Source organism: Canis aureus, chromosome 1 (genome assembly GCF_053574225.1).
Source record: "Canis aureus isolate CA01 chromosome 1, VMU_Caureus_v.1.0, whole genome shotgun sequence".
Lineage (NCBI taxonomy): Eukaryota > Metazoa > Chordata > Mammalia > Carnivora > Canidae > Canis > Canis aureus.
In genome coordinates this window covers 49,302,118-49,363,065 of record NC_135611.1, presented here as the reverse complement: position 1 = coordinate 49,363,065, position 60,948 = coordinate 49,302,118, and the positions used below count along the sequence as shown (strand labels likewise).

General features: G+C 42.0%; 3 long non-coding RNA genes and 1 pseudogene across 3 annotated transcripts; 2 read left to right on the top strand and 2 right to left on the bottom strand.

Moving 5' to 3' along the window:
• Positions 1-13,383: 13,383 nt before the first annotated feature.
• Positions 13,384-37,327, bottom strand: LOC144314566 (uncharacterized). The gene is made up of 2 exons (XR_013380457.1): positions 36,724-37,327; positions 13,384-13,533 (listed from the first exon to the last, which is right to left on the bottom strand). It is a non-coding gene; the product is annotated as an uncharacterized LOC144314566 (long non-coding RNA).
• LOC144314562 (uncharacterized) lies at positions 21,169-28,319 on the top strand. Its single transcript, XR_013380448.1, has 2 exons — positions 21,169-26,494; positions 27,025-28,319. It is a non-coding gene; the product is annotated as an uncharacterized LOC144314562 (long non-coding RNA).
• A 62-nt stretch (positions 37,328-37,389) lies between the features above and the next one.
• LOC144314558 (uncharacterized) lies at positions 37,390-44,689 on the top strand. Its single transcript, XR_013380447.1, has 2 exons — positions 37,390-37,617; positions 44,412-44,689. It is a non-coding gene; the product is annotated as an uncharacterized LOC144314558 (long non-coding RNA).
• Positions 43,368-43,866, bottom strand: LOC144314554 (non-histone chromosomal protein HMG-17 pseudogene; annotated as a pseudogene).
• Positions 44,690-60,948: the final 16,259 nt, after the last annotated feature.

Below are 60,948 nucleotides of genomic sequence, written 5' to 3'. Positions count from 1 at the left end.
TAAAAATAATACATTTTAGGGATGCCTGGGTGGCTCGGCAGTTAGTGTCTACCTTTAGCTTAGGGCATGATCCCGGGGTCCTGGGATCGAGTCCCACATTGGGCTTCCTGCATGGAGCCTGCTTCTCCCTCTGCCTGTGTCTCTGCCTCTCTGTGTCTCTCATGAATAAGTAAGTAAAATCTTTTAAAAAAATAAAAATAATACATTTTATTCCTATTCTTTTCATAGCTACTACAAAACTATATATGCATAATTTATCAAACTAGAAAGTTAATTGGTACTAAACTCTCTTTCCAAATAACATGAAATCCTTAAAACACTTTCATTTCAATCACTGCTTCTAACCTAGTGCTATTGTTGCTGTATATTTTAATTCTATTTTTTGAAATTACTCTCCAAGAACATTATTATCTCATTCTTCTCCTTCTTATTTTATGTATCAATGTTTTCCTAGATTTACCCACATATTTTCCCCTTTCTTTGTTTTTAATTTCTTTCTGTATCTCATTCATACCATCTGGGACAATATCCTTTTTTCCTGAAATAAATGCTTAAGGATTTCCTTTAGTGAGGGTCTGCTGCTAGCAAACGCTCAGATTTTTTTTTTTAAAGATTTATTTATTCATGATAGACAGAGAGAGAGAGAGGCAGAGACACAGGCAGAGGGAGAAGCAGGCTCCATGCAGGGAGCCCGATGTGGGACTCGATCCCGGGCCTCCAGGATCACGCCCTGGGCCAAAGGCAGGTGCCAAACCGCTGAGCCACCCATGGATCCCAAACGCTCAGATTTTTAAAAAATCTTTATTTTATCCTGGTCCTTGAAAGACCTATTTAATGGATACAATCTTCTTTTCTTATGCCATTATTTGTCCTTCTGTTAGTTGAAGTGGCTTATAACAGATGAGTATTTAGAACACCCCTGTTAGTGTGGCTGTTGTCCGTGGGACAAACCACCCTTTTACCTAGATGATGGTTTAAAGAAAACTGAACAACCCTTCCCTTCCATTGAAAAAAATAGGCCCTCTTGCCCAAGTACTACAGAGTTGGAAATGCCCACATCCTGATTAAAACGTGGCTCTACAAGTCATATTAAAATGCAACTTCTTATTATTGGTGATTAAAAGAAAAATAAAAAAATTGCAACTTCTCTTCAGCATGAAGGACAAGTATTGGTCATTGTTCACTGTCAGCTTTATACGGTGAGTTAGTTCATGGAGTGCTTTCCACTGCAGGGATAGGTAATGATGTTGGCTTGGAATGGGAGTCACATAGGGATAAACAGGAAAATTAACTTTGATAGAAGGAAGGAGAAGGAAAGCTTCTGAGCAAGGAGCACTGCCCCAGGAAGTCTGTGCAGGCTGAGGAAACAAGGTAGGACAATTAGGTAAGGGTTGCTGGCAGGGGGCCCTGGTTCCTGGAGGTGGGTGGGGGAGTGCAGACCATGCCTTTCAGCATCCCTCAGCCTCCAGCTCTGAGCTCTTCAGCCCATGTCTTCCCATTTCTTCCTCAGCTGTGGCCTTGAGGGAAAAAAGTATCAGATGAAAACTTTCCCCACTAACTCACAACTTTGCTTCACAAACTGCCCCTCATCTTCGTACCACTTGCTCTTTGGTTTTCTGCTTATAAACATATTTGAGTCTCTTGCATTAGAAACCCAAACCAAAATCCCTTTACTGTGACAAATACTGTAATACAGTTTCACTTTGCAGAATTTGGAATAAACACAAAATTATGAAGAAGAAAATAGAACCCACATATAAACTTACCATTAGAAGATAATCACCTTTAACATTTTTGTATATTATTTTTTAGATTTTTTTTCTATGTGTGTTCTCTCTTGCTCTCTCTTTATCTATCCACCTTCCCCCCCAACACACATACAATATTAGAATGGTGATGAAGATCCATGTTCTAATTTGTTTCATCTTCCTGTTGCTGTGTTTCTTCTGTCTTATTGCTGTTTTCCTCTGTCTTCCTTTCTCTTATGAACATCACGAGGCTACACTCCCTGTCTATACATCTGCCTTCTAATTCAGTCCTCAAACTCTTGAAGACTATACTCTATGCTCCCTCAAGTCCCCTTTTCTCATCCCCCACCAGAAGCTGGCAGATGTTGTCAAAGACCTTGGCAATGGTGAATCTGACAGACATTTTTCTTTCCTCATTTTATTGAACTTGCAGTGACAGTGGTCACTGTTGGTTCCTGCTTCTGGAAGCTCTCTCCTTCCTCAATTTTCATGAACATTTCACCCTGATTTTCTTTTGCTTTTTCCTTCTTAGAATGTGTCTCCAGCTTCTCGGGATAGTCTCACTTGTTAAGTGCTAATGGTCTTTATGGATCTACCCTTGGTTCTTTCTCATTCTCTAGCCTCCGGGCAATAGATCTCTGTGAATGATCCTACAGGCTTTTCTCATGAGCTTCTAACCCACAGATCTGGATGTGTCAATGGCACATGAGCATGACTGAAGCAGAACATTCACTGCATTAGGGAGGGTTTTATGGGCCAGCCCTGAAAATGGTGAATATCATTCTGCCAATCATCTTAATCTAGACCTCAGGCACATGGGTCCTCCAAAAGGAAAGGAGACTGGGAAATGCCATAGGGGGGAGCACAGGAGGAAAAGACACGGCTGGGAGAATAACCAGCCAGTCTCCATCACAGCTACTTCTGAGGAATATTACATAGCAAAACTCACTGAAAGAGTGGCTTCTGCAGAGTCTACAGATAAACGATCAGAATGGAGTGCCCTGGAAATAGTCTTTGGTTTGGAACTGAAATTACTCTGGAGATTATGCAAAGAGAAGTCAGAGAACAAGGATAGATATTAAAAGCAGCACATCCAACATGATTTGCTTATCCACGAAGTCATCCAAGATGAGCTCAGTGTAACAGTGTGAGGTCAGTGAGGGACGTCTCCAAAGCATCCAGATGGGGCTTTTCTCTTGGCATAGAGACTTCTAACACTCTTGCAAGGAGGACACCCAGGACAGCTTAGGCAATGCTTTGGGCATGCTTTCATTTATCACTATCCTTTTTTCCATTTCAATTGAAAGTTTGAAAATGTTTTATGTTTTTAGATTTCTGGTCATTTTCAAAGATAGCTGAAGTATTTCAGTTCTGTTTTTTCTCTCGATCCCTCTCTTTAACTCTTCGAATCTTTATATTTTTTGACCTTTTATTGACAAGTGTCTTCTAGAACGCATGGCCTCCGAAGATGAAGGAGGCTCACAGCAAACACAACCCAGTGCCTGTCCTTTCTGTGCTCTCTTTGCTTGAGCCATTACTTATTTGGTTTCTGTGAGGCATTGGTCCCATCAGACCAAATAATGGGCTCGACAGATAGGAGGAAATTCTTAAAACATCTGTGAATATTTCCTTGCCTGCAAAATGTGGATAAAGATGAAAATGAGTCATCCTTACCAACCATCCTTCTATTTATAAAGATGTTTAATAAATGATGTCTTTGATCTACCTGGCAGGTAGATTTCTACAAATATTAAATTATACTAAAAACTTACATTTATTTGTTCTTTTGAAAAATTTAAATCTAGTATGGATTTAACGTATGGTATAGTTAACATATTTTATTAGTTTCAGGTGTATAATATAGCGCGATTCAACAAATATGTAAATTACTCAGTGCTCATCATGATAAGTGCGCTCCTAATCCCCTTCACCTATTTCACTCATCCTCCCATTCACCTCCCCTCTGTAACCATCAGTTTGTTCTCTATAGTTAACAGTCTTTTCTTGGTTTGCTTCTCTTTTTCTCCTTTACTCATTTGTTTTATTTCTTAAATTCCACATATGAGTGAAATCCTATGGTATTTGTCTTTCTCTGATTTATTTCACTTAGCATTATACTCTCTAGCTCCATTCATGTAATTGCACATGGCAAGATGCCATCCCTTAGTATGGCTGAGTGATATTCATTGTATAGATATACCACATCTTCTCTATCCATTGATATCCATTGATGGACACTTGGGCTGCTTCCATATCTTGACTATAATAAATAATGCTGTAATAAACATGGGAGTGCATGTATCTTTTTAAATTAGTGTTTTCATTTTCTTTGGGTAAATACCCATAGCGAGCCATAGGTTAATTCTATTTTTAATATTTTGAGGACCCTCCACACTGTTTCCCACAGCGGCTGCACATTTATTTGCTCTCCATCAGACTTTCTTTCCCTTCCTTTTCATTCTCACTGCATCATTTCTTAATGGCTCTGTCTGCTTTCTTGTGTCTCGGGAGGTACCGTTTGTGAGGTGATCCAGAGCTTTGTGTCTCAGGCCAGACTGGCAGCAAATCCAGCTCTGCCACTGACCAGCTATGTGATCATGGGATGTTCTTTACTATTTCTTCATCCCACTGTCCTCATCTATAAAATGAAGAAAATGATAGGACCTGCCCTAAGGGTGGGTGTGAGAATTAAATGAGTTAATTTTTTTTTTCAAGTTGAGGTGTAATTGGCATATGTCACATTAGTTTCAGGTATGCAACAGAATGATTTGACAATTGTTTACATTGTGAGATGATTACCACAGTAAGTCTAGTTACTATCCGTCCCCACACAGAGTTACAATTTTTTTTCTTGTGATGAGAAACTTAAAGATCTTCCATCTTAGCAACTTTTGAATATGTAATATAGTATTATCAACTATAGTCACCATCTGTACATTACATCTGTATGTACATCACTTATAAGTAAGTACATAGCTTACTCATAACTGGAAGTGTGTACCTTTCGACCCTCTTCACCCACTTCTTTCAACTCCCACCCCCTTCCTCTGGCAACCACCAATCTGTTTTCTCTATCTATGAGCTCTTTCTTTTTTTAAATGAGTTAATTCTTGTAAAGCACTCAGGGAAGTGCCTTATCAAGTGTTTAGTGTTATCATCATCATCATCATCATCGTGCCCATTTTAATCCATTTGGAAAGCCAGGGCCAGAGTGTTGAAGCTATCAGTTTTTCTACTAACAATCTTCAGCAACTGAATTGCTAAGTCTATAAGGCATAAATGTCATTCAAGGTCCCTTAGGATCTAGCCAGGATGCTCCCTTCCAGAATATCCTTTTACTCATCAGAATCAACCATGAGCTCATTCTCTAGACTCATCTGTTTCTTTCCTGTCTCTGCAACTTAGTACATGACATCCTCTTCACCTAGAAATTTTTCTAGTAGAACTTTTACTTCTGGCATGGTGCTTTCCTCTTACCCTGAGCAGATTATGACTTAATGAATGATTGTTTACTTGGGGTTTCTAAACAGCTCTTTGCACACCTGTGTGACTACCTGGGGAGGGGGCAGACAAGCACTGGTGAGTTGGTGGTTAAATGAGAAGAGCAGGAAGGTATTTGTTCCAGTTCAGGCATTCAAGTGTGCTCAAGGTTAATCTTTACACTGCCATGAAATGCAAGCCTTGCATCTATAAAATGATCAAACATGACATTCTCTGCCCCATCACAGAGTTACAAAGAAGTCTACATGACACCAACAATGTGAAGGTTTTATGGGAAGAATAATTAACTTTGCAGATATACAAAAAGTTCATCATTATTATAATAGACAGGGTCAAATGGAAAGAGTATGCCCAAGGCTTCAATTCATTACCAGACATAATCAGTACCAGCTTAAATGTCTAGTATGTACTATGCATGCTGTCATTTCATTTTTACAACTATCATCTGAGTTGAAGTTCAGAGAGGTGTAGGGACTTTCCCAACTTCCCATGGTTGGTTGTCAATGAACTCAAAGACCAAGGATATGAATTGAGTCTAGATCCACCTGGCTCCAGAACCTAGATTTTTCACAGATTCACAGGAATCTGCCTCCAGATTCCATGAGTGATGTTAGTAACAAGAGTGCATGGAATTTGGAGTAGAATCTCCAGGCCAGGGGCTTTCAACCATGTGCAGCTTCTGACACATCTGAAGAAGCTTCTCCAGAATACAATTGTCCAAATGCAGCCTGAGAGTTTGGATCCATTAGGTCTTGGGAAGGGCCAAGAATTCTGCATTTTGAAAAATCTCTCCAGATGATTCAACAGTTTATCCTGTTTTAAAACTCCTACTCTTGTATATTAATTTGTTGAGCAAAAACAAGGTGCCAGTCTTTGTGTTAGGTACTGGTGTACTGATGTGAATAAATCTGTTTGTCCTGTTGTGGAGACCCAGGGGAGATTAGATTAGTTGTGTCAGGTCAATACCCCATGGCATTCCAGCCAAATATGAACTATTTTCCCAAAAATTTCATATATTTGCTCATGAGACATACTGATTTTTAATGCAGACATTGGAGGACTACTATCAGAGAATGACCCATGTGGCCTATGAGCTGTGAGATTAGATCACTCCACCTTTGCTCTCTCATCATCCACACCCCTGGTTCTCTTGTCCCTGGTCCTTCTGCCTTATCCCAGGTGATTGAACATCTTGAGGAAAGTACTGAACCAGGGTTTCTTGGTTCCAATTGCTGATATTCTGAGCTTTGTAAATTTATCTTTATCTGACCCATAAGCATATTTCTCAGTATGCTTATTCTAAATCGCTTTTGCCTGCCAAATCCCTACTCACTCACTCTTGGCAAATGACCTTGCTTCCCACTTTCTAGAGGAAATTGATATGGGCATCTGAACCCTTTTGCTCCTCTCCATCTCCACCTTCTCTTCATCCTTACTTTGGTTCTGGATCCCATGCATCTCAGAAACAGAATTGTGCCCCACTTCCAGGGACAATGTTTCCATTTGGTCTACCCTCCCTCACTTCCTCAGATGCTCCTCAGTCATATCATAAACAGTTGGTTCTCTCTGCTAACTCTTATGGATCCCTCCTCCCACCTTCCTCATGCTTCACACATGCTTAACTTTTCCCAACATTATACCACCTGCTTCTCTGACATTGGCCCTGTCACGCTGGCCCCTCATCTTTCCCTTGCCTTCCTCATTAAACTTCTGGTATAGATACCACTGTCTTTTGGTTTAGATAGCAATGTACTTCTGGTATATTCTTACCAACCCGTCTTCATTCTGGGGCCCACCAATGCTATTTATGAATATGCATCTCATTAGAGTTAGTGTGCTCTTTCTTTCACTGCTATTTATATATGTTTTTCCATCAGTCTTTTATGGTTTCTGTCTGTTGTGTCTTTTCTTGAAAATTTTCCATCATTAGATGACAAACTTCTTAAGCTTAGATGCTACATCTGACTCATCTTGGTGTCTTGCAATATCTACTGCACTGAAGTATAGTCTTTCTTTAGATGTCACTTTCTCATAAGGTCTACACTGATCCCTACTTAAAACTCTAGCTGTGTCCTCTAGCATTCCACAATTCCCCTTATCCACCACCTTTTGAAAATATTTTATTTATTTATTTGAGAGAGAGAGAGAATGAGAGAGTACAAGCAGGGGGAGTGGCAGAGGGAGACGGAGAAGCAGACTTCCCGCTGAGCAGGGAGCCCAGCATGGGGTTCATAGGATCATGACCTGAGTCAAAGGCAAATATTTAACTGGCTGAGCCCCCCGGGTGCCCACCCCCACCCCTAATTAACTGAAATATGTTTAGTTGCCAATGAGATTGCCTTCTAAGAATGGTTTCCCAATAATTTTTTTTTCATTAGTTTCCTTTTTTTTTAATTTATTTTTTATTGGTGTTCAATTTACTAACATACAGAATAACCCCCAGTGCCCGTCACCCATTCATTCCCACCCCCCGCCCTCCTCCCCTTCCACCACCCCTAGTTCGTTTCCCAGAGTTAGCAGTCTTTACGTTCTGTCTCATCTTTCTGATATTTCCCACACATTTCTTCCCCCTTCCCTTATATTCCCTTTCACTATTATTTATATTCCCCAAATGAATGAGAACATATAATGTTTGTCCTTCTCCGACTGGCTTACTTCACTCAGCATAATAATTTATAAATGTGTACCTGAGAGATTTGGAGTCACATAGTCTGAACAAGGTAACTCAAGGATATGGTGGCACTAAAGTTGTGATTAATAAAGAACCCCATCAATTGTGTTGCATTTTATATATGGGATTATTTGAATAGAGTCTGAGAGGGAAGCCTGTAGAGCAAGAATTATTGAGAGATCTTCCATTATTGGGGGACAGGGAGAGCATGTTGGCCTGGTGCCATATACATTTTGCTGGACTAGCCTGGTCCTAGAGGGAAGATGATGTGGTTGCTTCAGGATGACTCAGACCTTGATGACAGGCTACCAGATACTGAGAGGCCAGCCACCAGCTCAGACTGAGCCTTTTGTGGCAGGTGATAAGGGCTATCTTCTACCTGAAGTCTGGGTCTCAACACAATTCCAGGGATGATCACCTAAGGGGAGCTGACTCTTCATTACTGCAATCTCAAGGGACCTTAGAAACCAGGTAGTTAAAATTTCAATTTACAGTGAGAAACAGTGTGGCCGTTTTTCTCCTATGGGAAAATATGCAGGAGAAACCTGCATGGTAAACAGAGGGGTGCTGGATGCCTTCCTCTTCCTTCACTGTGGCCGCTGAGGACGATGCGGTCTTAGATAACTCCAAAGCAAGTGCACTGTTTGCTGCACTCACATGTCAGAAATAACATCAAAGCTAAATTCACACATACATACTTAACTATAGGCAGCTTCCACCACAGCATGACTGGCAGGGAATGATCCTTGCAAAAGACTATGGAATTGTTTTCTCTCTTTCAGTCCATCTGTACCAGGATGTTTGCTTTCCTTTTATGCTTTATTTAATTTAGTATCAAAAATCAGCATACACACTAAGAGGACATACTAGCTTGATAGAAGGGATGAATAATAAATGAAGATGTCATAGGGGTGGAGGGAAGGAGAAGCCAACCATGGCTACTACCTCCCAGAGTTCGACTGTGTGCAGGCAAATTACCAATGCACAACCTCATGACACAGAGATGTCTCTTTGTTTACCATGGCAAGGCCTGGGAGCCAGCTTTCCCAGCATTGATAAAACCCTGCTGAAACCCACCAACTTAGACTAGTGGGAGGCTTCAAGTCATCTCAATAAACAGCAATGTAAACAATGCTTTACTGCAGCAGAGTGTTTTCATCCCAATGGAAGATGTCTTGGAGCACATGGTTCCCAGGGCAGAAGATCAGAGAGAGTGCTATAAATTACCCAGCAAAAAGAATGATAATTTCCTTGGGCTGTTTCTAATTGACAGAGCAGATGTCGATCCATACTTCATCTATCTGGGATTTCACAATTTGGTGTCACCATGTGAAACCAGCACCCAGGGACACAATCAGCCCTCCATGGAGACACCCTGGGGGGATGGAGGGGTTTGTGTGTGTCCTGCAAACATTCATAGCAAGAAGACCCCTTCCTGGACCCTGCTGTGTATTGGTCACACTGAGCAGACTATTAAAACCTGAAAATCTTGGTGAATCACAGGTAACCCTCTGAGTTTCTACCACCCACCTTGCTTCTTGGCACAGAAGGATAATAGAAGTACAAAATAGTAGCTAAAGGCTTATCATAAATTTGCCTGCTCAGAATGAAACCAATTTAATCAATTCTCCTTACATCAAACTATATGGAATATTAGTTCCACTAATGGAACATTTACTTTACAGATCATATAAGTAGAGAAATGTGTGAATCATATACCAAATTGAAGACAAAGACATTTTTAAAATTTTTGGCCTCTAACCTTGGGCTGTCCCACTGTTCACTTTTGTCTTCCTGAAATACTGAAAAAGAACAAAATCTACTCACTGAGAGGTTGTGATGTAAATAAGACATATGTGAAAATGCCTGGCTCTACCCTTGTGTTCAGAGGATACTCCATAAATATGTGTTGAGTTGAAATGAATTTGAAAATAGAATTTCTACTTCACAAATTGTGGCCCTGTCTCTAAGTACATTTTTCACCCAAGAATTCAGCAAATTTATTTTGGGAGTCCTTGAATCTAACTCACCCAGGATCAGTGGATACGAAAATGTGTCTTATGGCAAGAAACACGGTGGTAGCTGGGTGAGAATCCTAGTAAGAAAACCCATTTATCAAATTCATTTCCAGAGCAGAGACCACATTTCTTCAGCTCAACTGTAAGATGTTCCTTGTGTGAGTTGTTTCCCTGTAACTGTGGCCACAGGCCATTTCCCTGTAGCTTCTAGACTTGAGGTGACTTCCAGGAGCCAGGCCCACACCTTTCCCCTCTGGGGGACACATGAATTGTTAGCAGGGAGGCTTTGACTCATGAGAAGGTGAAGGGAAAACTCTTTGACATGAGTCATTATGAGCATTTGGATTTCTAAAGGAAGTTTTAGATGAGGCTCTGTTGAGTATCCAAAGAGCTGGAAAAAGAGAGGAAGGAATGGAAAGGCAGCTTTATGCCAAGTCTATGGAAATACTGTGTGAAAAGCAACTCAAGGCAGATGGCCTGGTCTGGAAAGGGAATGGACGCTCCAGAGGGTGCTTGGTTTTGTTTAATGAAATAAAAACAAACAACTAAAAAGTTCAAGATGGCTTTGTGGCCATCAAGGAAAGGGACTAGTCGAGTTAGAAAGCTACCTGCAGGCTGAGGGCACACTGGATGTGGGCTGGGGATCTGAATTCTGATCTGTGTTGACCAGGGGCATGAGTCTGGGAAAATAGTTCATGTTCCTAGGTCTCTGTTTTCTCCTGTAGTAGAGGGGGCCTTGGGCCATATGATTCCCAATATTATCCTAGTCCCTGGATTCTGGGAGGCCTGTTGATGAAGAACAGCGTGTACTGTTTGCTTACTATGTCCCAGGCACTGTGCTAGGAGATGACATATGTTTTCTCATTTTCTCTTTGCAAACATCCCTATGGGATAAGTAAAACTCTATTTCAGAGGTGGAAATGGAGTTTTGAAGGGGTATAGTGAGTGACTTGGTGGGCTCACAAGCGTAGAAGGTTCTGGAGGCAGCATTAACTCTGAACTGGCCTCTCTGAGGGAGCTGAGTGAGTGATTCAGGAGCTATGCTTCTGTTCCCTGGCATCCAGAGAGGGGTAGAGGCCAGCCTGGTCCCAAATTTATCCTAGTGCAGTGGCGGAGAGCTGTCATCGGGGTCCTCTCACTGAGCTGGAAGATTTTTTCTTTTCCCACATCCAATGGCCAGGACTTGAGAACTAAGGTAAGGTGGAGCAAGGAGGGCTTCCTTGGGCCAGTGAGGAATTCTCTAGGGCCCCAACTCAGGGAAACCCCAGCTCTGCAGAAAAGTGACCCTTGGAATCATAGAATCTTAGGACTTTGAAGATAAAAGAGATTTCTGCATTTGGCGGCTCTAATATATGAGTCCATCTGAAACCAGTAGACTAAAGCCAGATTCAGAAACTGCAGGAGATTCTGGGCTCTGGAGCTCCCCAGGGGCAGGCTGATAGGGGAGCTCTGAGTGTCGCATGCAGAGCTCCTCCTGGATGGAGACTCTAGCTTGGTCACATCTTCCATGCTCTGGGGATGCCTGGCACTGACCCCATTCTGAGGTGGGATTGTGCTGTGAAAGCGGGCAGGGCCTGGGGACTCTCAGGGAGGCATCCGGGAAGTGTGATTTGGATTCATATCGAGCCTCAGGACCACAGGTAACTAGAAGTCTGGATGCCTTTTTACCCCTTATGTAAAGATGTTTGAGTGAAAGAAAGCCTTCTTGGTATCTCAGAGTTCCATTTCACTGCCTTGACTGAAGGTTTGGGAGAGTAAGTCACTTGAAAATAGAGAAGGAAGATAATTATAGCCCATTCTTTATTTTTCAGTATTAAATTCTTCTGCTAGTGGGTGATCCAGGTCTTTGCCTTTTCTATTCTCTTATATTACCTTTATGTTTGTACAGTTTGGACATTGCCCTTATGCTATTTGATGGTGGAGAGAAGAACAACAGAGAAGGCGCAACCAAGGAATCCTGGTCCAATGGCGGTAGGAAGAGATTTGTATCAAGTGTTAGGAGTTTTATTAATGTGATGGGATCTAAGGGCCACAAGGAGCCATTAACCAAATAGAGCAATATCCTCAGTGAGAGCTCCTTGCTCAGATGAGCCAGGCACAGATAAGGGTAGTGGGAATGGGGCCCAGTGTGATGTTCAAGGGGTAAATGAGGCAAGCCAGGGGAAAAGTCACAGAGGGTGTTCCGGGCAATTAGGAGGGAGCTGGGGTCCTCAGAACCCATTCAGAAGGAGGTAAACACTGTAAAGGGAGGCGAGGCATCGACCACCACCATTGGTCCCTGGGTTCGCCTGGCCAATGGCTTGAGAAAGGCCACACGGGCTGTGCTGTATTTTTTAGGAAAGCAGTATGGTGAGCTGATGGGATCTGAGAGAACAGGGCTCCAGCCTAAATCCTATCAAGTGTTTGCATGACCTATGTGCACTACGGAACCCCTCTGAGACTCAATTTTTGCATCCGTATAAATGAGCGAGTTGAATTGAATGGGCCTTGGGATTTCTTTCAGCTCTGAATTAAGATAATTGCAACTATTGGACTTAGAAAACATTATGATCCATGTGCTGCATGAGAGGCCCTTCTTGAGAGCCTGCAGCCCCTGGCAGACCATGTATATTCTGGATGTGAAAAGCCAGAGTGAGCCCTGTTTGAGCAGAGTGTACCATTGTCACACAGCACCTTACATCAGCTCCCAGGATTGCATGTCTTGTTTACACATCTTAGCTGATACAAATGATACAAACCCTGAATGTCACAACACAGACACCGAAGCAAACCAGGGGCAGGGTTGACTTGCAAAGCTGATCTGGAATGTCCACCAGCCCAGATGTTGTTTCATGTCCTCAACACTTAAAAAAACTGGGTTATGGGTGCATGGGTGCTTGTTACAGTATTCTTTCTACTTTTCTGTAGGTTTGAAATACTTCATGATGAAAGTGATCTTTATTCACTTGTTGAGGAAGAATGTGGGGAGCAAGTACCCTGATGTAGTTAATGGTTGAGAGTTTTGGAGTCTGGCAGGCAGGCTGAGCCAAGTTAAGAGCTGTTGGAGCCTCAGGACTCATGGCAGCACCGTCTGCCCACTTGAAATGAAGACAGCCCTCACCTTCATTCCTTCCTCCTGGCCATGCCAGTGAGCTGTAGTGCCGGATGGTGAGAAGAAAGGATGAGCACTGGGTGCTGCCCCATCTGGATCCCATCTCCATGCCTCAAATTGGGGTGACCTGAATTTTCCCCAGTTTACCAGGGACAGGCTCACTTATGGACTTCCCGCAGTCCTACAGCTTCTCAGATGGTAGGGAAATGGAGGTGATAATGGGAACAGGAGGAGAGAAAATGCGGAGAGTCCCCTTGCCTCCCAAGGAGGCTGTAAGCGATCACTTTCCCAGTGCGCAGACACTTAGGGCAGACACAGTAGCGTGAGGACAGTAAGCATTCCAAGCCACATACGGAAATGGAATTTATGTATTTTCTGTGTCTGTTGAAGGCCTTGGGGGTTACGGGGCGGAGGCTGGGAGACTACCACTCTCAGACAACACAGAAGCCCTTTGCGCTCACTAACGGATCTTCAAGCCTCCTCTCCTGGAACTTGGCACCCGTGCTGAAAGCCAAAGATGAAAAATGTGTTTAAAAAAGATAAGCAATGACTTTAACTACTAAGAATAAATCTACAGTTACTCCTGCCTGTGGACCGCCCAGTTTTACATAAATCAACTTTTTGACAATTTTGCTCCATTTTCCACATATGTAATAAGAATCTTTGAGATGTTCACCTAGGTTAACCCTCCTTTCATTTCCTTCAAACAAAGAAGGCAATATGAGAAAGCAAGTTTCCTTTCCTTTCCCTTACGTGTTGGTATTAGAGAACGTTGGCAATTCTAGAAACTGAAGTATGCATGGAAGCAGATGTAGCTAAGGCCCTGCTGGCATAATAAGTATTAAGTGGGGACTTTATGTTGCCAAATTTTACTTTATATTTTAAACTTACAAAATGTTTCCTTCCATTATTCATACTATTACTTAACTTCTTCTTAGATGTATTATTCCTGCCTAAAATTCAGCACAGCTAAACTTTGGACTTCATGTGTTAAGCTCTATTTTTGACCTCAATGAAACACTTAATTCTTTTAAGATGAAATTAGGATTTAAATGTTTCTTTCTTAGGTTGGCCCTGAAAATTGGCATGCTACCCTCTTAAGGAGCCTTGGGGAAAAAAAAAAATCCCCCCAAACCAACTCTCTATTCTTTCCGACTTAAACCAAATACTTCCCTTACTGCCTTAATTCCATAGATCCAGAGAAAAAGAAATTGAATTGTATTTCTGGGTAGCTATTAAATATTGACAATTTCTAATGTATTTATTAGAGATGCACTATTCTGGGCTGTAGTGGAAGGATGGGCTTTGAGATCATACAAGCCTGGATAAGATGCCAACGGTAGTGTAGACTATGATCTTAGAAGAGTTTCACATCCATTCAAAGTCTCAGTTTTCTCAGCTATAAAATGAGAATACTGGTACACACCACTCTGATTAGCTGTGAGTTACGAGAAAATGTACTATGGGGGGAAAAAAGGTACTATGTACAGATACTAAATGCTCAATGAGAGTGAGATCTTCCTATTTCTTTGACACAGTGTAGCTCACACAACCAGATTTAAAGAGGTTCCAAATGTACAGAGGTGAAGAGCTAGGCTGGGAAGTTCTCTGAGAAGGGGAAAAAGGGGAGAGAGAGGAGGAAGAGGGAGACACTAGAAGTGGAGATGAGAGCCACCCAGCTCCACCCGAGCTCACCTGTCCTTGAACACATTGACCCTGAGTGGGGACTTTAGGAGGATGGGAAGAACATATAAGTCACGGATCCATAGGCCCTGCTCTTGGAGAGAGATGACAGGGATTTCTTAGGAGGCTTTGAAGGATGCCAGGCCTTGAGACAGACACTCTGTTTAGGAGTAAAGTTTGTCTAATTGGTTAGAGTTTTCTTATTTCTGGACTATGGGGAAGGAGTCAGGGCTGTCATGCATTTTCAGGCACCCTAACAACTACATGGTATTCTAAAAATATTTTTTACATGAATAATCAAATGTTGGCATTAGTAATCTGGAGGCACCAGGTTGACTCAAAAGTTGGTTGGCTGGTGCCTGAGGGGTTTGATAAGTGTGAAAAATCATACAACATAGAGTTTTTATTTTTTGTGTTTTTTTGGTGTGTTTTTGTTTTTAAAGATTTTGTTTTTATTTGAGAGAGAGAGACAGTGAGCAAGAGAGAGAAGGAGCAGGGAGAGTGGCAGGCAGAGGGAGAGGGAGAAGCAGACTCCCCACTGAGCAGGGAACCCAGCGCAGAGGCTTGATTCCAGGGCCCCAAGATCATGACCTGAGTGGAAAGTAAATGCCTAACTGACTGAGCCACCAGGCTTCCTTACTTTTTGTTTTTGAAAAAGAAATTAGGGGCTTTGTTGCAGTTTATAAGTGGGTCAAAAGTATTTTGGACAAAAATACTTGACTCGTGATTCCCGGTAACCCAAGTATGTTTTCTGAGGGTCGCGAGCCCCCAAATCCTGTGAAGGACTTCCCCAACCTCATGTGAGTGTGAGTGGGAACCTACTGGTCAAATCACAACTTGACCATACCTGACAGAGCTGCTAAACTGTGCTTTACCTCAAACTGGCATATGCTGTGCACACAAAGATTTCTTAGCTCTATGTTCAAGGCCTTGGCTAGGGTTTGGTTATTGTTCATACTCTTTTAAAGAAGAAGAGAATAACTCTCACTATTTTCTATAAAAAGTTGATTTGGAATCAAGCCTAACGACTGCTTTTTATGATATATTTCAGAGACAGAGTTTTCAGCTGTGAGTCTGACCATTTTCGTGCCATCAATCCATTGGCACAGGGCATATGTGAAGAGGGTCCCAAGGAAAGTGTGGGAGGAGTCTGGGGGAGACATTGTCTGACTTCCTGTTCACATGAAGGAGCAGGAAGGATCGTATTTCCATACTCTGAATGGCAAGAGCAAGTCAAAAGCAGTGTAGAAGAGATTTGCAAAGGAGATGGGGTAAGTAGGTGCTTTAAGGGTCAATAAAGAAATGAGAGTTAATTGAAATACAGCCAGACACAGGCAGCCAATGGCAGGCACTGAGAAGGAATTATGTGACAGCCATAATGTCCCACATCTGTGCCCACGGCGTTTACCTGATAACCATATGGCAGGATGCTGACGCTGCCCCATCTAGTTATATTTCTTTGATCCCATCCATGGGATTTCCTCAAGCAAATCGATATGTGAAATTGCCACTTTTAAAATGTGGCAGCTGTAGGCTGTATCCTTTTATGGGGGCTGGAGTCCAAAGACATGTTCATGGGCCATGCTTTGTCATTTTCCTTGAGCGTGTCCACGATTCTGATGTTAAGACAAGCAAGGTATGGCTGCATCAGCCATGGCAATATCTTTTTTGCTACTTATTTCTGGGATGTTCATCACAATTTACTTTCTACAAAACAGCATCAGCCTTTTTTGTCTAAGAATAGAAACAACAACGAGGGGGTGCCTAGGTGGCTCAGTCAATTGAACATCTGACTCTTGATTTCAGCTCAGGTCATGACCTTGGGGTTGTGAGATTAAGACCCATGTCAGGCCCTGCACTCAGCATGGCATCTGCTTGGAATTCTCTCCTCTACCCCTCTCTCTGCATGTGCTCTCTCTCTCTCTCTTTCTCTCTCAAATAAATAAACAAATATTAAAAAAAAAAAGGGAATAGCAATGAGGCTGGTAAGGTGATAACAAATTTATTTTGTAAAGAGAGAAATGGATGCACTGGGCAATTTGCACAACAAGCGTTATGCACCTGGCACATCTGAATGTTCAGTATGCTGCATATTTCATCGCTGAATTTCCCTGTAGAGAAGATTTATCCCTGCACCGGATATACCATGGAAAGTTTCTTATTTATTTATTTATTTATTTATTGGAAAGTTGCATTTTTAGAGGAACACAAAATTCTAAGTGCATGCCAAGTAATATGGACCTATTTAAAACATGAAAGCAGTTCCATAATAAATAGGAAGTTCTGTCTTTTTGAGAGAAGAGTATTCTGTTTTAGATATATTGGTTGGGAAACCTACATTTCCAATTGGGTCTTTGGCTCATGATAGCAAAGTAATGAATGAAAGTCCAGGGGCTATGATAAGATTAGAGATGATGGCTCCCAGCACAGGGCTCTTTAAACAGCTTCATACTTGTTTAAAAGATGACGGGCCTGTAGCCTGTGGGAGACTGCACATTTTGAGGGAATGCTCTTCAGAGAATGAGCGTGTGGCACAGCAGAAGTTGTATGGAGTGAGATGTGTAACCACCACCCTCATTCAAGCTCCCAGAACCCCAGGTAGGGTGACTCCTATTGAGCTGGATGTGATGTTTGGTCCATGAATGGATGACATTTTTTTTTCTGGAGATGATGGGTCTCATCTGCTGCCCATAAGCCAGGGTTGTACTGAAGCCATGGCAGGTATTTTGGATTTTGTCTCTGCTGATACTTGGCTGGATCAGCAATAAATACTATACAAACATGACCCACCAATGCTTTCTTCAAACATCTTTTCTGTGTCTCCCTGAGGCAGTTACAACAAATGTGCAGGCCTGGTACCACAGATCAATGTCTTTGTGAAGTTTCGTTTCTTTGCCTCTTCTGCAGCCCTATTTTCTCTATGTCTGCCCTGAGAGGTTTTGCCTCACTTCCTTCTTTTTGAGCTAATCACAAAAGGATTTTGTTATTTTAATTGTTGTCATCCATTCCCGTTCATCAGAGAAGTTTACCATGGCTCTTGCAGCCTCCTCTGTGGCAGCCTGAATTCTTTGGAGTGGGCCAATTAGAACAAACTATCTTCAGAGGGAAGCAAAATTCCGACAGAGTTGGCCATAGGGTGTATGAGTATGAACCACTGATCAGGCTAATAAGTGGTTGGTTCTGATCTCTTTCAGAAAAGATCAGGAACAGAGCCACAAAATGGTGAGGTGATTGTTCAGTTACTATTGTTCAGGCAGCTGAAGCGAATTGCCCAGAGGTCTTTCTTTAGCTTATTGGCTAGTCCTTATGACAGAGAAAACCACTGGCATAGTCAATATTGTACCGTTAGAAAGTGCTGGGCTATAGTCAAGTTTAAGGCCATTTGGTTTCCATGCATTCAGTATCATTTTATCTCCATAATGCACCATTCAGGCTGCTCTTCTTTTTAAAAACCAAACATGAACTTGGTTTATCTAATCCCTTCTTTTCTACCTATCATAATGTGTGTCTTATCTTTTCTTCAAGCAAAAGTGGAGGGGCTTCCTAAAGGTTGATGAACCAAGTGTCAGGATTCAGAGAGAGCTGGAGGAGAGGGTGGGACCTGTGCCAGATTTCACCATTGACACCAAAAATCGCTTCTTCAGGGCCAACAGTCCCCAGGCTCACTTTTCAAGTGATTGAAATGAAGAGGAGGTAGTGGGAAGGATCTTTGAGAGAGGACATAGAGTTTTTAAAAACATCGAACTTAAAAAAAAAAAAAACCATCAAACTTTTAGGTACAAGATATATGAATTCTGGGGTTCTAAGAGACAGCATGGTGACTACAGTTAGTAATACTGTACTATTCACTCGATAGTTAAGAGAGTGGGGTTTTTTTTTTTAAAGATGTTTACTTTTTTCTTTATTTTTTTTAAGATTTTATTTATTTATTCATGAGAGACACAGAGACAGAGACAGAGACAGAGAGAGGCAGAGACACAGGCAGAGGGAGAAGCAGGCTCCATGCAGGGAGCCCGATGTGGGACTCGATCCAGGGTCTCCAGGATCACGCCCTAGGCTGAAGGTGACTCTAAACCGCTGAGCCACCAGGGCTGCCCAAGAGAGTGGGTTTTAAGTATTCTTGCACACATAAAATGGTAACTATGTGAGATGATGTGTGTGTTAACTTGATTGTGGTAAACATTGCACAAAATGTATTTATATTAAATCAAGTTGCATACCTTAAATATATAGAAGTGATTTGCTCAATAAAGCTGGGAGGAAAAAAGCATCAAGCTCTAGAGTCAAGTTACTTGGGTTCAAACTTCGGTTTAACTTCTTATTAGGGAAATCACCACATACTACTCCCTGAGGATCAGCTTCCTTATCTATAAAATGGGAATCCAGTCGGAGAAGGACAAACATTATATGTTCTCATTCATTTGGGGAATATAAATAATAGTGAAAGGGAATATAAGGGAAGGGGGAAGAAATGTGTGGGAAATATCAGAAAGGGAGACAGAATGTAAAGACTGCTAACTCTGGGAAACGAACTAGGGGTGGTAGAAGGGGAGGAGGGCGGGGGGTGGGAGTGAATGGGTGACGGGCACTGGGGGTTATTCTGTATGTTAGTAAATTGAACACCAATAAAAAATAAAAAAATAAAAAAATAAAATGGGAATCCCAAGAGAACTTGCTTATTGTGGGGAGCATTAGATTATCAATGTCAGGGGCACAGAGTAAGCACCCAAAACACACAAACTGTTAGTGTTGTAAGAGCATTGGGTGATGCCTTCCAGGAGCCTCCAGGCTTCCATTCCCATCTTTCAGACTTTGTTATGAGGAGTCTTACTTCTATTGGAGTCTTGGAGACTCTTTGCACATTTAATTCCAGTTCCAGATCATCCTTGTTTGATGATTTATTCCTCTTTGTCTGGCAGACTAGACTGTCTGCCCAGCCATTTTCATCTTGAGTCCTCATTGATTTATAATCACCCATACAATCTGTCAAGTGCCCTCTGAAGGTAATATGCTGCAGCTATTATTATAGCTCTTATGATAAACATATAAAAAGAATTATTTTCTGACGATGCATGGTCCTCACCAGCCTGTGTGCAGCCCTATGCTATGTGAGTTCTGATCCTGAGAAGAACTGATGGGTGCTCTGTATGTCCATGGCTTAGCCCACCTGTGCCCTCAGGCTCTGTGCTTCCTCTGAATATCCCTGAAACCTCTGGCCCACTTGGGGTCATAGTCCTGACCATGCCTCAGTCATACCACTCTAGGCAACCTCCAGTGACCTTCAATCAACTCCCTCGACCCATGGGAGGCCGGTCCTGCATTGACATGTGTGAGGATGTGTCAGGGAGGTCATGACTTCAGGTCATAGTGCTGATGAGGCAGGTGCCTTAGGGAAGATTTAGAGCTGATATAGCAGGTCACTGACTCCCTGTCTTTCTCCTGGCCTTGATCTTGTTTTCACTGTTTCTTTGGTAACTAAGCTGTGCGTGGTAATTTTTGTGTGTTTTCCAGAAGTGATTCTCCTCTCTCTCTTCCCCAGAAATATTCAGAGGACTCCCCTGTTGGCTGCCCCCCAGCTCCCTCAAGGCTGGAAGCACAAACATAGCACCCAGCTATCCTCTGATAGAGCAGAGAGGGGTACACCAACATAGTCGCAAACATGCAAGCTTTATAGTAAAGCCTCCTAAAGATGAGTGTCTAAATCAGTGTGGGACATGGCCAGCCCTTAGCTCTGAATTTGTGGTTTCCAGATGTCTGTCGCCTGTGTCCCTACAGCAGGTGGTTTCCCTCTACAGTGTTGGAACTTTGCCATGAGGGTGGGCAGTAGCCCTCTGGGCCCCCTTCTTGCATTCTGAGCTGCAAGATACATGCCTGTTCCAAATTCACATACCTGTGAATTTCCCAAACCACACATAAAATGAAAACTATATTTAATGAACCCAAGCATTAAAGAGTAGAGTAGATAATCTTGTGGAGTAAGCTTTTAAAAGAGATAAACCCCTAACTCTATTAGCTTTTATGAGACTCTCATGAAAAAAACAGTAATTATCTAGAACAACCAAATCCAAAACTGGTTTAACATTTGATGTCAGAGCAAAATTCCGTTGGTCTTAGTCTATAGATCTAGAGTCTATCTCATGTATACTATACCTATATTTATAGTCTATTGATCTACTGGGACCTACAAGTACCAGGGACTCCTGCCCTCCAACTTAACTATAGGAGATTTATTCCCTATTCCTAGATTATTCAAACTAATCTTAATTAGCATCTTTATTTTTTTTTTAATTTATTTTTTATTGGTGTTCAATTTACTAACATACAGAATAACCCCCAGTGCCGTCACCCATTCACTCCCACCCCCCGCCCTCCTCCCCTTCCACCACCCCTAGTTCGTTTCCCAGAGTTAGCAGTCTTTACGTTCTGTCTCCCTTTCTGATATTTCCCACACATTTCTTCTCCCTTCCCTTATATTCCCTTTCACTATTATTTATATTCCCCAAATGAATGAGAACATATAATGTTTGTCCTTCTCCGACTGACTTACTTCACTCAGCTTAATTAGCATCTTTAACACGACAGGTCACCTATAAGGTCCAGCCCATTTTTCTCATCTCTGTCTCTCTTATGTTCTTTTGGGGCAAATGAAAAGGAAGAAATGAGCTGGTCATTAGCTACTTCTTTATGCTAAGCTCCTGTCTTACTCTCGGAAATAGGAAAGAAGTGGTTTTCCACTTTATTCTTAGGTTGAAGGGAGCATATCACATTGGTGTTTCCCTAATAGCTACTGGTGGGCTGAGTGGCAGGGAGTCCTTGAGTCCTCTGAAGCAGGACCCCACATTCCAACTGTAGATAGGAAATGTGCATTTTCTTGGAAAAACAGTCCAGAACTTTCATGAGGATTTTACAGGCATCTGTAACCTCCTTTGCCCTCCAAAAGTTAAGTTTCTGGGAAGTGCAGCTTGTGACACATGTGTAAACCATTGTCATCAGTTGCTAGCATCTGATAGAGCTCATTTGCAAGCTTTATAAACTTGCACACTCTTCCAGAAATTATTTCCGAAGGTAACTTGAACCTCTTCCTAGAGATTATTTTGAATACTGTTTAGGGAATTTTTAAACAGAATTATGTAGCTTAATAGTACCACAAAGGCCAGCTGATTCTCTAAACAAAAAATTTATTTTATTTTATTATTTTTTAAAAAGATTTTATTTATTTACTTGACAGAGAGAGAGAACGCACAAGGAGGAGGAGGAGGGCAGACTCCTTGGTAAGCAAGGAGACCAACGTGGGGCTCAATCCTAGGACCCCAAGATCATGACCCAAGCCAAAGTCAGATACTTACCCAGCTGAGCCACTCAGGCACCCTTCTAAATAAAAATTTTAAATAGAACATTTCCTTTTTAAGTTTTGTTAGAAAAATAATATGTGAGGGCACGTGGGTGGCTCAGTTGGTTAAGCATCCAACTCTTGGTTTCCGCTCAGGTTATGATTTTGGGGTTCTGGGATTGAGTCCCATGAGCTCCAAGTCAGGCTCTGAGCTCAGCAGGGAGCTGTTTCCCTCACTTTCTCCCTCTGCCCTTCCCCTTCCCACCATGCACTCTCTCTCTAATATAAATAAATACATCTTTTAAAAAGTAACGTGTTAATTGTAGATAAATGAGAAAATACAGAAAAACATAAAGGGGAAAATTTCGCTTGTTACTTAGTACCACCCATAAGCAACCTATGAAGAAATTTTGTTGTATGGCTTTCAGATAGATTTCCAAATTTATGTATCCCAAGATATGCTGGGATTGTATCAGAAAGCACAGACAAATATATCGTGAACTTTTCACTTTTTGAATCTTTTACTATAGCAGTCAAATAGTTATTATGGTATGTATGTAATATACCAGACACCTTCAAGATTAGACTTACAAACAACTATTGTCTATTAAGCACTATATTTTAGTTATTATGCTAAACATAGGACCTATATTATTTTGATTATTTCTGAATACAATTTGTGATTTGGTACTATTTGCCCACTTAATGGATCTGAAAGATCCATTAGGCTCAGAGATATCCAATGTCACAGAGTGTTAACAAAGGAGTGGAAATCAGAATTGGGGCTTTGCATAAAGTCCTGCAAATGGAATGCTTGGGTCAAGAATATGAATATTTTTAAGCCTTTGGAAACATATTTCCAAATTGCTCTCCAGATGTGAATTTACACCAGCAGTAAAACAAGTGCCTTTATTTTTAACAGCTTTCAGGAAGGGAGGTTCTACAACATCTCATAGTTTGTTTTAGATTTTGATAATACTTTGCAGGCAGCAGACTCTGCTTTGTAGATCATTTGAGCTCCACCTGGCTGCTGGCCTCATCAATTCCTTTCAAAAGTATAAAAAACAGTGAAAGGGAATAAAGGGGAAAGGAGAGAAAATGAGTGGGAAGTATCAGTGAGGATGACAGAACATGAGAGACTCCTAACTCTGGGAAATGAACAAGGGGTAGTAGAAGGGGAGGTAGGCGGGGGGTTGTGGTGACTGGGTGATGGGCACTGAGGGGGGGCACTTGACAGGATGAGCTCTGGGTGTTATGCTATTTGTTGGCAAATCGAACTCCAATAAAATAATATACCCCCCCCCAAAAAAAAAAAGAATCAGAGGCAGGGTCAGCCTGGGTACTCCTGAGGGTAAACCAGGGCGGGTGTCCAGCAGAGATTGCCCATGATGTCAGCTAATGCATGCTTAGTGTTGTAGTCACAGCTTTCATGGTACTCCTAGGCCGGAAGAAATTCACAATACTTCTGTTTATTAACTAGCTAGGTCCAAAGTACTTATAAGTATGTGCACCCTAACAATTTAGGAACCATTTGAAAAAAAGAGTACACATAAATGGAAAGAAACCATATTTAATTTCATTCTTAACTACAGTCATGTATAGAGAAATAAATGCCCCTGTTTGCACAGCTTCTTCAACCTCAACATCGGATTGGACACTGCCACCCTTTGTATCTGTTCCACCTTGATTTTGATGCAGTACTTGGTTTTGATCACATCAACTATCAAAACCAACTTTGCAAAAATATGATGTTATTAAAGGGGGAAAAAAAAAACAAAAAACAAAACAAACCCCCCAAAAGTGGAGAACAAGTCAGTATCCTTAATACTTGCTCTTTGAACACTGTAAAAGAGTATTTTAAGACATTACATTCATTTATTGATATATTTACGTCAGACATTTTTCTTAAAAATTTGTGGGATAGTTATAATAGCTTTCAACCCTTTTTGTCCTTCCATTCTTTATCTTTCCTAGGTAGGGTATAGTTTCCATGTCCTTTCATTATTTTCCTCTTTCCTGACTCTTGTTAGCTCAGTTTTTTAAAAAAACAAAGATCTAAGTTAGGTCTAATGCTGTAGGAATTATGAGACCAAAACAGATGGCAATAGAAACAAGATTCTCTGGCCTTTGAAAGCAATCAATTTTTCATAGTTGCATTTCTTTGTGCAGAGCTATACCTGTTGAGTCCTTTTCCTTGGTGCAAAGATGGTGCTATTTTTTTTTTAAACATAATTCCCCATGAACTTTATCTTTTTCTTTTTCCCTTTGAAGCATTCATCTAACTCATCCAAGTGACTGAATTCTGCATCTCTCTTCCAAGATGTTAGCTCCCCTGCCTCGCTTGACAGCATACACCAAACTACATGGGTGTATCCTTCAATCCTTCTTCCAGGTCAATGACAAAGAAATGAAACCATGCTATTTGTGGGGCTGGCCCCTGGCAGGCACCACTGACCATGTTCTCTGGGGAGTGATAACTCAACTTTGGATACAGAGGTATATGGTTTCTAGCCAACTGCAGCCCCATGGAACCCGCCATCAGCAAATCAGATGCTTATTTTCAGGAGCATGAGAACCAGAGCTGGAACAGTAGTTCTGTCCTGGAAGAAAAAGACCTCTCACTGAAGAAATAGTGAGTATCTTAGTCCTTTTAGACAGCCTAGATCCTTACTGTGCCTCAGCCTTGTCCACCAATTAAAGAAGTTAGATGGCTTTACACTAAAGCTCTACATGGTACTAAAACTCCCCAATTCCCATCGAAAACTGACCTATTCTGCCAAAGAAGGCAGATGATGGTCAACAGGCACATGGAAATTTGCTCAACATCAGTAATCATCAGGAAATGCCGATCAAAGCCCCAATGAGATATCACGTGGTAATAGCATTCCAGCCCATCTGAAGGGTTAACCTGTTCAAGGTAACACACTCCTTGGTTGCTGACAATGCCTTGATCTGTAACAGAACTAATTTACTTTCTTTGAGATTTGGGGAATGAAGGACCAGAATGTCCCCAGGCCACAGAGGTCAGCAAGTCTATTGGAAGCCGTCACAGCTTTCTGATCACCAGCAATCTGTTAGCAAAAATGTTTTTCTTTTTTAAGGTCACAACAAATGACTCTATTGACCTCCCTTTGTGCATCTCTAGACCTTGCCCTCCTTTGCAGGAAAAACAGAGGACTCTTGCATAATCTCCCGTACCAAGGAACTAGACCTCCTTGCACAACTCCCCACTCCCCTGAGCACCAAGGAACTAGGACTTCTTGTACAACCTCCAAGCACCAAGATAACTCTGTAGTTGGCATCATCAGTCTACATGTTCGTCAAGAAATGTCACAGACCACTGCACTCCCTTAACCCATTAAGCCCCTTTAAGAATTCCTGGGCCAGGCAGAAACCTTGGAGTTGGCTTTTGGACAGGAGTCCGCTTTCTCTCCAGATGCCCAGCCTCCCAAATAAAGCTCATATTCCTTTCCAGTAGAAACTCATCTCCTGAGTATTGGCCTTCCGAGCGACTGGCAACCAAACTTGGGTTCAGTAACAGTCTCACTCCTGCCAGGATGGCTATTATTTGAAAAACAAAAGTTAAATGTTGACCAGGGCATGGAAAAATTGGAACTCTTGCACACTGCTGGTGGGAATGTAAGTTGGTACAGCCATTATGGCAATAGTATGGAGGTTCTTCAAAAATTAAAAACAGAACCCCTGTCTGATCTAGTAATCCTGCTTGGGGGCTGCTTATCCAAAGGAATTGATCAGGATCTCGAAGAGACACCTACCCTCCCAATGTTCACTGCAGTGGTATTCCCAGTAGCCAAGATATGGAAACGACCCAAATGTCCATTGACAGATGCATGGGTAAAGAGGTGGGAGATATTCAGTCTGAGAAAAGATGGGGATCTTGCTATTGGTGACAACCTGGATAGACCTGGAGGACATGATGCTAAGTGAAATAAGCCAGACATAGAAAGACAAGAACTGTAGGATCTTACTTTCATGTGGAATCAGAAAAGACCAAACTTAAAGAAGCAGAGAGTAGAGTGGTGGTGACCCAGACTGGGGTGAGGGCTAAGTGGGAGATGTTGTCAAGGGATACAGAGTTTCAGATCTGCAGCAGGACCACCTCCTGGAAATGTAAGGTGCAGTGTGGTGACTGTACGTTACGTAGCACTCTGTGTACTTGAAGATTGCTGAGACGGTGGACCCTAAGTGTTCTCCCAGTGCATGCACACACATGGGCACACCCACACATGGACACACTTGGTAACTATGTGCGGTGTTGGATGTGTTAATTAGGTTGGTTGTAGTGTTTACTTCACTGTGTATACATAAGTTAAATAAAATTGTATATGTTAAATTTATTCAAAAGAACAAAGAAAAAGGAAATGGACCTAGGCTACAAACATCACTGTCTCCTCAGAGGCCTGTGTCTTCCGTCTTCGCCCTCTTGCCCAGGTGTGTATCCTCCCTGGCTTCTCACGCATCCCTCAGGTGCAGACACGCTCCCACCTCTGTGGAAAGGGAACCCAAACTGTCTCCCTGGCACGATCTCTAGCTACCACTCTCCCTCTCTCTCCTTACTTGGCCTGGTCCAGTGTGCTCCCTGCTGCTGTCCGAATGCTCATGTCCATCCTCACCCCCTCATTCATGGGTTGAAACCTAAGCTCCCTTTTGAGGGTGTTAAGACGGGGGGGCCCGTGGGAGGTACTTAGGCAGAGCCTCAGGAGTGGGATTAGCATTCTGATAAAAGAGGCCCCAGAGTCCCCTCCTGCTTCTGCCCTGTGGGGTCACGGAGAGAAGTGGGCCACCTACAGTCTGGAAGTGGGCTTTCTGCAGACACTGGACCTGCCCCAGGCTTGATCTTGGACTTGCAGCCTCCAGAGCTGAGAGGGGGGAAATTTCTGTTGTTGATATTTTGTTGGTATTTTGTTACAGCCGCCCGAATGGACCAAGACACTCACTGCTTCTTCTTCATTACCTTTTAGACATTGGAAAAGCCAGAACCATTTTTCTTCCATCTGAATCAAGAGCGTGGAAGTATTCCAGCTGAGCTAACCTGTGACTTTCCACTTGCAAAATCCAATGAATAGTTTCCATTCCTTGTCTTGCAGGACAGACTTCCTTTGTACCCTGGTGATCTTCCCAAGCCTCCTGGGCCATTTGCTCCTGTCTCTGTCACCCCCTCTTCTGCTCCTTCTTCAAACGTTGGTGTGTCACTGGCTTTTGTCTGCCACTTATCTCTAGTCTCCTGCTGCTTTTCCTCCCTAGATGATCTATTTACCATCATCACTTTAACAGGTACCTAAATAAATGTTAATGGTATTTTCTGACTATGTCCCTGATCACCCTCCAAGCATTGGATGCATTTCAAACAGTCTCAAAGCATCTTTCCCCACAGGAAACTGAAGTACAAAGTATCTAATGCTGCATCACCTTGTCTTCAAAATGGTTTCTCCTCCTGCTGTAATCCAGCTTCATTTGATGACCCTGTCCTATGCCTTGCCAAGGCTGGAAACCCAGGGATCATGCCAGATTCTTTTCTGTCCCCCACACCCCATAACTAGTCAGTTTCTAAACATTTCTACATAGCCCCCCAAATCTCATGCAATTCCACTCCTGCTCTTCATTCCTGTGTGGCCAGGTGCTTGCCCCCATGCCTGGAGCCCTTTCTTACCCTTCCTGCCAGTCTTCTGCCTCCAGCCAGCCTCCACTGGGGGCTGTTCTCCACCCTGTCACTGGGGGCTGTTCTCCACCCTGTCACTACAGAGGTCTGAAACACATGATCAGGTTCTACTTGTTCTTAAAAATCTTTCCATGGTTTCCCATCCTCTTCCACAGTTGATTTAAAAATATTTGGGAGTCACATATGTCTTTGAAATGTTTATTTAAAATATACACAGTCATTTGAAGCCAATCAGAAGGTTTCTGGTACTCTTTCTGGACCACTGGCTAGAGGTTCTTTCTGTCTCTTTTAATAAAGAGCCACAGTGATGAGATCAGCTTCCTTTGGAGTTGTCAGCAGTGGGGCCAGGTAAAAGGAGATTTTGCATTTTCATGTCTTCCGATCTTTCTTTAGTTGGGCTGCACTTGCTTTGCTGTATTATTCATGATAAGTCACTGAGGTAGAAACTTGGGTGAATTTATGAATGCTGGGAGAGGAGCCCTCAAAAGGGTGATGCCAAGCTTTCGTTTGCAAGCAACTTACTATCCTAGACGATTTTGTTTCAACATTATTCTTAGCAATGAACAAGAAAGGTTAATAAAGAACATGTAATCATAATTATTCTCCTGCTAACTCGCCTCTTTATTCAAATCACTATAAAAGTTGGTGCCACATGCCATCTTGACACATGCTGCAGTCCAGAGGTGGCACTGTGGGACCATCCAGTCATAGCATGGTTGGCAATAGATGCTGTCAAAGACAGTAGACACATTTAGAAATACACCGGATTCTTTTATGATAGAATGAGAATAAAAGGCAGTAAGAAAAAAATCCAAGGGTGAAAGAGTCACAGAATAAATAAAAAAAACATTACTAGGAAGACAGAAGATAATGGGATATTTTGATTAAAACTACTAAACCAAGTGTAGAATTTTCAGAATCTGTCTCTGGGCAAATTAGCCATGACATTAGGTAATAGATTCCTGAGTGTTTGGGAAATAGAAATCTGTTAAGACTGCAAGATAGCAGAGGTATTTTAATTCCTGCTTTATACTGGTAGAAGAGTGACCTTGAACTTTTCACCAAACATCCTCAGGCCTTTGTGTCATCATCTGTAAAATGGGTGAGTTGTATTGAGTGATCTCAAATATTCTAACTTGGAAATTCTGTGATTCCTGACTCTCTAGTTAGAGTTGTATAGCCCCAGGCAGGCAGTCTGAAAATAAATGATTAAATGAGATTAAAACAAGACAAGCTAACAAAATTAGAAGAATCTCAGATGACTACAGATGGGGTTGACCTTTAGCTAATCAAAAATTTGCTTTATTTTTATTTTATTTGATCTCCATCCTTTTTTTTTTTAGAGCCTTGCCACCCTGAGCATCCCTACCAGACTCTCATGCTGCTCCTGACTCTGACTCCTAGGACCCTATGAGCCATCTAATAGGGGGCCAGAAATCTCCTTGGGGGCAATGGAATGTCTGGAGCTGTGTCCTTTAAGGCATTTCTTCTAGATGGTGTGTGGCCCTGCTGCAGCAACCCACAAAAGCAGTGGCCAAATGAATGCTGAGGTCTATACAGCATTTAGAGTGGAGGTCATTTTTTCATTCACTCACCGCTTTATCCCATAAGCTGGTCTGGAGCCCTGGGGCGTATCTAAGATGCCTCATGAGGATTCTAGGGCTCAAAGGCCAGTGACACAAACTGGAAACACGGTTTCTCCCATACAGAGGATTGCAGGTGAAGTCGGATCTTGTGCCCCGTAATTCCCTGAGTCCATCTCTAGGATGAGACACCTGGCACACTGCCCTGCCCCTGTGATCCACGGGCGTGTTCTACTACTGGACTGTGAGGGTCTCATTACAGCACCGTGGGTGGGGGGTGTGAGCTCTGCAATCAGCATTCCTGAATCAAATCTAGCCTCCCAATGCTTGGTAGCAGTGTGACATTGGTCATGTTACTAAAGTGCTCTCTGCCTTCATTTGCTCTTCTGTGAAATAGAAACATTAATATCTCCTTTCTGGGATAATTGTAAGGAGTAGGTAAATTAAGATAAGTCAAGCAGGAGCAGGAATTTGCTCCATCTTATTCTAGGTATCCCCAAGTACATAGCAGAGCGACTGGTACATAATAGTAGGTGCTCAGCACGAGTCTGTTGGCAAGATGAGGGAGTGAGGAGATGGAGCACAGTTGGAGAGAAGTTAACACGCCCGCAGAAGGAGACGATGGCCTGTGAGAGAGAGGATCAGACCTGGTGCAGTTCTTGTTCAGGAGTGCCTCTGGCAGCCTGATCTCAAAGCCAGGCCTGGGCAGTAAACCAACAGAGTTTCTGGTGATTAAAACAGGGAAGGGAAGGGAAGGACTGAGTTTGTAAATACAACCGCAAACACACAGTTGGTAACTAAGCAATTTGGCAAAGATCCCTACCCGAGAGAGAGAATTTTCCTTTTGAAAACAAGAATAATAGCAATGATTTCATACAGGGCTTTAGGGTGTGTGTCTTAGAGTGGCCATCTTCACACTCATGTCTACAGGGCCCTGAGGGTCAGGTGAGGTGTCAGTGCAGGGTCCCCAGTCCTCACTGGGTGCAGTGTGATGGGGTATTTTCACTCATCCTTCTGTGGCAATTGCTGTGTTTGTCCATGGGTTCCTGCCAACACGTTAGTCCTTGTACTTTCTGTAATGCTCACACTACAAGCTGATGTTTTCCTCAACTAAAGTTATAACTCAGTCATTTAAAACAATGTTTTTATTTTTTAAAGATTTTATTGTTTTATTTATTTGAGAAAGAGAGAGTGTGTGTAAAAGAGAAGGGAGGAGAAGAGAGGGAGGGATAGAGAGGGAGAAAGAATCTCAGGTAGACTCTGTGCTGAGCACAGAGCCTGACACAGGAGCTTGATCCCACGAACCGGAGACCATGACCTGAGTCAAAATTGAGAATCAGAAGCCCAAAAGACTGAGCCACCCAGGTATGCCTATAACTCAATCATTTAAACAAGTTTATGTGCTTGTTCCTTTGCTCTTTTCCTGCATTGGAGGTTATTTGGATAAGAGGAAACGTGGAATGAGGCAGAGAAACCATACTGGTGGTTGCACTGCCTCTCTTCTGGACCAGCAGCCTGCATTTCTTGACCTCCCAGGCCAATGGCAGGTGCCTCATATCGCCTATCCATTCCTGTAGACTAGGCGATAGGAAGCTGCTTTTCTTCCGCCTCTGGTCTTTAAAAGGTGCATGAGCAGGCATCATGGGGAAATAACAACTCTGCATCATGTCATCTTGTTCCCTTCCTCCCAAGGGAAATCACTTGTGTTTTTCTACTTCTTCAAATAACCATTGTCCTCTTCTCTTGTCATCACTGATCATAAATCGACTTCACAGAATTTGAATCACCCACCCTGGACTGGTTAGGATACCCAAATTCAAAAACAATCATATTCTTTTTTCTTTTTTTTTTTTTTAGGATGAAGAAAATATCCTATTAGTTTGTCAATGGCTAGTTTATATTTCTTTCTGGAAAGTTGCATTTGAGATCATACTGGGCAGGGTTGACATTAGAACATTCGTCTTCTACTTAACCCCGTGACTGAGAAATTTATCAATTCCCAGAACAGCTCTATCTGTTTATAAAAATTGGTGAGGTTTGGGGCCAGGTTCTTTCAGAAAGAGCCTTCCATTCTAAGAATTGATGGTTCTAATGATTTTTGCATCATATTCTATGTAGATGGAGCCAGAGTCCTCCTGGGGTTGACAAGATTCCAATTCTTTCTTTCTTTTCTTTTTCCTTCCTTCCTTCCTTCCTTTCTTCCTTTCTTCCTTCTTCTTTCTTTTCTCTCTTGTGAAATGTGAACCTGAGAATTTGAGGCCCAAGAGAAGGTGCTTGGTAGGCCGTCCTTTCTTTACACAGGCCTAGTACAGAGTGTTGTTTTTGAATCTAAGGATTTCTGGTGCACACACACATGGACACACATGTAGACAGCCACTTTAACGCACAGATTACTGGGAAAATAACTGTTGTTTGAGGCTACAGTGACTTCATGGTGAGGGAACCCTCATGTATGAGGGAACCATGACCTCTGATTTAGTGTCTATTTTTCATTGCAGTGGCTAGGCCTAGCTGTCTGCAGGGGTGAGCTCTGACCTCCTGTTGGAGGAGATAATTGTGAGGACCTGTGAGTTGGACCCAGGCAGTTAGAAGCTCCTTATGCCATCTTCTACCTCTGGAATGTACTCACTGCCCACTGTTTCCACAGCTGGAGCCATTTTCAAGGACATAGCCTTGGAAGAGCATGTGTGTTGATGCCTATTAGCTGAAATGATCTTAAACATGTGCCTAATTTTACTTTAAGAAAGTATATAATATGGTGGAAGGAACCCTGGACAGGAAGGGAAGAGATAGTCTGGTCTTGGCTTGGCCTCTGAATAGCTGTGTGATTGTAGGCAAATCCCAGTGCACACTGATCCTGGATCCCTTTCTGAAGGCAAGCTGCATCAGAATTACCTGGGTACTTATTAAAAAGGAGAATACCTAGACTCATCCAAGTCTACTGAATCAAAATTTCTCAGGGGAGAGCCCTGGCATCTCTATTTAAATTTTAAAAATGACAATATTTAAAAGTTACAGAAAAGATGCAAGAATCATATAAAGAATTCCCGAATAACCTCACCTAGATGAACTAAGTGTTTGCATTCTCTCAACACACACACACACACACACACACACTTATGTGTGTTTAAGTTTTTTTCTGAACCACTTAAGAGAAAGTTACAGGCATGAGACATGATGCCTCTTACCCTTAAATATTTGTTTCCTAAACACTAAGGCTTATCTCATAATACACAATATAATAATCAAAACCAGAAAATTAACATCAATGCAATGTTATTGTTTAATTTAAAAACTTTATTCAGATTTTGCCAATAGTCCAACAATATTCTTTATAGAAAAAGTAAATCCAAGACCTTGCATTCCATTGCCATATCTCATTTGCCTCTCTTACTCTGGAATAGTTCCTGAGGCTTTGTTTACTTTTCACAACATTAGTATTTTTAAAGAGTACAGGTCAGTGATTTTGCAACATGTCCCTTGGTTTGGGTGTGTCTGCTGATTCCTCATGACTGGATTCGGGTTATGCTCTCTGGGCCATCCGTCATACCCAGTGATGATGTGTCTTTCTTTATGCATCAAATCTGGAGGCCCCTGCAATCGATTAATTCCATTTTGGCAAATGGCAACACTGGTTATTGGTTAAGGTGGTCCCTGCCAGGTTTCTCAACTGTAAAGTGATTTTACCCTCTGTAATTAATAAGTGCCTTGTAGAGGGAGACATTGACATAGTATTAGTTTCTGTAATCTTGAGCACCATCACCCTCTAGCTTGGGCATTCATAGATACTCTCCACTTTTAATAAGGCTTCAGGATACCTGGCCTGGTTTGGGGACCAGTGCTTGAAAACCTCTGTGTTCATGGACATCAAGCTCTGTGAGAGTGGGACTTTGTCCCCTGTGCCAGTCCCAGCATTTGGCCTCATGTCTGGTTCACAGTAGGAGTTCTATCAGTGGGGAAAAAGAAAGCCACAGGCAATTGCATGTCTTCTCTCTGGGGTTCAGTAAAATGAGGGAGATGACCAGTTATAACTATGGTACTTTTTTGATTATATAAGTCTCCACTTCCCCCAGTGAGATGGTAATTCCATTATACAATGCTTTCTTCAACATGGTAGACTGAGGTTGTGTGTGTCATGGAATAAAAAGAAACCAAGGGATGCCTGGGTGGCTCAGTGGTTGAACGTTTGCCTTTGGCCCAGGGCCTGATCCTGGAGATCCAGGATAGAGTCCCACATTGGGCTCCCTGCATGGAGCCTGCTTCTCCCTCTTCCTGTGTCTTTCCCTCTCTCTCTCTATCTCTCATGAATAAATAAATAAAATCTTAAAAAAAAAAAAAAAACAAGACATTTTCTACAGTTTGATACATACCACAGAAAATGAAGGTTGGAATTAGTTTATTTGTTCAGGTTCATTCCATTTAACAAAGATTTATTGCACACCTTCCATGTACCAGGCGCCACTACAGGCATTAGAAATACAGCAGCAACATACTATTGTTATGTTCTACAATGGGTATGTTGCTTTGCGATGCAAAGAACTTCTACTTTCTCTGTTCTAGTCGAGCAGTTTGAGATGGCACAGGGCAGACCTCTAGAAACAACACCTTCCTGCTCTAAGGTTAATCCTCAGGCAGCGAAGGCCTGAGCAAGCCCCTATTAGGAGACTCAGGCAGAGCTGCATAATGTATGAAAAGAAGGTCTCAGCTAGGAAGAAGCCAATGTCATTCAGAGTTGCATGCAAAATTAGCCTGTAGCCTTCCTCATCTGAACTTTTTGTGTATTTGTGTGATGCAAAACTCACTTTGCATTGTTTTCAGAGGAATGACTCTGATTGGAGCCCAGTTTATTTCTCAAACCAGCCTGTATGATGAAAGCCAAGATACACTCCTAGATAATTCCTGATGCATAAGTAAGTCCAGCCAGTTATATACAGATGAGCTTTCCAAAATAAAATCAGTGAGGTCATGACAGTGATCTAATTACCACAGCACTGATGTGTACATTATAATTTAGATGAGTAAACTATTGTTATGTTCTACAATAAATATCTTATAACAAATACAATTTGTTAAACAAATAAAATAGCAAGGGAAAGCAATTCTCTATAACAACTATGCAAAGCAAGCACTGCCTAGAGATTAGGGGTTATGTTCCAGAAGAAATGCTAATCAGGATTTTAGAATTTACAAACAGAACGTCACAGAATTTCCTGCAAACAAATCAGCCTAGACTCAGTTTGACACTATGCAGAGAAAGAATTTGTCAGACGGGTTAGCATTTGTATCCAGGAGTGTCTTTGAGGTGTTTGATTTACAGATGTTCTTCACCTTCTGTGATAACTTTATAGTAAGATGAAGTAGCAAGGTCGGTCTTTGTATTCTCAACGTACTTGTGACAACAGCTTTCTCACTCTCTCAAGGTCTGTTGAAATTTGTGACCTTTGCTTTAGTCTATATTATTAGCCAAAGTTGAATACAAGAATGTGGAGTTCCACTATTTTGCATCATGTTTATTGATACGTAGATACTCTGCTTCCTAAACCTGGACACTCTGTTGTTTACTGGAGATTACCTATTAAACTACTCATTGTAATTCACACTAAGGTGATATGACTTAATATGGATAGCTTCTCTCAGGGGTCCTTGGCTTTTTCTACCCACTCCGCCTTGTTATTACTTTACTTCTCCCTGGTTCAATGTCTTCAACTACATTTCTCTTTGAAGACTTCCTCAGCCAGGTAGAAATTTCTAATCACTGTGGTCCTACAAGGACCACATTATGGGTTGATAGATTTGCCTCTCTGGCTGCAATATTTATTCTACGGTAGCAAATATCCTATCTTACTCTTTTTTTAAAAAAGAATTTTATTTATTTATTTATTTATTTAACAGAGAGAGGGAGAGAGAGAGAGAGAGAGCGCACGAGCCAGCCAGAGAGCACAGGCAGGGGGAGCAGCAGAGGGAGAGGGAGAAGCAGACTCCCCACTGAGCCGGGAGCCTGATGTAGGGCTCACTCTCAGGATCCTGAGATCATGACCTGAGCTGAAGGGCAGACACTTAACAGACTTAGCCAGCCAGGCACCCCCTATCTTATTCATTTTTGTATCCATGATCTATAGCGCAATTCATAGCACATAGGATGTGCTTGATAAATGTTAATTGAGTAAATGAAGCAACCGGTAAATGAGGAAAAGGAGTTCCAGGGGAAAAAGCTTGTCTGAATCAGTGATGATGGAGTGAGGAATCAGGCATGAATGAGTGGAAGGGGATGTCTTGCTGAGTGGCAGGGTTAATGGGCTCTGACTCCTGCAGCACCGCCTCCTGGCCCTAGAGGTAAGGCCTTCTTGACTATATCATCAGAGACTGGCATTTTCTGGAGCCATCTTCTCTTGCCTGGGAGTGCAGGTGACTCCTGTCTTGCTTATGCAATATTTCCTGAAATCATTCTCACTTCCACCAGCAGAAAGTCCGTGAAAATTTACACAATAATCAAACTTATACCATGGAATCAGAAACGAGGTATAGCACATCAATGTGATATTTACAATGTGATATTAAATACACTTAAATACAATGTGATATTTACTTAAATAGGCAGATGAGCTACATGAATGTACCCTTTTCCTACTGAACCCCTTGTAAAAGTATAGGAAAGACATATGAACTTTTAAGTACAAAGAATGCCAGGGTGGAGAAAACAGGGGCAGGAGACTTAAACACATCTTCAGGAAAAGTGGCTGAAGAGGAGGGGGAGTGGTTTAGCAGAGGAGAGGAACTTTTTAAAAAGTATGCATGTATGTATGTATGTATTTAGAGTGCACATAAGCATGGGGAGGGATAGATTGAGAGGGAGAATCTCAAGCAGACTCCATGCTAGTGCAGAGCCCCATACAGGGCTCAGCCTCATGACCTGAGCTGAAATCAAGAACTGGACGGTTAATCAACTGAGCCACCCTGGTGCCCCCAGAGGAGAGGAAGTTATAAAATAGCTTTCAGAGGGCAAGCTGGGGAAGAGCAGATCAGCTTTGGCAGAGCCATAGTTAACAGCACCAAGAACGTCTAAAATATGTGCGAACTGTGAGCGCAGATAGTTTTTGTGCTCTAAGATAATGATCTCAAGTGAGTTTTTCTTTTTTGGGAAACAAATTATCCAGTTACCCTAAACCTACCCTGTCTAGTTAAGATGACAATATATTGATAGCCTGAATTTACCTGCATTAGAGTTTCAAAGTTCTCTCCCACACACGATAATCTTCCCAAATCACTTCCTATGCAGTACTTGCCTGGCCCTCCAGACATCACTCTGAGGTAGGCAGGCAGGTGGGGAAATGTGCTCAGAAAGGTTAATCTGTCTGGTTAACCTGACCCAAGAGCTCTCATTTTCCACCTTTTGAAGGATGGGAAATATTGCCTCTCACCTCATCTGGATTCTTCGGATGTTCATCTTTGGCCTCCTCTGGTTGTTGTGGCGGGAATTTGCACCCAGAGCAGGCTCAGTGCTCATGGCAGGGTGTTTCCAATCCTCAGTGAGACAGGAATCCTAAGTGATGTCCAACACAGTAAGACCTGTTCATGTCCAAAGAGCCACCACTCTGATGGAGGGTTCTCCAGGGCCACCAAGCAGAGCTTTCATCTGGGAGGGAGCCTATCTATCATGATGGGGAGAAGGTGTGTTAGTCTGTCTAAGGCTGAGTGGGTAGCCTCAGTTAGGAGTGGAACCCCCACTCCCACCATCAGTTTGGATCACTGGGAACAACCTCTGTCTGGATTTGTCTTTGCTCATTCAGTTGTCCACCTAGGGGTGGTCCTATAGATGAAGATGCTCCTTCTTGGTTGAGTGTCTTCAAAATGTTTGGATAGTGATGGCCTCCTAAATCCTGCTTACCCCTTGAGCCATATTCCAGCAACTTCATATTATTCATCATTCTTTGTGAGCACAGTGCAAAGGACATTATAATAACATGACCTAAGCTTATTTCTCCACACTTCTAGCTTGGTTTCCTGTTGGGCCTCTGTAGAACCCTTCTGTTGCAGCTCACAATGGGTACTAGAAGGGAGTGACATTCTCTGTCCTGCTTGGCCAGTGTTGAGAGTTCCAGGGCCAAGTGCTTGTTAGGAATAACCATGTCCTGGTCAGTGTTTTCTGGCCCTCTGATGCTGGGATTGACCTCATCTCTCTTCCCACCTACAGTGAGGACATTTCAGCTCCTCAGGGTCTGGGAGGGAAGCATTTCTGGTATTAGGTACCCAGGTGACAACAAGATAGAATTCTGGCTGGTGGCTACAAGGAGTGTCCAAAGTAATGTGTACAGGCAAGTGTGTTTCTGCATCATGAGCAGGTTCTTAAACTGGGCGTTGCATCCTCTCCTCCCAAATCCCCATGCACATGGGGTTGGTGTGGCAGGCCACATCAGGGGACAAAGTTTTTTTCTCCAGAGGTAGCCAAGAGGGACACAAAAGAGTCCAGATATCAGCCTGGCAGCTCAGATAACATTTTGATGTAGATTTCTTCAAGAGCACTTGAAATGTAAATATTTTCCAAACATACCCTTTTCTATCTTGTTGGTTTAAGAAAGTAGTGGTGATACTTAAATTTCATGTCAACTTAACCAGACTATGGTGCCTGGTTGTTCTGTCAAACATCAATCTAGATGTTGCTGTTAGGTATTTTATAGACATGATTCACATCTAGGGTAAATTGACATCAATCAAGTAAAGGAGATTATCCTCCATAATGTGGGGGGGCCTCATCCAATTAGTTGCCCCAGTCTGCCCTGCAAATTTCAGGCTCATCAGCCCCCACAATCAATGAAACAATTCCTTAAAATAGGTCTCTTAACATATATATCCTCTTGGTTCTGTATCTCTAGAGAACTGTGACTGTGGCCAAATCTTTTAAAAACACAAGAATACAAGGCCAGAAGAAGGCATGTCAGTGGGGACAAAGATACACTGACTCTGAGAAAATCTTTTCTATACCTGGGGCTTGGGTGTCACATTCTTGCTGAGCAGCATGGCTGGAAGGCAAGAAAAACAGGTGTCTGGTAAATACTTAGCAATTTTATAAATTTGTCTGCTGCAGAGACCTAATTTCAGCAGTATCTAATGGCAAGGCTATTCCTAAAGATGATAGACCCAAGAAAATAATATCTTACAAAGTCTGAGTGGGGCTGTTTTTTTTTTTTTTTTGAAAAAATAAATATCTAATTTATTTTTATTCTATTTACTTATTTATATTTTATTTTAATTGAAGTATATTTGGCACATAATGTTATATAGTTTCGGGTGTGAAACATAGTAATTGCACAATTACACACATTACCCACTGCTTACCACAATAAGTGTATTGCTATCACCAGTTATTAAAGTATAATTACTTTATATTATGTTGCACTTTTCATCCCCGTGACTTGTTTACTTCATCCCTGTGACTTATTTATTTCATAACTTATTTTTTTCATAACTGGAGCTTTATACCTCTTCATCCTCTTCACCTATTTTGCCCAGCCCCTTGCCCCTGGCCACCACCAGTTTGTCCTCTGTATTTATGAGTTTGTTTCTGGTTTTGCTGTTGCTGTTTATTTGTTTGCTTGTTTTGGCTTTTAGATTCCTGTGGAGGGGGGAGGAGCTTTTCTGATCCACCTGGGTTTCATGACAAACTCATTGAAGTCTTGGGCTCCAGGAAATATGATGATAACTATAATACCCAACATGTCAGGCACTTTGCAAATGCTTCAAAGCATGTTATCTCTTTTAACTTGAAAAGCGAGGCTTTATTTTTTAGAGCATTTTTAGGTTTACAGAAAGATTAAGCATAAAGGACAGAGTTCCCCATATATCATCCCTCCTCAAGTTTCCTTGTGTCATGGACATCTTGCATTAGTGTGGTACATTGGTTACAGCTGATGAGCCCTTACTGATACGTTATTACTAACTAAAGTCCAGAGTTTACACTAGGGTTCACTCTCTGTGTCCTAACATCCCATGGGTTTGAACAAAAGTATACCACAGTATCTTACAGAATAATTTCTCTTTTTTTAGAATCCCCTGTGCTACACCTGTTCATCCCTCTCCCTGTCTCACCTACTTTTTAAATAATGTCATGAGTTTGGATTTCATAGGTCCTGGGAACTGGAGTCTTTGGCTCCTTCTCTATGGATAGAGAATAGTTAAGCCTACCGCAGGTGTGGCTCTAAGTCTTCAAGGGGTTAGTACGTGTAAAGACCTGAAAACAAAGCTATGATTTGAGTTTATGTGGATTTGATACAAACTCTGAATGATAAGACTTGTCTGTTTATGTAGCCAGAATAAGATTTTCCCCGCTTCAGATTCTGATTGGCTTTATCTCTTAGGGCATGGGGGAAATAGCCATGGTCCTGCAAGAAGCAGAAGATTTAGGATTAGTCTGTTAATAATGGCTAGACAGAGCAGAAAGAGGGCTTCAGGACAGGTTGGCACCAGCAATTCCTTGTTTTCTCTGAGGACCGCATGACTCAGCGGCTGAGATGGAGTGTGGCCAACATGGAAAACAACCTGCCGGCAGTTAGCAGTGGCTTCGGTGGTTGGTCCTGGTGGTGGTGGGTGGGGGCAGGTGAGCAGGGAGAGGCAGGTCGGAACTGGGTGAATCTTGAATCTTGGGACTCTAGCACCCTGGTGTGTGGGGTGTCATTTGGAGAGTGTGTCATTAAGGATGAAATCTAGTACTACCTGTAGACTGCCAGGATGGCTCCTGACATCCTGTCTAGCTGGTACCTTTCTCCTAGGAGTGGGTCCTGAACCTCAGTAGCTTCCTGGGTCCCTCTACCAACCTGAAAGAAGCCTCATCACCTGCAGCAACTCTGGCCTCATGGCTCTACTTCCTTCCCCGTTGCCTCTAGACTGTACTAGGCCGGTGCCATTTGGGGGCCCACAGCTGGGTGAAGCCCCATGCCCACATTTCTCATCTTCTCAGAAGCCTCATTATGTGTGAAGTGGTGCAGACAGGAGTTAAGAGAGGACTTGAGGGTTCTCTGAGGGCAGGAGTGGTGTGTCTGTTCACACTCTGCAGCCTTGATACACCCCAGAGCAGAGGCCTTTCACCAGGAAGATGTCAAAGTTTCTAAAAGTCACCTGAGAGACTTCTGAAAATGTTGCATGGCTTTTCTTCTAGCCCACACCCCCAACGGAGATTAGGATATAATAGGTCAGGCAAGGAGTAGGGTGTTTGAACATCTTTATTATTAAAATGTTCCGCAGGCCACTCTAGTGCAACCAGGCTGGGACTCACTGTTGTGACATCTCAGTATGACTGTCCTGCTGCTCTGGGGAGGGGCTATGAGGTCCTGATGCTTCAGGGCAGGATGTCCTCGAGGGGCTCACAAGGGAGGGGAGCGCCCTTGTCATGTGAAGTCTTTTCCCTTTTCCAGAAACTTTGCCTTTCCTTTCCAACCCTGCCATGCTTGATCAAGAGGCCTGGCCTGCGGTGTTTGGAGATGAGGTAATGTTCAAGGAGGGAGCTATGGGCATGGGGCTTGGGTTGCCTGGCCAGATTCGGGAGGGTGGAACAGGAGCTCACGTTGGCTTAGTTATTCCAGGAGAGTCTGCTTTCCTAAAGGAAAAAGAATCACTCAAATGAGCCTGGCACCCTCCTGAAGGTCTTTAACAGGCTCCTTCTGACTGGGAGCATTGGCTCCCTGCCTTCTGCTCCATCCTGGGGCCAAGACGGCCCCCAAAGAGACAATTTGAGCCTGTGTAGGCAGCCTCATAAATGCACACTTCAGGAGCTGCCTCACTGGCACTTCCTAGAGCAGACCCTGAACTGGGTTCAGTGGATCCAGACCTCCACACCTGCATATGATCTGTGATTCTGCCCACCTGGGCCATGGCAGGGCCCAGGAGATGCCCTCCCTTACAGGGCAGAAGTGCTTCAAGTCTTTGTTCCCTCAATTCACTTTTCATTCCCAGATTTCTGACTGGGCTTGTGGTTTCGGGGAGCTCATGCCCAGGTCTCAACACAGTAGGAAATTTAATTAGCTTGGTGTAAATTTTGGCTGGAACCCCTTTGCCCAAGGAATAATCTGGACTAGGAGATTCTCCCAACAGGAACATGAATTCAAGCTCCTTGAGGGGTATTTTTGTCCTAGTTCTCTCCAACATGTGCCCAGTGTCAACATGCTTGATGCTCACAGTTGGGCTTTCTGTGGTTTCTAGTCAAGGGCTTGGTCATGAGCTGTTGCTAATGCCTGTGAGGCAGGAGTCCCTTTGGAGTCTCGGCTGTCTTCACCCAGGAATCAGTGTTTGGCCAGATCTGGAGTCCAGCAAATCAAGCTCACTGATAGACCAGAAAAAGTCCTCAGCAAAGACTCATCTTCAGAGAGGAGTGATCGATTTGGTGATAATAAGTTCCTCTGGAGGGATGGGCTGCACTGACCACAACTTGGTGTGTTACTTACAGTGCCCTGTGACCTGACTGGGGGTCTAGGACTGAGGATGTACCCTTAGCTTGTAACTTGTTCCATGGTGGGCATAGAGGCCCGGGCAAGGCCATCGGGCCAGTGGCCAGGTAGCATGGCACCATGGGGACACTAGAGGAAATAGCAGTGCCCCTGGCTGGCATCAGTTGCTTCTTTTGCTGTGGAGAAAAGTGGAGAAAACACAGCAGTAAGTGTGGCACCTTATCTGGGGACTACACCCATCTGGGAGTTGCTATGAGTTGCTTTTCCTTCAATCACCCCACCCAGTGGCTAGAAAGCACAGGACACACATGGTCGTGAACATGCAAGGGACCTCCCTGGACTGCTCCCAGAGTACAGAGCTTCCTGTGCACCAGAGGCTCCAACATCCCTCCTGACCTATTAATGGTGCGTGGTCCATTTTGAGCAGGTCCAGTATTATGGTGGGCTATGTCTGTGGGAAAAATGTGCGATAGGTAGTAACCTGTGTGCTGTGATTTGAAGAGCGTGAGGAAATTTGGCTGGGAACTTTTCTGTCAGTAGAGCTGCCTTGCCTTCACAGCCTGCTTCTTTCAAAGAAGTGAATTCTCCTGATCATAGGCTTCCATAAATTGTTCGTTTTTCACACATTTATGTCTTATCTCCTCCAAGACAATTTGAACTCTCCTACTCCTGTGGATCATTGGTACAATGATCTTCTCTTTGTAGGTTCATTAAATTTTTGTTCTTTATACAAAAAGCTGTATTGTGTTAGGTGGGCATAGAGGGTCAATTAACATTTTTTGAGCTGATACTTGCTATATACTAATACATGATATGCCTCCAATGCTAGTACCTGAAGTGCTGACTTCCAAGGCCAGATGTGCTGTGCTCAGCAGGAATTATATCTTTTCTAAGATTGACCTTTGTTTTTTTTTTTTTTTCCAAGCCAAACTGTATCCAGCTTTATTAAAGATACTTTTCATAAACAATCATGGTATCTCAGGCAGGACATGGGCGGACGATCGTTAACAGTATACAACAACTTTAAAACTCCCTTCTTCAATGGACTACCAAAATCAGAAAGCCACTATAAAACCCAATGAAGTCTTCATGTGATGCTCTGAACAGGGAAAGTTTAGAGTGAGGGTTGACAGTTCACATTTAGCATGTTGTTTAACAACTTTTCACAAGCCGACCCTGACTTTCAGGAAATGAAATGAAAATGGCAGAATTATCAATCTGAAGATCCACAAGCTAAAAAAAGGAACTCTTTTGAGGGACGCCATCTCAGTGGTGACACCGTAAAGTCCAGATTGCCTGACATACTGGGAACCATTTCATGGGATCAGGTTCCAACAGGTCTCTGGGTTTAAGGGAGTCAAGTCTATGTTGAAGGCAGAGAGGGAGAAGAGGACATAAAAAAATGAATTTTAGTTTTTCCACACCACCAATGTGGCTCATGTGTGTCAACATCAAGGAATCCCTCCTCCTGGGAGCCAAGAGGAAGTTTCTCAAAACTAGAAGGGGAAGGTGTTTTTCCCTCGTTATCAATCTAGCTTCGGAAATATTCTATTAGTGACATATGCCCTTCCCCCAAAACAACAATGAAGTGTTCCGTGTGCTAACAACATAGCTTAAAAAAAAAAAAGTAAAACAAAATTCTGCATTTTTATAAAACTTGATAAAACATAGTATTTCAAACTGTACAGTCACCAGAAGTACACAGTTATCAAAAATGCACACACTTCACTTGGCATCTCCAGCACCTTCAGCTTTCTGTGCCTGGTCTGTTTTGGCATCTCCATTTTCTGCAGGGTTATTTCCATCCTTGCCAGCATCAGCTTTCCCCTTTTTCCCTTTGGGTACCTTCTCTCCCTTCTTTGCAGGGGTCTTTTTAGGCTTGGGCTCTGGCTTTGGAGGAGCAGGTTTAGCAGATAACCTTGCAGATCTTCTCTGTGGCTCATCCTTCACCTTGGCTTTATCTCCTTTAGCATCCCCTTCAGCCTTTCTCTTGGGCATGGTGGCGACGGCGGCGGGACGTAAGCGCTGGACGCGGGGATGCGGCGGCACGCGGGCTTTGGCCGGTCCGGGGGTCGTTCTCGCCTCTTCTTCTTCACACTGCTCGGGCTCCTGGGGGTTTATAAAGTTTTTATCCTAAGATTGACCTTTGGATTTTCAACTCTAGTGCCAGTTCTTTTTTTTTTTTTTTAATCTAGTGCCAGTTCTATGGCAGACAGTTCACACATTTTGCTGAATGATCATAATGCCCATACATAATAAATAAAATATGAAATCTCAAGGATCCAACTAGACAAATATTTAGCAAGTGGATGGGTTTTAACCATAGTCATAGGAAAGAGAGGAAGCAAGCACAGAAGAAATGTGAGAATTAGGGAATAATCATGCAGAAAGCCCTCAGCATGGAGGATATGGTTTTCCCTTTCTGAACCCAGTAGGGTCTGTAACCCCTCCAGCCACCTAGAGCTTAGCAAGCATCTTGCATTTTTCTGGTTGTGTTTGACTTAGAGACAAATATACCTCTGTCAAGCCTTGCAGTTGATGAATTTGTGAAGTAGAACTGGAGCAAAGGAAAGTTTATCAAGTCTTTGAAGTTGAGGCTAAGAGATTTTTGTGCACTAAAGACTAAATTGTGAGATTTTCAGATAAGGAAATCAAGTTCTCTCTGCAGTTAGGAGAGGTGCCCAGAGTTCCCATGATCTGAAGGTAGCAGACCAGCATGGAACAGATGTGACCATAGGACAGCAGAATCTGGATGTGGAGCTGATAGAAGATCCTAAACTTGAGCAAGACTGGGCCAGAGAGGACAGCATCCAAGCCATGGTGTGGACATATCTGAATGCTTTGTGAGATTCTGGGTGTTCATGTACATTTCATTCTTTTTTCAACCCTTGACATGTATCCTCTGAATATTAATGAGAAGCTAATACATACCTTGTCTATTAGTGAGCCATCAGGAGATTTGGTTTCTCTTTTTCAAAATAACTCTTAACTCTCAACTTTTTCTTTTTGGTTGGGAGCATGCACAGAAGCTTCCTACCTGAAGAGACAATTTGTATATCTCTCACTGAGAGACTTGGAAAACACCCAAGTTTGATCATGGCAACAAGACAAGATTTTGGGAAAGACAATGACAATAATGACATAAAGGAATCCCTGTTGACACAGGTGACTGCTTTGTAACTTGCCTGAAGATACTGTGTGTGGTCACTTACTTAATAAGGAGCTGGGAGTAGAGATTGTGTTTGTCAAGCTCATGAATTGAGAACAAAGCCTCAGAATTTTTTGTTGTTGCCTTTGGTTTTGTTTTACTTCCTCTTTTGAAATGATTTCTGATTTATAGAGAAGTTATAAGAATAGTACGAAGAATTCCACGGATGAGCCAGATTTCCCAAACACTTCACTGCATTTGCTTTCTTGCTTTCCTTTCCCTCATCTCATCTCTGTAGCTCTATGTCTTTCTATCTGTCTCCATCTCTCTCTATCTCTCTATCTATACACATACACAGGTCCATGGCAAACAGTTCATTTTACCAAGGTTGTTTATTGACTGGGGGAGGTAGTATGATGAGGGACGGTAGACACTGAAGAAGACTGGAGGAAGTTATGGGAGGGAAGGATGCCCCTTGAAATATACTGCTTTGCCTCATTAATTACAAATATGTGTTCCTATTGAGGGAAATTACTTGATTTATTGTTTGCCATGAAGTTTAAGATTTCTCAGTTAAAGCATGTTTGTTTTCATTGGAATGGGAATACTGTGGCAGTTTTGGGATTGAAGGCTGTTGATTCTTTTGAATATATCTAAAAGGGAGGAATGTAGGGATTTCATTTTGGGTTTTACTTTAATAAGCTCAATCCTGTAGGTATGCATCCTTTTGGGCTTTTATGAGAAGTTTACAGATGCTCCTCTGAGAAGGAGGCTGAGCATGTAAGGAGGTAAGGAATGGAGATAATGTACAATATGCAGTGATACCTCTTTTATGACAGGCCAGTCTAGATTATACAACCATAAAAATAAAGACAAAGTTGAGATATGACAGTTTTCTGAATACATTTTTGTACTGAGTGTAAAGCTTAATTACTTTTAGCTCGACACTTTAAGCCTTAACAAAGAGTACATGGAAAACATGATTATTATGATTTTAAACATGAAAAATCATCTTTCTAAGTGTATTTACTCTTCTGTGTGCTTTGGATATCTTCCCAGTTAATGTCAGCATGATGAATCACTCATTTAACATTGTTTCTCAAAGTCTTCCTTAGTTCAATGCAATTGGACCTTATATTTCTAGAAAAAGAAATTAAGCATCATTTGAATCCATATAGAAAAAGAATCACTTCTTTAAATCACAGATTTTTTTTAAAAAGATTTTATTTATTTATTTATTTATTTATTTATTTATTCATGAGAGACACAGGCAGAGGGAGAAGCAGGCTCCATGCGAGGAGCCTAATGCAGGACTCAATCCCAGGATCCCGGGATCACAACTTGAGCCAAAGGCAGACACTCAACAACTGAGCCACCCAGGTGCCCCTAAATCACAGTTTTTTTAAGATGGAAAACATGAAACAATGAGAATGGATTCAAGAGCCATTTATAGATGAATTGGTTTCATGGGGCAGGAGGAGCAGGGGAGAGCAGAAGGAGAGTGTTGAGGGTCCAGTGGTACAGAGAAGAAGTGGGGCCTAGGGGAGGGACATGATTTGCCTGGGAGAAGCTGAAAATTTCTTTTTTGCTAAACTTTTATCCAATATTGGACCACGGTTGCTTTTAGCTCTCAGGGGGGGCCACACCCTCATGGTATTCCAGATCAGCATGATTACCTGATACTGTAGTGCATAGCAAGGGTGGAAAGATGAGTAACATTGCTTGAAAGTGGCAAAAGAGATTCTTTCTGTTGGTGATATGAGTGGGAAAATTCATACCAATCATTTCATTGAAAACAACCACTAGACAATTAAATGATATTTTAAAAACTTCTCAAAAGCATTAAAGGGCTAATGAGATAATGAGAAATTAGTGGATTAAGATTCAGGAGAAGATGAAAATCCAGAGAAGATGTTGGTACTGGGACTGCTTTTGACCATGGGGCAGTTGAAAATCTGAAATATGGTTAAGAAAGTGAGAAGCACCTTCCCAGTCCTGTGAGGTGAGGGGACATGAAGTTGGAGCCCTGAGCCCACCAAGATATAACCTGCTATACTTTAGTCTCAGTCTCAGCAGAGATGTCCATCCTAGAGGTAAGGGTGAAACGGAAGTAAAATAGCCCTTGCATGAACTTAGCCTAGTTCTGGGCATCTGAGTGAACAAGAAATCTCATGTCCTGAAGTTGGAATTAAGAATAATGAATTGATAGTGTCTCAAGGCTTGATAGAACCAATAAAAATTAACTATAAAAAGTAACATCAGTTTAGACTTCAAAATATTTCTACCAGTAATTTTAAAAATACAATGTCAAGCACATAGCTAAAAAACTCCAACAAAACAAAAAACTGGATACATGAAGGTCCATACTCATCTGGGAAAGAACCAGTGAAAACAAGAAGTAACATATCCCATAAGAATATCAGATGTGGGAATTATCAGTGAGAGACTATAGAACTATGCTTACTATTTTTAAGAAGAGAAAGGATAAGTTTGAAAAATTTGTCAGATTATTGGAAACCATAAAAAGTGCAAAGAGGGTTTAAATTAAAACAAAGTAAGCTCTAGAACTTAAAAATCTAATAACAATTAAAATGTATAGATTTAATGACATATAACTGAAGAGAAATTAGTAAGCTGTAAGATTAGTTTGAGGAAAATACACAAAATAAAGCACATAAAGGCAAAATGTAATAAGAAAACATAATACAAGGAGAGGGTATAATTAAAAGGTCCAACACATGTCCATTTGGAGATTTGGAAGGAACAGTGTCATGAGCCTTGAGAATAAAATAATTGCTAAAATTTGTAATATTTATCAATAATAATTGATAAATTATTGACAATGTTCCTAAAAGACATTAATATATATGTATATATATGTGTATATATGTATATGTATGTATCATACACACACACACACACACACATATATATATAAAATCCCAAGAAATCTTAGGATAAATATAAAGGATATATTGAGGTGTCGTTATAGAGAAGTCCTTAAAACTGCCAGAGATAAAAAGATTACTTTTTTTCATTTTCTTTTTAATTTAAATTCAAGTTGCCAACATATAGTATAATACCCAGTGCTCATCCCATCAAGGGCCTCCTTAGTGCCCATCACCCAGTCACCTCATACCCCCCACTTTCTCCCCTTCTGCAACCCTTTGTTTCCCAGAAAAGGGAGTCTCTCATGGTTTGACTTCTAATTTTCTCCACTTAATTCCCCTTCTTTCCTTTATAGTCTCTTTCACTATTTCTTATATTCCACATATGAGTGAAACCAGATGATTGTCCTTCTCCGATTGACTTATTTCACTCAGCATAATACCCTTCAGTTCCATCCATGTCCATGTAAAGAGTAGGTATCCATCCTTTCTGATGGCTGAGTAATATTCCATTGTGTATATATACCACACCTTCTTTATCCATTCATCTGTTGAAGGACATCATGGCTCCTTCCACAGTTTGGCTATTGTGGAAATTGCTGCTATGAACATTGGTGTGCAGATGTCCTGTCATTTCACTACATCTGTACTGGGGAAAATACCCAGTGGTGTAATTGCTGAGTCATAGGGTAGCTCTATTTTTAACCTCTTTTTTTTTTTATTTTTTTTATTTTTTAAAGATTTTTAAAAATTTTTTTATTTATGATAGTCACAGAGAGAGAGAGAGAGAGAGAGAGAGGCAGAGACACAGGCAGAGGGAGAAGCAGGCTCCATGCACAGGGAGCCCGATGTGGGACTCCATCCCGGGTCTCCAGGATCGCGCCCTGGGCCAAAGGCAGGCGCCAAACAGCTGCGCCACCCAGGGATCCCTATTTTTAACTTCTTGAGGAACCTCTACCCTGTTTTCCAGAGTGGCTGTACCAGTTTGCATTCCCACCAACAGCGCAAGAGAGTTCCCACTTCTCTACATCCTCTCCAACATTTGTTGTTTCCTGTCTTGTTAATTTTAGCCATTTTTACTGGTGTGAGGTGGTATCTCATTGTGGTTTTGATTTGCATTTCCCTGATGGCAAGTGATAGGGAGCATTTTTCTATATGCTGGTTGGTCATGTGTAGGTGGTCTTTGGAGAAATGTCTGTTCATGTCTTCTGTCCATTTCATGATTGGATTGTTTATTTCTTGGGTGTTGAGAAAAGATTACTTTTTAAGGGCACAATAGATACCCTGATAGTTGAGTTATCAAGAACAATGATGGAAATCAGAAGATACTGGAATATCTTCAATATACCAAAAACACAAAAACAAAGAAGCTGCCAACATAGACTGTCAGTAAAAATATCTTTCAAGTATGAAGGTGACATAAAGACATTTTCAGACAAAAACAGAGAGAGTTGTTAGCAGCAAACTGTCAGTGAAGGAAACATTCAAGACAGTTCTTTAGGCAGACAAAAAAGTAATCCTTAATGGAAGATTACAGATGAAGGAGAAATCAAGAGCAAAAGAAGGTATAAATATATGAATAAATCCAAATGACATGGATTTTATAAAACAATGATAATTAATATTTGTGGGATAAAATATATGTGTGTTATATTTTATCTATCATTTATTGATACACAGGACATAAAAATGTTTAAGTTTGGAAGAGAATAGAAGGTTTGTAAGTGTTTTAAAGTCTTTATATTGACAAAGAAGAGGTAAATAATTGCCCTATTATCACAACACTTTGGTAAGTCCAGGATTCATGTTGTAATTTCCAAGGTAAACATTAAAAGCATAATAAAAAGTGTAAAACTTTTAAATAAAGAGACTGAGAAAATGGAATCATAAAAAATAGTCCAAAAGAAGGCAAGAAAAGAGAAAAGAAGCATGGAGTAAGTGGGACAAATAGAAAGCATATTGTAAGACAGTAGATTTAAAGTTAAATATAATATATTAAATATAAGTAGACTAAATACTTCAGTAAAAGGGCAAAGATTTTCCGGCTTGATTACCAATCAAAGTCAAATTATATTCCGTTTTCAAGGCACAAATTAAAATATGAGAACAAAAAAAGTTTGAAAATAAAGGAGTGGAAAAAAATCTACAAACAATAGCCAAAGGAAAGCTGATAAATCGGTATTAACATCAAGCAAACTTGACTTTAAAGCAAATTTAAAAAGAAAGAAAGATAAAAAAATTACTGGAGGTTAAGAGTCACTTCTTACTGATTAGGGATTCAACCCATCAGGAATATAGAATCACTTAAAATTTATATGTCCTCAAAATATTTGAAGGAAGAAGTGACCAGAAGATGGAGCCCCAGGTAACTCCACCGTCATGCTGGGATTTTGTAACATATCTCTCTTAGAATTGATAGATCAAGCAGGCAAAATATCTGTAAGGCTGTGAAATTTTTAAAAAACATGACTAAAAACCTGACACACCAAGAAGTAACATGATAATACACCTAGTTTTCATGTATATATTGAATTACAAAAACTTAGCTTAAAGGAGGCAAGTATCAATGCTTTCAAAGGGTTAGAATTACAGAGGATATAATGTGACCATAGTTCAAAAGCAAAAAGGTCACAGGAAGATCACCATATGTTTAAAAATTAAGAAAAAATATCTGATAACTCACAACTCACAGGTCAAAAGTAAACTTCAATACAAATATATTTTTTAAAAACATGTTTTTAAAAACGTGGGATGTAGTGAAAGCAGTACTTAAAGAGAAATCTTCACCTGAGAGCGTTGTACTAGGAAAAGATACAGTCTGAAAAAGACTCAGTGAACTATTTATCTCAAGAAATTAGAAAGAGAAAAGCCAAACACATGCCAAAAAAGTAGAAGACAGGAAACAATAAGGACAAAAGTAGAAAATACTGAAAAACCAAACAGAATAGACAAAGTGAAAAGTTAGGTTTTTTTAAAAGATGAATAAAATTGATAAACCATGGACAAGGTAGATTGAAATGATATTGAAAGAAGGCACAAGCAGCCATTACTGGAGATGAGAAAGGGGGCAGGGAGGCCGAGGTTTAAAGAGTTGTGCTCCCAGCAGCTAGCACAGCCTGGACCAGTGGAGGGGCTGAGGCCACAGCTGCTCACTGCCAGGAGCAGCTAGAGAGAGGCTGGCCTTCAGGAAGGTCAGGATGGGAGGCAGGAATGGCCAGGAGGGTCCAGACTGAGCAGGGTAAACTGGGCCTTATCTTGAGAGCCATAGGGGATTTTAAGGAAGGGGAGAAGTGAGGTCACAGATTTTCCCTATGGGGTGATGGCTGGCTGCAATCTGGGGCATGATTAGGAGATGGGATGGAACAGGGGGCTGGTGAGGAGGCACGTGCAGTCATCCAGGTGGGAAAGATGAAGATTTGGACCAATGGAGCAGGAGGGGCAAGCTCAGCTGCCTCTGAGGGGTGGAAACTGAGAACAGAGGAAACACAGGATATTTAAAGAGTGAAGGGATAATGATGAATCTGCAAGTGGGGTGGAGCAGAAGAGAAACAGCTGCCAAGGAAAGAGGGCATTTCATGTCATGTGCATTCTACTGGACATTAGGATATCACCAGTGACAAAAGGAGACTTCAAGGAAAAGTCTAGTTTCTATTGATCCTATGTAAGTGGAGCCTGGTGCCTGGAGCTGGTGAGAGCATGGCTGGTAGTTAGCCGAACCATGACGAGAAGGAGAGAGCACAGCCACTGAAGGCAATGTGAGCTCACAGTTTTTAAAAGATGGAAGATGTGGGTTTTCCTTCTTTCACTCCTTGTAGCCTCCACCTGAAAAATTAAAATCAGTGACTCACATTATATGACGAAGATTTTCCAGCTATCAATCCAGGTTTTCCCTTTCCTCCCTCTTCTTAAATATTAATGGGGAAATGGTTTTGAACCTGGCCCCACAATTATTCTTTGTTTGTATGCCTGCTTACTTTATTTACTGCATAAGAAGATGAGGAGACAAATGTTTTTAAAAATTGCAAAAGGCAAAGAGATAAATTTAAAGGATCTCCATAGCTGTTTCTGCCAAGGGAGTCCATGAAATGTTTAAGTCAGAAATGGCCAGTTTACATGTCAGACTGGTATTTCTAAATCCCATTTCCCCACCCCCCCGCCCCCCCGTAACATATTGTAATTGAAAGATACCCAAACAGATGTTTTCTGTTATATGGATTCAGTTCCAAAGTTTTCTTCATATGCTGCTCACAGACAAATAATCCCTAAGGAGCTACAGGGGCCAATAATCTTCATTTTGTTATTGCATGTGAAAATATTTCAGGCTGCGTATGTTAAATTATTTTTTTTCTAAACAGCATTATTATTAAAAGTGGATCCTATCACCTTTCTGTGCATTGTAACAATTAATTCTTTTACCTTATCTTGTGATGAAAATTCTATTCATTCCTTTTTGGTCATCAAGTCATTTATTCATTTGCTGTGGTATTGAGATTCCCCCTTCCTCAACGAAATTACATCCCATTGACCTGTGGAGTCCTTCACTCAGATTGGGCAAGTGTGTGTTCAGGCACACCTATTAACACAACAAGTCTCATGTTTTCTTGTTGGACTGATGTTCTGAAAATGAAATATTTAGAATGGAAATAGTGGAAACATTATTTCCACAAAGGCGGCTAGGAAAACCACTGTCTAGTTAGACTCTATCAATATTGCTTTAAATCTTAAATCGCTATGTCTCAAAGTCATTCTGAGGTCATGGCTTGGCAAACAAGAATAACCCTCTCTGGGGGGGTCCTGCGCTCTGACTCAAAGGGTGGGAAGGAGATAGCACTGACCACATGAGAGGCACTGAGCAGGTCCTTTGCCATATAAACTTCCTGGGGTCTGGACCCCAGAGTGCTGTCCACTATGCCCTTTGTCACCATCACGAGTCTTTCTACTCATCAGTAAATGATGGTGGGAGAGATCAGGAGATGTCTGCCAAGGTGCCTTCTAGGGTTAACGGTGATGTTAGTTGTAGAACTCAGGGATCTAGTTAAGAAGTTGGAATTCCTTGTTCCAAAATACAGGTATTTTGTATTCCTGTATTTTTTGCTGCAGGTGGAAGAGAGGGCCTGGTTTGCTGGCTAAGGTGATGGAGCTCACATAGCCACAAATACCAGGCATGAGTCTGGGAAGGAAAGGTCAGGCATGATGCCCAGAGGAGTGGTGTTTTCTGGGACATGTGGCACTGATGGGGCAGGGTATTGAAATCCAGGCTTTGTTATTTTCCCATTCATATGTTCATTTCCTCAGCAAATGATTATGAAATCCCTTCAGTGTGGTGACCATGTACTAAGCACGGGGTAGTCTATGGTAGAAGATATAGATAGTCTTTGGCCATTTAAAGCCTCCAATTCTATTGGGACAGACAGATGTTGGATAACTAAGCAGACAAGCTATATTATTGAATGGTGTCATAAATTCCATGAAGGACAAGCACAAAGTCCTATAGGACAGAATAGCAAGGGGACCATTGGTAATGGCAGGGGCAGGGGTCAGAGGTCAGTGAAGGCTTCTCTAGACAGAGGCATTAGCCAGTTTGACAGGAGGAGAAAGAGGGGCCACCAGACCAGCAGGGAGGGTTGTATGTGTGAGGCTGAGAATGGGGAAAGGCTGTGACAGGATGCATGAATCAAAGGAAGTTTAGGTGGTAGGTGAGGGAGAGAGGCTGGGGAAAGAGGAGGCTGGTGGTGATGGCTGGGGGTCCAGGAAGAAGCTCTTCTTCTTATTTTTTTTTTCTTTAAGTAGGCTCCATGCTGGGCATGGAGCCCAACACAGGGCTGGAACTCACCACTCTGAGATCAAGACCTGAGCTGAGATCAAGAGTTGGATGCTATACTGACTGAGCCATGCAGAAACCCTAAAAGCTCTTCTTTTAAATCAAGTACAGTGGAAGGCAGAGGCTGATTTTAAGCAGAAGAGTGACATAATTCCACTTGCATTAAAAAATATAATTCTGGCAACTTGGAGAGAGGCTGGGGACTGGGTAAGACATAGAAGAATGTGGGGAGTACATGAAGCAGGACAGGGCAAGGGTGAGGCTACCCCTTTCAGGTGGTCAAAGACCATTACCCATAGAGGCCTTGGCTTTCCCTCTCCACTGCCTCCCTCCCTCCATAATGCCATTCAGCTTCTGAAGCGGCTTTCCTGAGAAAGGGGAGCACTTCGTGAAGTACAATAAATATTTTAGGCAAATGACCTCTCCAAGGACTGTTTTTCTTCACTCCCATGGTGGGTGAAGGAATGAACTCACTGAACAAATGTCAACAGAAAATATAAATTAGGGTCTTCTCATGACTCCAAAAATTAAATTGTGTTGGTTTCCTAGTTTGTGTTCCACCTGCATGTGAAGTGAGTCCTGAGCATAGCAGGGGCTGCAGGCCAAGGATGGTCCCATGTGCAGCCAAGGACATACTGATCATCAGGGACTGCAGGGCACATGCTCTTGGACACAAACAAGATCCTGATCTCAGAGATTTGTATTTGATGCCCTACATACACTCCTGACAGTCTCCAGAAATGAGTGATGGGGATTTGGACATCAAAGCCTCTTGGTCAGTAGAAAGAAAGAGTATCTCCCCTGTCAACAACATTCAACACTCCCAACGGCAAGGTGCAGAATGCCATGGGGTCAGGTTTCCCTGGGATGGAGGAAATCGTGTGTGTCTTAGAAGGGCCACGTGCCAGCCAGCCTGGGAGTCCATTTACCCTGCTTGTTTGAAAAGAAATGGGAAAACCATTTGATGACAACTCAATTTTCCTTTAAAAGAAAGCTGATCCAATATCCTTGACATGGGGAAGAAAGATAGATTGCTTGAGCCTGTGACTAGAGCGAGCTCTTTGTGAAGTGGAAATGGATCAGATCTTAGTGGTCTAATGGGACAGGAAACACCTAGATGTTCTTTGGCACCATTTACAAAGCACGTCAACATGAATGTCCCCTGTTAGCAATACAGCACTCAAGTTAAAATAATCTGTCATGTGCATAGTCAACGTACATGTGGGATCAGCAAGGTGAAGAGTCTTCTTTCAGTTTTATGTCCCAGAGCTGAAGCAAGTGATCCAAATGTTGAAGACCTCGAGGAGAGAATCTAAAAATACCAAGAAATAGCTTAAAGGGAATCTCATGACTTTTGTGGAAGTGTGTGGGGGAAATCCTTCCTTTCAGTGAGTGAAGACGTGGTTTCGAAGATGCTGAGAGCAGGAGGAGGCCCGCTATGCTCCCATGCCTGTGTCAGCTATCTGAAAGAGCTTCCTACCCCTAAGGCCCCTGTTTGGAGTATGTTACAGTGGAGGGCTTTATTTGTTGAGGATTGGAGCTCATCTTTGGGGAGACCATTGCTTTGGGCTGCCACCTCTTCCTTTTCTTTCTGAATTGCTTCCCCTCTGAGCACCTTTTTTGCAGGCTCCTCCTTCCCCCCTAAGGCCCTGGGCTGGCACCACAGCTGTGACCCTGGTAGGACCCCCGACGTGGTCCCCTTTCCCTACTGCAGCAGAAACTCACCAGCATTGCATCCCTCCCCTGCAGTGCTTACTCCATGTGAGGTGCCACCAGCTGGGCAGACCTCGAAGCCAGACTGCTGGGCACTGGTGCCAACAAACATCTTGTTGAGGTCAGCGAAGAACAAAACTCTACTTGTTTTCAAAGCTGTCTTCATTTTAAGATTTGCCTTTAAAAAGCAACCAGATAGAACTCATTCTCTGAGCAGGCTCCCGTTCTAGAGCAGGCATGCCAAATGGTAAGCAGACATGGAAACAGTGGGATGCAAAGCCAAGACTGTTGCATAGACCTATCACTTCACTTTGGGTGAGTTGACAGGTTTGGCAGCAGGACTGCAGCTCAGTCCTTCCCAAGGATGGAGTCAGTGCAAGGATGAGGCTCTTCATCTGTATCTGTGTCCCGTCCATATCTTAGCTCCAGAGTCCTGTGATTTGTTTGTTTGTTTGTTTCTTTCTTTTTTAAAAAAATATTTTATTTATTTACTCATGAGAGACACACAGAGAGAAGCAGAGACACAGGCAGAGGGAGAAACAGGCTCCATGCAGGGAGCCCGATGCGGGACTCGATCCCGGGACCCCAGGATCCCGGCCTGAGCCAAAGGCAGATGCTCAACCACTGAGCCACCCAGGTATCCCAGTCCTGTGATTTCTTGTCAGTGTTCCGTGAAAGTGGTACACACTCTGGGCCAACACCAAAATAAAGGAGGCAGCCACATTTAAACAGGAAATATTTGCTCTACCTCTTTCTCCATATTCTAAATCATACTCTTCCCTGAACACTGCACTTCCTCCATGAAGCTTCCCATGCACTCTGTCTGCTCCTTCCTCCCATCCCTGTCTTTTTCAAGCCAGGAACTTTTTTTTTTTTTTTTTTTTTTTTAAGTAGGCTCCATGCCCAGTGTGGAGCCCAATGTAGGGCTTGAACTCACGACTCAGATCAAGATCTGAGCTGAGATCAAGAGTTGGACGCTTAACCAAGTGAGCCATCCAGACACCCCCAAACCAGGAACTTTTTCATTTAGGAACTGTTCTGCATTGCCAACTGTGCTACATTGTTCTAGGCCAACTTGGTGAAGCTGGGAGCTATGGTTCCTTGAATCCCCTTTCCTGGATTAGAGTTGACCAAAGGACATTTGTGTGAGATGTGGAAGGCAGGGGTGAAGTGGTGGCCAATATTCTCAGAAGTTCACTGTGGTCACTTCTGGCTCTTCTATGTGAAGATCCACCATCATTCCTCAGGGCTCTGTGGCAGGAACATGGCATGCAAAGTGATAATTGGGCCCATTTGCTTTTTCTCTTTTCACTCAGCTGAGCAGCTTTCAGAGGTTTTCCTTCTTCATACGAGAGACCAAGGAAGAGAGACTCTAGGGACACCAATATTTGATAGTACTCAAGGCTCTTGCTTCATAGATGGGTAGTCAGAAGCGTTGACTACCTATGAGGAATACTAAGTAGGCTCCTGGAATTTCTACTAGTCCTCATGTCCATAGAATTGCAACTCTTTCTAAGAAGTAAGACCAGAGCTGGAAGTCTGATGGCCTCACAAATAAGGTATATACAGTATTCACTCCCTGCCTCCCTCTTCTCTCCTTTCTGTCATAAACATGTTTTGAAGCCTTTCAATCTTCAAAATTATATGCCAGGTACCGTAAAATAGAGAGCAACCTGATGGTAATGCCAAAAGTCCTGTGAAAGAGTTGTTTTTAAAGTACTGTAGGGACACAGAAGAACAATGTAGGAATGAAAACTTTCCTTAGTGGGAGCCATGCAAAGTGGCCAGAAACCAGCTCTGCTGCCATGACCTACTCTGGAAAAGTAAGATTGTAGCATTCTCCACTATACAACTTCCCAGGAAAACTCTTCTCTGTGCCCCCCACCAACCTGTCTTTTAGTTTCATCCAATCTTTACTTGGGTGCTTTTGAAAGCCCACCCCCAAATCAACTGAATTCTAATCCTCAGCACAGGCCTAGTGACATAAAGTTCCTCTGTGTCTTCACTTCTTGAGATGCTTTTGAGATCCTATTCTTAGCATCCTCTCTTGCTGGGCAACAATAGGCATGAACCCAGTTTGCTTGTTTGACATGTGTTTTCCTGGTTACTTTTATGAGGCCTCACAATTTCTTCTTTACAACAGCTGTATTTTTTATTTTTTAAATATCTAAAACTTTTGTCTGGTCAGTTTTAATCATCTTTTGCTGCTTTTTCATTTTTGTGATTCTATATTTTATTCCTTTGAACATTTAATATGGGATTTATCTATGTGTGATGATTTATTTATGTATCTGAAGTCCTTGGGTGGGAGCCTGAATATGTTGGTCTTGCTTCTGTTAACTCCCATTCATGGTGATTTTTCCTTTGTGAATTTGGTTTTTAGTTATGAGCTTGAATTTATTTGATCTTCATGTCAGGGAATCCTGAGAGCCCAAACTGGAGATATTCCTCCAGAGAAGATTTGCATTTGCTTCTGCCAGTATCCAGGGCAGTGTTGCATTTTCATTGCCAATCTTGTAGGAATCCCAAGTTCATCCTTCCCAAGTATCAGGTACTACTTGGGTTTTTACTACAGAGTTGTGTTTTCACTTGCTCTCATGTCAGCCCTGCCTGATGCCTTTGTTTGAAACTCATGGCTCTCTGTTTTCAGCTCAGACTTTAATAAAAAAAATTCTGTTCTTGGAGATTTCTCTTGATTCCTAGAGCCCAGGCATATTAAAAAAGATAGCATAAAGCTCATTTTATCTGGGATCCAGCTTTTAGAGGGAAGAATATTAGCACTATTTCAGAGGAAGTTTACCACCTTTGCTATATTTTCAGCATTAGCAATGAACTATAATTATATACTGATGATGTGTAAATGGATACTGTAGATTAAGAAAGACATTTTCAAAGCCTGTTTTGTTAGACATTCTTGAAACTGCTCTGTAAATGTCACAGAGTAAGACTTGGAGAGTTTTCAATGAGCTGAACCCAGAAATAGTATGCATTGCCTGGTTCATTCTTTGCCCACTTCCTTCTAGGGCAGACTTTAGACTGCCTTGAGGCCATTTTTTTTTTTTTTAACTCTGAAGTATTCCATGTTGGAACTGACTATAGAAAGTCAACATTGAGAATTAGATTTCCAAACCACTAGTCTAGCAAGAGAAGTCTCATGTAAGTGTGAAAGCAGTGAGTGAGATGTGACCAGTGTACTCTTTAAAGACATTGCAATAAAAGTAGTTAATCTCCTTCTAAACCTTTTGTTTGACTCTCTGAAGTGTTAAGGACAGGGAAGGTGGCCAGATTATTAAAGCTGCAATGCCTGGTGTTAATAAAACCCAATGAAAAAGCAAAAGCCAAGCCAAGCCAAGCCAAGGTAACATGTGGAGGGGGATGTGATTTTTAGCATTACCATAGCATTTTTCTTGTTAGTAAAGGGTCTTCCAAGTTCTCAGCTTGAAAATTTGATAAACACAAGGCTCAGTTACACAAGCATTTGCCTGGAACAAGGAGTGTCAAAGTTGCCGTCCTTAGATCTGGAAGGCTCTAAAGATAATTAGATAATATTGGTTTCAGTATTCTCATTGTGTAAATTATCTGATTTTCATTAGTCTTCCAAAATAAGAATTATTTTGCACCTTTATCCAACAAAAATTTTTGACTTTCTCTTTAGTAGACCATGCATCACAGTGCTAGTACATGCTTGCTTGGCTGTCCCCTCTTCTGTGGGACTCTGGCTCACTTCAGCAGTGGACAATGAGTCTGTATCCTTACTTTATATTGAGGCCTGGGGCTGAACAGAATGGACCTCAGCAGCCACTGCCAGGGTGTTCATGTCCATTGAAGCCTCCTGTACACTGTCCATCATTGTCAGATGAATATTTTATCTGGTGACAAGCAACTCCTCCAGCTCGTGGTCAGCATTCCGTCCAGATAACTTCCTGAGATGGCTGCTGATTAGGTTTTCAGGGTGAATGGTGAAAGAGGTGTGTCTGCTCTACTGCTTCTCAAAGATGCCTCAGATGCTAATGCTCTAATAACTGAGGAATATTTGCACTTAAATATTTTTCTGTGCAATAAAGTAAGTCTTCTATATTATACAGATGTATATACATTTATAGTCATCTATAAATAGACTCAAGATATTTTCATTTTGTAAAAAATGTGTAAATACTTTTGTTTTTCTGAATGGTATGCATACCCATCAAAAAAAATGATCTCTTACTCTTGGAGGATACTGTTTCTGTGAGAATATCTTTGTTGTCATGTAGGATGGGGAATGTCAGCCCCACCTTCTTCAGATCCTTTCATAGTTGAGAACCAGCAGATCAGTTTTACACAGTTTTTTGAGCCATTTGGGGGTAAAGGTCAGCACCAAATTATTAGCTTCTGACCTTAATACTATTAGGGTATTAAGGGGCCTAGAATTAACCTTTCTGCCCTCATATGGTATCAGGTGTGGCTGTCATGAACTACATGTATGTCCATCCACCCAACCATAGCATTCCCCGAGTGCCTACGATGTTATCTAGGTCTGTAAGACTTTCTTTTTCAACTTCCTATTAAGTCCTTAGAGATACAGGACTCAGCATTTTATCATATCCCCCAAAGTAGATTCCATTCCATAGAACATTTGTGAATGATGTAAATTATTTTAACACAGGAAAGTTTCAGGTGTCATGTTGAAAAACATTGCCTAAACTAGAAATCTACGTGTGTGGATTTTACTAAGACTTTTCTAGAAGATGAAAGAAAGCTTTAGTGTGTGGAATTCCACCACGCCATCAAAGCCCCATTGGACACTTGCTTCCTACTCCATTCCCAGTTTCTCTCTGGCTTCCCACAGCCTCATCTTCTTTTCAGTCCTGTCCTCTGTTTATGCAACCTAGCTGGGTTTGGTCTTTACTATCTCCTGGATTCTTTACTATCTCCTGGATTCTTCTCCTTGTTCTCTCCATGTTTCTCCCTTTTATGACTCAGAGCAACTGGAGTTTCTTGACTTCTTTGATCTTGAATCTTTATACCTACCACTCTGCTTGTGAAGAATCCTCCTTGGATCTGCCCTTGTTAGCAGGCAACAGGGTCATCAGCAACAGGCATTGTTCATGTATGGAATGTTCCTGACAAAAGTGTAGGCACCCAGGCAGTGCCTAGTTGATGATGGCCATCATTGTCATGATGATTTTCATGTGGCTTTCCTGGCTGGACCCTTGCATTCCAGCCTCCTTAACTGGCACCTGCAGTGGACGTGAGAATGCTCCAGGCAGATGTACTACTATAGAGAGCATAAGGGTTGAAGGCCCAGTTCCTGCATTTGGACTCCATTACCTTGGTTACGCCAAAGCCGTATCTCCCTTAGGTGGCCACCAATGATTGAGTGAAGTAGGCATATCAAGGTAGATTTTTTTTTTTTCCTGGGAGATGTGGACTCTCTTATCACCTGGCTTTGACTCAAAGACTGCCTGATGACTTTGAAAAGTGTCCTTAGGCATCTTCATCCAAACTTTCTTGCTTCTTTTCTTCACATGGGGTCAGTTGTGGCTGTGATCTGGTGGCTTTCCAGACTTCCCTGCTTCCTCTTGTTTCTTTTCACACAGTCCCTTAGTAAAATTCTTGCAAGTTTAATTCCAATTCCATCTAGACCTATGCTTCTCAGA